The following is a 72,089-nucleotide window of genomic DNA, read 5'->3' as shown; positions in this document are numbered from 1 at the left end:
ACATGACAGATAACATCAGTTTTGTCCATCTGCAGCCTCTCTCAGCCTGCCAAGCTCGCTCTGCCTCTCCATCGTTTTTCCACAACAAAGTTCATCGCTTCTTGAACTGCATACACCTCAGCTTGAAATGCAGATGCATGCATTCCAAGAGCAAAGTGCAATTTTGTCTCGCTGGATTCCACGTAGACCCCAGAGCCGGAGCCATGCTCGGTCCTGGAGCCATCTGTAAAGATGCGAAAACAGTGTTTGCCGGGCTCATTTTCTGAGTCTTCCCACAACTGAGCCTCTGGTAGCACTACACTTTATCTGTTTTCAAGTACGACTCTTGATGGCCATGGAGTCAAGGGGCATGGAGAGAATCGTTGGATCGATGTCCATGCCTTCTCTGTGTTCCAATGCCGGACAACGGCCGTACCAGTTCCCACTGTGTTTCAGTCTGCAGATGGCCTTCCAGGCCTCTCCTTGGATGAAAGCATCAAGTGGTGGTAAACCAATCAGAGCATCTAGTGCCGGGCCTGAAGTTTGCTTTACTATACTTCTTCTCATGCGAGGCTCAACAAACTGTGGGTGAAAATCAAGCTGGAAAATCTTTCTAGCCAGTCGTAACCGAACAATCGTCGAGCGGCCTTCCTTGGAGTCTTAACCAGTATTAATTGCACCTTCATAACAGTCTTTTGCAGCACATGCCTTAGGACTCCATGCTCTCTGAGGCTCGCTAGTATGGTGGACGGCGTGCGATAAAGTGACTTGCGAGAGGTTTAATACGAGTAAATACCAGTGTTACAAATGAAGGCACCATTTTTGTCAAAAAAAAAAAAATCTTTCTTTTCAACGTAGTCCGCTTTGAGGAAGATAAACTTCTCCCAACGCTCCGTCCATTTTTTTTACCCTTCCCAAAAATAGGATTTGTCGAACTCTCAAAAATATGCCTCTGTCTGGGCGATGGCTTCCTCGTTTGAACTAAATTTTTGCCCCCCGAGTCATTTCTTCATGGTAGGGAACAAGAAAAAGTAGCAGGGAGTCAGATCGGGTGAATACGAGGCCTGCGGCAGCAACTAATAACGCAATTTATGCAGCTTGGCAGCGACAACTCCGGATGAATGTGCTGGTGCGTTATTGTGGTGAAGCGGCACCTTCTTTTTCGTCAAATGCGGTCGTGTCTACTTAAATTTTTTGTGAAAGCGGTACAATAACTCACCGTACTATTGTCTAGTGACCCTTTCTCCTTCTTCTAAAAAAGACATGAGGACAACGCCGTTCGCATCCCAAAACAACATCGTCATGACCTTTCCGGCCGATTGGACTGTTTTTACCTTCGTGGGAACAGATTCGAAGGGAGAAACACATTGTTTTGATTGTTACTTAGTTTCATCGCAGGCAAAATTGCCGCTACGCGTACCGCAATCAGACTGAGGGGCTAGAGCTATAAGCTCAACCTCATTTATGGGCATACCTCAAGCATCCTCAGAAACTTTGAGTTCATCCCTCTGTCAACGGATCAGTGTATACCCTCGTTTGGTCCAACCGGAACCTTCTCCATTTATATTCCGTCAAGGGAAGAGTGGACGGAGGGATACACTTGGGGGCAGAGCCTGCTGAACTGGTTCACGGATGGATCGAGGTTGGAAGAAAAGGTTGGCGGAGGAGTCTTTTGCGAGGAGCTCCCCATCAGACTCAAATTCAGGTTACCGGACCACTGCAGTGTGTTCCGAGCAGAGGTAGCCGCAATCAAGGAGGCAGCTGATTGGCTGCTCAAATGCGTATTAACGGTCAAGAAAGTAAATATTTACTCTGACAGCCAAGCGGCAATAAGGGCCCTCGGGTCTATGACGGTGCCCATTCGGAACTGGTCAAAGAAACTGGTCACAAAGGGACATGTGAGGTGATTTACCCGCGAAGGGAGAGAATTGGGATCCCCCTGACTACCTGCCGTCTGCTCCTGGAAAATGGGCATCGCACCAACTCAGTGAGCGCTGTGCAAGTATACAAACGGGTAAGGTCGCGAAAGCCTTCTGGCCACGTGTGGACCGGAGGTGCTCGGGCGAGCTTCTGAGGCTGACAAAATATCAGCTCTCTAAACTCGTGGGTTCTCTCACAGGACACAATGCGCCAGGAATGCATGCTGTTAGACTTGGAATCACCTCGAGTCCTTTTTGCGCTGGATGTATGGAGGATGAGGTGGAATCATCTCAGCACCTTCTCCTTAGCTGCCCTGCTCTGGCGGGGCTAAGATCTAGGCATCTTGGTTCCTACTTCTTTGCCACGCCTGCTGATATAGCTGGCGCTGACATTAAAAATCTGATGAATTTCATCAGCAGCATAAAGCGGTCGACGCAAACATAGTCATCGTTCATAATCCGCACGCTCCTAACCATCCCAGCACCGCCTCTCCCCGCCCTCTCCCTGCACGCCATCGGTCTTTCTCTCTCACCTCACCCCCTTCAAAATGGTATCGCAAAGGATGAATCTTTCTTCGTCCAAGTGTGCCCATTCCCTGGGCAACCATACCAACCTAACCTAACCTAGTTTCTGGTGTGTAATGATGAAGCCAGGTTTCATCAAAGGTGACAACTCGGCGAACAATTTCTTCGGATTTCGCTTTTTCGCTTAAATTGCTCCAAACACTGCTTGGAAGTCAACAGGCGCATTCGCTTGTTGTCCACCGTGGACAATCGCGGGCCCAACATTTTTTCATCGCGAATTTATCATGTAAAATATTAATTGCCGTTCCGGTCTTCACGCCTGTAGCCTCTGTTACTTCGCGCACTTTCGTCCATCGATCAGCGCGTAGCATGTCGTGGAGTTTTTGAATTATTTCCTCGGTAACCACGTCTTCCGGGCATCCTGGGCGCACCTCATCAAAAACGGATGTTCGCCCACGTTTAAATTTGTTGAACCAACATCTGAGTGTGGTCATAGATGGCGAAGCGTCCCCATAGATGGCATCCAACTTTGCTTTTATCTTCTCGCATTTTTTCCCAAACAGAAAGAAAAAGCGAGCTACCGAATGATGCTGCTCTTTTCCTGTCTTAGAGAAGTCCATGCATCCCGCCAAATCCAAGCTAACCTATCACTCAGTCTGAAATTTGTTGTTTTATCGTTTAATAAATGGCAGCACACGACGCTAATACCAACTTCTCTCAGGAACGCCCTTTGTCATCAAACACGGGTACTTATTGAGCCGTCTTCATATTTAAACTTTGTAAAGCGTACAAACCGACTCTAAAAGCACAACGCCAATAGTGGCAATAGAAAGAACTCTCATCTGAAATGCAATCATCTTAGTAGTAAGAAACTCAGCCAAACGAAAGATCTGCTCGAAGGCTTAAGATGTTAGGACAATTCTCACAGATGCCTTCTGGTCACAGAGACATTCTGGATTCAAACGGAAGGTCAGACTACCTTATTCCATTAGTTAAATTTGGCAAAAAGCCGACCGTCATTATAGAGCAGAATGAATGGCTGGAGGATCTAGAATGCAAAATACCATTCATAAAATTTCTTTACAGATGGGTTTAATGGCGTAGAAAGGCGTAGGAGCTGCTGTCTTTTGTCCGCAAATTTGATCAAAAAAGTCTTTCAGACTCCCTAATCACTGTAAAATATTTCATTTTAAAATCTATGCCGCAACAGAAGTAACTGAATTAGCTCTGGAACTAACTTCTCTTAATACTCCGGCAAACATTTTCATTGATAGTCAAGTGGCTATTAAGGCCGGCGGGTCAATTAAAAGGTCAAAAAAATCGATTTTTTTTTCCTGAAATCAATAGCTTAGATATTCAAGAACATGAGACACAAATTTTCAGAGTTAAATTCCAAGTATTTGCAGAGCTACAGAGCCGAGCGTAGTGCGGCGTCGAGCAACCGTGCGCTTATTGTTGTAGTGCTCCGCCCATTGACCATTGACTTTGAAGCGCGTTTTCTCGGCTTTTCATTTTCACGATTTTACCTAATTTATGTACACAATTGCAAAGAACTAAACGAGCTATCTATTTCATTCAAAATGCGTTATCTTCAGTATTGTTTTTACCCAGTTGAAGAGTTTTTTTTTCCTTGAAAACCTACTTTTTTTTTCTACCTTCCCCAAAATTTCGAATTTTACGTGTTTCTCCCAATTTTCTTAGTTCACATCGAAGATAATTACATCAAAATTAATAATCTTTTTTTTTGTTTCAGATGAAAATTGCAAGTTGATACAACTGTTCAGTTGCAAGGCGCTCTGGGAATCTATTGATAACTCGGCTTACAATATATTGTTGGAGATTGTACAAATTTTTTTTTTTTTAGTTCAAATATATATTAAACTATCCCCAAAACTTCATTTGACTAATTCTTTTTTTTCTCATCCTACAACGCTTCGCGAAGACTACTGAATTTAGGACATCTAATTGGCCCGCCGGCCTTAAAGCAATTATGGCTCCTTCCACTACCTCGGAATCTGTCCAACAATGCAGGTCCAAAAAGGATAAACTCTGCTAAAATTGGCAGGCCTCTGTCTACTGGATACCAGGACACAAAATAATAGAAGGAAATGAGAGAGCTGATGAGCTCGCTAAGGCAGATATTCTCTTGCCGAGACTAAGCACGTCAGGCATATATCCATCACTCTCCTCTATGAAAACGGATATAAATGAGGAACGAGCTCTGGAGGCGCAGTCAATGTGCGAACACTCAATCTCGTACAAAACTGCCAAAATTATGCTAAGGACTTGGAATAACAAAACTGCGAACTTTATTTTTTATTACCGTCTAGGAAAGACTGTAAAATGGTGGTTGTATGGCCCCACATCACGTAGCCCGAATGGGAGTAGACCGGAACATATGCAACGAAGCGAATGCATGGTGTACTTTGGAACACTTACTTTGCCATTGTCTTGCTCTTTGTAGGGCTCGACAAATGTGTCTAGGATCAACATATTTTTCATCTTTGAAGGATATTGCTAAGTCTGAACGGCTTGCTAAAACGCGTGAAGATGTGCAATAAGAACTACATAAAGCGATATTTGAGTAACACAATGGACCGTAGAGGTCTAAGTGAGATCTTTTTACAGATCAGCCACTACCTAACCTAGACTCAATAATAATTCAACTTTATTTTAAGTTTTCATTATCTCGATAGGAACCTTTACTTTCACCGGAGTTTCTCATTTAACCAACATTTCTGGAAACTTAATTCTAAAGTACCGAACTCAGCTTCATTCTAAAGTAAAACTCAGCTAAAATTCTAAAGTACCGAACAGCTTCCATATTTCTTAACCTACGACAACTTAAGCCATATAGTTTTATTGTTTATTATTTCAAACCAACTTCCTCGCGTATTACTTAGTCAATATAAGGCAATGAGGAAAACTCAACGGGTGGTATTCAGAAAATTTCTGGTTGTCAATTACTAGTCATTTTAACAGTCAAAAGCATCCGTCAAAAACTTCCGGCACGATGCTTCATTAAAATTAGTTTAACACGCAAGTAACGCATTCGTGGAAATTGGCGAAGTCATGCTGCCTTGCTGATGAAATAAACACGACGAAAATGTATACAAAACACTTGAACAGCAACAAAAAACATAAATTTTGAGTTATTGCGGAAGTGAGTGCTTGTGCAATGTTGCTTTTGTTGCTTCTGCATTTACGTTCACGCTGGTAAATTTTGTGGCACTTGGTTGCTCGCAATCAGGATTACAAAGATTTTACTTTTGGAACTTGCGTAAAACTATTTACACATACCCGAAAAACTGACGGCATAGTAGCTAAGGTATGGGAATAAAAAAAGAGATGTCGCTGCTGATATTATTTTCGTGTTCGCTGTAGTAATACATTGGTGATTTGAAGATGTATATGAGAGTTGAATGTTGACAGATCAGCTATCAGTAAACGTTTGAACGCGATGCGAATGGTCCAGAAAGCAGGTAACTGGGTGCCACATCAATTAAAGAAGAGGGATATCGAGAGACTTTCGGTTAAGTGTGAGATGCTTCTTCAACGGCAAGAAAGTAAAGGTTTTCTGCATCGTCCCTGGCGATGAAAAATGGATCTATTATGATCCTGACAGCTGAATCAGGTCCATCGACAACGAAAAAAAATTTTCATGCTTCAAAAGTTATGTTGTGCACCTGGTGGGATCAGAAGAGTGTCATCTATTATGAACTCATTAAACCATCCGAAACCAAAACTGGCGATCGTTGCTCACTGCAGCTAATGTGTTTGAAGCGAGCTCTCACAGAAAGGTAGACATGACAAATTGATTTAGCTGCATGACAACGCCGGGCCACACGTTGCTAAATCGGTTCAGAAATACTGAACTGGGAAATCTTGCCGCACCCGCCGTATTCCCCGGACATTTCATCTTCCGATTACCATCTGTTCCGATCAATGCAGTCAGCCCTTATTAGAGAGTAGTTTACTTCTTACGAGAGAATCGCAAACTGGCTGTATGAATTGTTTAAATCAAAAGCACTCGACCCTTTCGTCAGAGGAATCCGTAAACTGCCTTAAAGATAGAGCCAAGTAGTAGCTTCCAATGGCACACATCATACTTCACATAACATCCTGTATTATTTAATTCTTTAAATAATGCGTAACTTTAGAAAGAAAGGGAAAGGACGGAAACTTATTCACAGACCCAAAATTTTACTATACACAAATATTATTTGCTTTCGGGATGACGCCCATGAAGCGAAGACTCTTATGAGTACTGCTATGTCGGCATAGCCTCACAGCTACACCTCTCCACTATCTGCCACTCTCCTCACAGATTCTTTTGCAGTTAGTAGCTGATTACAACATAAAATATTGTAGTTTCTGTTTAAGATTTTGATGGTTTCGGAAGCATAGCAAGGGCATTGAAACAAGTCCTGACCAACACTTTATTCACTCTTCGTGCAGATTGGAGAGTTTGGCGAGCTGTCATGGCCTTTACTATGGAGGGATTTTCTTAATACTCCCTGCCTTGAAGCCAATTGAGTTAGGTGGTAATTTGTTCCTCTATGACTCCTTTCCAACCACGTCGTAAGGATGGGTATTAACTCTTCTACCCGCAGGTCATCTGTTATACCTACAGGAGTTGTCAGTGCGCAATGGATTGTCGCCTTTCTTCTGCTGCAATCTCTTTACGCCTTGCTCTACTTTGGTACAGATAACTGCATATCGGATGTTTGTTTAGCTGCGTGAGCACTATGGATATCAATAGCTGTGATTTGACAGCTGAGAATGACAATTTGTTTTAACATTTATGTTCAATAAGATATGCCAAATCAACGTGAATCGTTTAACGCCAGAACAATGCTTCCAAATTGCGGAATTTTACAGTGAAAAAAAAGAGGTTGTCTGTAAAGTCGGTTTACTGACGATAGTTTAACGTGACAACGTCATAAGAAAATACTGATGTAATGGTTGCAATTTTCAAAAGAAAATTTTAATTTTATTTTTGTGATAGATATTTTGTATGGATATAGAGGAGGAGGTAAATGGAATTGCAATGGAATAGGTCAAGTCACATTTACACAAACGTGAAAAATGACGAAACATTTATCAAATTCATGAAAGATATCTTCAATTTCGATTGTGCATCAGACGTTAATAAGTCAACAACACTAAGAGGCACCATCATCGATTTGCCTTTTTCAAGACACTTTACACTCGAAACACCCCCTTTCATTTCCTACTTTTCCTATCATCGTCCTATTCTCAACAGAGAAATGGTTCATTACCATGCACACAGGAAGAAGGCATATGCAAATACAAATATGTGAATTTATATACAAATGCGCATATACATACATATACATACATATATATGCTCACTCAAGTAGGAGAGCGCCAGATGTCGAACGTTGCCGAACGCGGAGGCCGATTGTACCTCTTTGTCGTTCGTTCCGCGCTCTCGCTTGCAGTTCGAGCAAGGTAACGACGCATTTTTTGGTGCGTGCAGCCGGCTACATCGAATTATAAGACGTTATCACGTCAAAAAAAGGTAAATTGTTCACGAAGTTCATAAATCGAAGTATTGAAGAAGATACCGAAATATCGATTTGTCGTTGTTCTCAAGTTGTTCGCCTTTATCCTACGTGCACGTGGAAAATTGTATGTAAGGATTTTGGCTTTCGCGCCCTCAATAAGTAGAATTGAAGCCAAATGACCATCGTTTGCATCAAAGTTTTGCTGATTGAGCTCATTTAGTTCTATTATGCAGATTTATTGGAAAAATAAACAAAAATTTGAATAATCGAACGGACTATGTTACTCGTAGCTGCGGCGGAAATATGACAAATATCATATTAAAAAAAAATTTTATATATGTATTATAAAGCATGGTTGGTTTCGCCGATAATGTCCATGCCATCGGCATATGCTAGCAGCGTTGTACTCTTGTAGAAGATAGTACCAGTGCGGTTTAGATCGGCAGCGTGAAAGATTTTTTCCAGTAAGAGGTTGAAAAAGTCACAGAGAATCAGCTTGTCAGTAATCTCGCTTAGTACCGAGCATCTCAGAGATGTCACTTTCAATTTTTATGGAGCTTGTGGTAGGTTTTTAGACTAAAATATCATACAAATCGTAAAATAGGTACTCAACACTCCTTTAAATAAATTCATTTATTATAGCTGTGGTCCATGTTAAACCAACTGAAAATATGGCAGCATTTATCCGGCATTACTTAAAAAAAAAATCAATTCCTGAAATTACATGCATATTTTGTAATTCTTTCTTTTTAAAAACTAATTTTTTTCTGCTTAACCCCAAAGTTCACATCGTAATTTAAGCTTCCAATTGTGGGTGCACTGCGTATGAGTAACTTTACTCAAATTTCAATGCACGAGTGTACATCATTTCTGGCATCCGCTTACTTGCAGTTTTCGATAATATGATAAAAATGTACGCAATTCAATAATGAAAAACTACAACAACTCGATTTTGTTTAACCCATTTTGCATTTTAATCGGGAGTATGCTAATGTTGCAGCCGTGGTATAATTCGATTTCCTCTGCTATTTGTAATTTCCGTGATAACACCTGATTTACCGCCACTGTGCGATTTTAAATGATAATAAAACATGCAGCAGATACTAATAAATATTGAACTAGGCACTATGGAAATTTTATCCCTGTGTCGAAGTATATGCAATTCACGCTGTTTGCTCAGGCTAAAGCCGAGATTTGAACTTTTGCAGATTTCGTTTCAGAATAATGCGATATTTCAGCTGTTTAAACACAAAACACAATGGTTGTATATTTTATGGTTCCAAATAACACAAGGAGCCATACAAGGTGAAGTCCAAGATAAACAAGTCTGGCGCCATAAAAATGTTTTTCCTGCTTTGGGAGTGAATACCACTTTTGACTGAGTTTTGACATAGAAAATAAATTAAATTCAAGCAGCAAAAACAAATAAGACACTATTTCGATACCGTCAACAAACTGCTTTTACATTTTTCTTTTTCTATTTCTTTAGAAAGTGTTGTGCGATTAACTTCGATTCACTGGTATCTCTGCCTTGCAATCATCACTTTGATGCCTTTTTTTATCATTGAACGAAAAACGTTTGCTTTATTCGGAGTTCAAATTCAAATACTATGCTTTTTAAAATCTCTGCCATTTCGAAGGCGACTTTCTCAACAACATTTAGATCATTTTCGAAAGGATAAATTGGCTTTTGCGCCTAAATTCATCACTAGGGATGAGGCCTGGGTCAATCACCATGATTCTAAATCAAAACAAGAGGCCAAAGAGTGGTGCGAACTTGGTTCTTCAGTTCCGAAATGAGCTCATGTACAGAAATCGGCCAAGAAAGTGTTAGCATCAGTTTTACTGCGATGCGAAAGGAATTTTGTTAGTGAATTACTTGCAAACTAGTAAAACAATAAACTCGGAATATTACTGTAACATTTCACAACAGCTAAATGAAAAATTTCTTGAAAAAAAAAATACAACTTTCAAAAGACAATTAATCGTTTTCACCAGGAAAATGCACCGTCAAGAGCAATTTGGCAATGGCTAAAATCCTTGAAATGAGGTTCGAATTGTTGGAACATCCATCAAATTTGGCCCTCAGCGACTTCTATCTGTTTCGAAACCAAAAAAATGTCTGCGTGGAAGCATTTTTTATCAAATTTTGAGGTGATAACAGCTGTGAGAGCATATTTTGCAGTCCTTCTAGCTTTTCACTTCAAGCAAGGAATTCATAAATCGGAGTCTCGTTGGTACAAGTGCCTTGATGTTCATGGAGACTATACTGAATAGAAAAAAATATCAGGTCAGTCCATAAGTTCGAGCGGTTTTTAAAGGTGGTTTTTAATCAGTAATATATTTTCTTTTATTATTTACAATGCCTTCCCAACGTTTAGGCAAATTTTTAATTCCCTGCTCAAAAAATTGTTTGTCCTTGGAGCCAAAATACGCTTCGATATCCCTTTTTATAGCTTCCTTTGGGGAGTAGTTCTTGTTACTTATATGGGATTGAAGTCCACGGAAACGGTGATAATCACTGAGCTCGTTCAGCTTGCCTAATGTTTGCCTTGCTGTATGAGGTCTTGCGTTGTCGTGGTGAAACAAAACTTTGCGTCTATTCACTAAAGATGGTCAATTTTTTTTAAGTGCCTCATTCAGGTTTGATAGCTGATGGGAATAATAATCAGCAGTTATCGTCTGGTTTGGTTCCAGAAGTTCATAATAAGCAAAACCGGCCATATCCCACCAAATAGACAGGAGAATCTTCTTGGGGTGAAGGCCATCTCTAGGGGTCGGTTCTGGTGTTTCATCTTTATCTAACCATTGGCGTTTGCTAACAGGATTATTTTGAATTACCCATTTTTCCTCACCAGTAACGATGTAGTTCAAAAAACTTGCATTTTCAAGTCGTTGCAGCAGCTGAGAACACACATTCACTCTCTGCTGAAGGTTGGCGACCGAAAGTCTATGCGGAACCCATTTTCCCAGCTTTGAAAACTTTCCCAACTGAACCAGGTGCCTGTGAGCTGTTCCATGCGATGCATTTAACCTCTGAACTATCATATCGACTGTAAAATTTAGCTCAGCGAGTTCGAGCAAGGCGTCGGAGTTAAAGACTTCAGGACGACCACTTCGGAATTTTGAAAATCACTTTTGCGCAGTCCTTACACTCCCGGTATCCTTTTCGTGAACAGTGTTTATTTGTGTTGTAGGTTTGTTAACTTTTTGGTTCTTTCCACTCTTTGGGAGAGAATTTTCGCTCACATTCTATACTTTGTTATTTGGATTGATGTCTGCTTTTGTTATCGAACTCAACTAATCATAATGATTTCAACACTCGATTCGACATAAAGGCACAAATTGTTTTAATCACGCACAAGCTCCAACATAATCTAATTATTCTTACACGCACACACGTACATACATACATACATACGTGAACTTATATGTATGCTCGTGTGCGTCTGCTGCTTTATGACAATACTTACTGCAAATTGTCGATAAAAACTCATGTCGTGTGTAATAGTCTCACTCTTGTTATATGATGCTCACATACATACGCATGTACATATGTGCGTAGTACCTACGAATATAGGCACTTACGGGAGTAGTAGTAAAATTAATGCGTGCAATTTGCAGTTTGGCTTGATGGTTACGCTCCAACTACATTCAGCAATATTTACTGGCATAGAAAACTCGCGATACTTAAATATATTAGTGCCCATGAAAGTTTTTTATACTCTTACACGCATATGGTCGTAAGTATTTTATAGAAATATATGTATGTTGGTAGTGTGGGAGAGTTATATTTATTCAAAACTTAAGTGACACGCTTAAATTCGCTATTACTACAAGCAACTATCTTTTTACACAGTCTTTTTTACGCCGTCCCAAGTGATGCCGGCATCTGCTAGTTCGCGCGACATCAACCTTCGCCGAGTGATCTTTGGCTTACGTCGACACCTACTCCCTTGCAGGTTGGTAGGTAGGTGAAATGATTGAAGTACCACTCTGGTACTCCTCAAGTACCACTGAAACTGGACTGCTCATTCGTGCATCTCAACAGCGCCTCGCTGCTGATGGTGTTCAGCCAGAATATTCTACAGATGATGCGAAAGTATTTGTTGACGAAAGATTTTAGCCTCTGTGTGATGGTGTTAAAAACCAGCCATGTTTCGCTTTCATACAATAATACCGACTTCACACATGAGTTGAATATTCTCACCCATACTGTATGGAATCTCCCAAACACCGCCCTTACTTTGTTTAATCTGCAGTTCGCGTCTTCCTCTGCTTCGCCGTCTGTCGGTTTCACCGGATACCCGTCAACCTCTATAAGTCTTGTTTATTTGTGGTTGACTCTCATAGCCTTGGAGAGATGTTGTTGACCTCCAGTCCGACAGTGCGTGTCAGCGTGACTAGTCTTTTAGCCTTCGTTTACATGTCAGTGAGTTTGTGAGCGTGGAGACATAAGTCGTCGGCGAGGTACAGGTCCTCAAGATGTCTGGTGAAACTCCATACGAAACCTTTTTTGTGCAGGGTCAATTAGCTCATAACTTCATCTAGGATGATGGCAAAGAAATGGGGCGACAGGGGATGAGCTTGCCTTACGTTTGCGTTGGTGATGAATGGGTTGCCGTTGTGAAGCACTAGCAGTTCGGAGTTTTCACAAAGGGCTGTAATTTTTTTTTTTTGTTTTATTAACGCATCTTAAAGTATAGACAGAATAACGTTAAGAAATTACTACTAGTACAAATAAATTAAGATACTAAGGAGCAATTTTTATTGAACATATATACAATATTAAAAAAGAAAAAAACTAAGATGCTTCAATATTCATAAATTCATTATGAATGTATAAATATATACGGTACATCTACTACTGGGTGCCCATCTGGTCTAAAACTGTTTTACGCTTGAGCCGCCGACGATGAGTATTTGGCTGAAGCAAAGCCAATGCTGCAGCGTTGACATGTGTATTTAAACGTTGTCTGTGAGCCATGGCGTACTTTTTCGCCACGTCAGTGATGGGTAAGATACCAAGATCACGATGGAGGTCGAGATTTCTCACATAGTATGGAGCATTGACGACGTTGCGCAACACTTTAATTTGGAATCGTTGGATAGTAGTCATGTAAAATTCGCTTGAGCATCCCCATAGCTGAATGCCATACGCCCAGACCAGTTTGAGTATTTGATTATATAGCAGTAGTTTGTTGTTCGTTGACAGAATAGAGTTTCTGCCAATAAGATAAAGAAGGTTTTTTGTTTTTAATTCCAGCTCTTCACGCTTTTTCTTGACATGCGCCTTCCAACGCAGTTTAGCATCAAGGGTTATACCATGATATTTTGCCTCCTTGACGTACGGTATATTTACGCTGTTTATGTAGGCTGGGTTGTAAATTGTTTTTTTCAGGCCGAATACAATGTGAACTGATTTGGAATTATTTAATTTGATACGCCATTTTTTTGCCCATGTTGCAATAGAAGTCACCGCTGATTGCAATTTCGTCGTTGTAGTCTCGATCACTTCTCCAACTGCTAGGATAGCCGTGTCATCTGCAAAGGTTGCGGTAACGTGTTGCTCGTGAACCGGTAAGTCATACGTATACAAGAGGTACAAGAGAGGGCCTAGGATGCTTCCTTGAGGTACCACTGCGCGTGCTTTTTGCAATGATGAATAGGCGTTGTCAAGTCTGACACGAAAGTATCTGCCATTAAGGTAGGAAGAAAGGACTTCGCAATAATTCCTGGGCAAAATCAATTTTAGTTTGTGGAGTAAGCCCAACTTTGTCAAACGCCTGCGAGACGTCAAGGAACACCGCTGCGCAAACTTTGTTTTCCTCTATCGCACACTCTACGGTTCTAACAACCCTGTGAACTTGGTCGATAGTGGAGTGATTTTTTCGAAAGCCAAATTGGTGCGTTGGAATAACTCTCTTGTTTTCTATAATCGGCAACATTCAAGGCAGTAACAGTCGTTCAAAAAGTTTGGACAGCATTGGTAGCAGAGAAATTGGTCGGTATGAAGACACATCATTTGGCGATTTTCCGGCTTTCAGAATCATAATTACTTCTGCTGTCTTCCAGTACATAGGAACATATTTTAACAAAAAACACAAATTACCCAGCAAGAAGAGTGCCGGTCACGTGACCGGTCACGTTACCGGGACGCGTGACCGTTAAACGGTCACTAGCCCCGCCCCTTTGCAATCACTTTGTTAAAAGCGTTGGGAAAATCGTGCCAAAAATTTTGTGTACGTGTGATTTTTTATCCCTTTCATACATATGGATTCGTTTGCCAGTGCCAGTTTCATATAAACGTAGCGACGAACAAAATAACTTTTAGGCCAGCGCCGGCAGCACAGCGCGATAGCCTAGCGGCTAGCAATGTGGGCTTCCGAATTTCTGCTGTTATGAGATCGAAACCAGGCGCTTTTTTTCGTTTTGATTTTGAAAATTTCGCTCATTACTTCTTCGTTAATAACTGGCTCGATGCTGGCATCGCTTTCAATCCAATTTGACGAGATGTCAATATCTTCAGATCTATCATTGGCATAGAAGATTTTACGAAGATTCTCTGCAAATAAATTTGCTTTTTGCTCATTGGAGGGCTGTGATGAGACAGATTATCTTAGCGAGAACTCCTTTTCAACTGAACACTAGCCATATTGAATTTCCTTTGATTGTTTCTTGAAGTCGATGTACAGCATGTGAAGCGGAGAGCGCCACTCAAGTGGTAGATTGTTCTACTACGATGATACGAAGCAAACCGATACATTGGAGTGTGCTTTTTAAGATCGTGGCTAGAATTTTGCAGGTGGCGTTAAGTAAGGTTATTTCCCGCCAGTTGCCGCAGCCACGCAAATCGTCTTTCTTGGGTAGCTTCACGTTCGTGTCTTTTGTCCAGGTCGGAGGCAGCTTTTCATTGTCACAGACGGCGGGAGATGTGGGGATGTAGGATTTCCGCTGAGATTTGTGGGTCGGCGATCAGTAATTCTGGCTGCATGCTATCTTCAGCCGCAGCTGTGTTGAGCTTCAGCTTCTTCATTACATCCTTGATCACCATTAGGTTACGGCAAAATGCTGTTATTTTTTGATAAATGTTATACAATTGTCACTGGTCTTCTTTTGCGCTTTTAACTCCATTCCTCGCACCATCCTTTCTTGCAAAGTAGTCTGTCAAGGCAAATGGTTAGCGTTTTACAATTTGTATATGCAGAAACTGCAAACCAAGCGTGGCATAATGGGGAGCATGCAGAATCGTTCGTGTTAAATGAAGTTGTTAGGCAGGGCTGTCTATTAAGTCTCTTTATATCTAAATAATGTTCTCCCAGAAGGGGTCGAAGTAGGCAATGCAATAATTAAATTATTGATGTTTTCAGAGAATTTAATAGAATACCTGGTTGCTATAGTTGGATGTATGAAGATGAATGATGATTGAAATGTTGTAAAGTACTTGAAAAAGGAAGACTCAAAAAAAGCCATGAATGCAACATGACTGAAATATATGAACGATAACCGTATTTTTTTTCTTTTTTTCCTTGTTCATTCCTCTCGGGAGCATAGGACCTAGACAAGCCTCTTCCATTGTACACGGTTCTGTGCTCTTGTTTTTGCACCGTCCCATGAGATGTTGGCATGTGTTAGTTCGCGCAGCATCGACCAAGTGTTTTTTGGTCGACCGCGACCTATGCTCGCTTGCGGGTTCCAGTTAAGTACCATCCTCGTGATGCTATCTGGTAGTTTTCTTAGTGTGTGACTTATCCATCGCCACTTTCTGCGTTTCATTTGCCTAAGAATGCGCTCCTCTGCAGATGATGCGGAGACATTTGCTGATAAAGGATTGTAGCCTCTGCGTGATGGGGTTAGACACCAGCCATGTTCCGCTTGCAGTACAACAATACTCCTTTACACATGAGCCGAATATGCGTAGTTTAGTGCGCCTGAACATTTGCGAACTCCCCCTTTTCGTATGCATTCGCCCGAATGCCGCCCTTGCTTTGTTTCGTATTTGTATTTCGAAAACAAATGAAGACATTTGATGCTGCCTCAACGAGCTCAAGTGTGGGGTATAGATAAATATGAGACAGTCGAGCAACTTCTATATGTTTTTATAAAAAAAAATCTTTGTTTAACATACAAGATTCTGATAGAAACAAGAATGCTGCCAACCACAGAAATATTGGGTAGTCGAAAAAGTCTTTTCGTATTTTGTCAATAGATGTCGTTGGAGTCATCTATCTCCAGTGCTACCAATCACATTGTGTCATACTCGTATCATATGGTGTTACAAAGGTGACATTTCAAGCTTCATTTAACCAAAAAAAATTTAATTCGGAGAAGTTGAAAAAAACTTATAGCTGTTCAAAAATGAGTGAAAATAATGAAGAAATTCGCTATATTTTGAAATTTTTGTATACAAAATGGAAGAATGCCACGCAAGCCACCAATGAAATTTGTGAAGTTTACGGAGACGATGCTGTATCAGTTCGTGTAGCACAACAATGTTTCGCTCCCTTCCGTTCTGGAAATTTCGATGTGAAAGATGCACCTCGCTCCAGTCGACCTATCGTTGAAAATGTCGATGAAATTATGGAAAAGATTGCCCAGGACCGTTACATTAGCTGCCTTGACATCGCCAAGACACTAAACATTCATCATCAAACGGTTTTGAACCATTTAAAAAAGGCTGGTTACAAAAAGAAGCTCGATGTTTGGGAACCACATGAATTGTCTGTGAAAAATTTAATGGACCGAATTAACATCTGCGATTCTTTGCTGAAACGAAATGAAATCGAACCATTTCTGAAGCGAATGGTAACAGGAGACGAAAAGGACAATAATGTGCGAAAAAGATCATGGTGCAAGGGTGGTGAAGCTCAACAAATGGTCGCAAAGCCAGGATTGACGCACCGAAAGGTTATGCTGTGTGTTTGGTGGGATTGGAAAGGAATCATCCACTATGAGCTGCTCCAGCCTGCTCGAACGATTGATTCTACACTTTATTTTCAACGACTGATGAGACTGAAGCAAGCAATCGAAAAAAACGGCCAGAACTGATCAGCAGAAAGGGCAGGCGCCGTCTTCCATCAGCACAACGCTAGACCACACACATCTTTGATGACTCGGCAAAAACTAGGAGAGCTTGGCTGGGAAGTTTTGATGCATCCACCATATAGCCCTGACCTGGCACCATCGGACTACCATTTGTTTCGGTCAATGCAGAGCTCCCTTAATGGAGTAAAGTTGCCTTCAAGAGAAGCCTCTGAAAATTACTTGTCGCAGTTTTTCGCCGAGAAACCACAAAAGTTTTACACTGATGGAATAATGTCTCTAGAAGAAAAATGACAAAAGGTGGTCGACCAAAATGGTACATATTTGGTTTAATAAAGTTCATTATAAATATAAAAAAAATGAGTTGAAATTTGATTAGAAATACGAAAAAACTTTTTCGACTACCCAATATAATAAATATTTACAAAGTATATGGAAGAAAAAGCCTAGCATCGTTCAAAAGAAAAATATATTTAAAAATCGACTACATTTTGTAGTCAGTAGAAGTTCGCACTTTGCACTAAAATTCAGTGGCTTTAAAAACTTTCTAAAAAAAGTGAAAAGTTGGGAACACCAAGGGGGCCATGTAAAATGTTAGTTTGGTGTGCTTTATTGTCATGGTGTTTGAGTTAATTTAAATTTTTCGATGTATTATTTTTAAACATATTTTTATGCAGATCTTTTTTGGCCTTACCTTCCATTTTTTTATTTTTCTTGAATTTTTTCTCGAAACTGTATGGGTGCGAAAATTATTTCTTAGTTGCCAATATAAAATGAAGGAATTCTTTATATCCAACATATCTTCATGGATTAAGTATAAGGTTTTTATTAATCTTAGCTTTAATAAGACTTCACTTAGCACTGAACAGTAATATGATTCATATATGTAAATCACTCCAGCTATGTCGCATTTTTTTTATACGATAAAAGTACATACTTTTAGATGAAAGTTTTCAGAAGTGCTAAAGAACTTCTTAGGCAACTCATAACCTTTGCTAAGTATCAATTGAAAATGTTCACGAGCATTCTTACAGGTCGTTGCAGATTGCGTCGTCATCTGCACAAGATTGGGATACGGTCAATTGACTCCTGCCATATCTGCGATCAGTCTCCTGAAAATCCCACCTCAACTTCTTCTTGAATGTGTCGTTTTGGCTCGGAGCATGTTAAGACATCTCGGCCAGATGCTGCCAGAAGAAAGGCATATGCACTGAGACCAACCCTGCTCTATCTCAAGCTTATTAAGGGAACTGGACCTGGTTGAGGTCCTGTGATGTGAGGAGTGCAGAAAAGACCATGAGATGGAAGTGAAAATCTCCATTTCATTCAAAGAACTGCTATAAAAAATCATCGCTTTGCACATCTAGTAGGAGTATAAGGCGGTCGTATTATATACACAGTCACCTTCTACTCACGCACTAACCCATTCGGCTAGGGTAGACGTATTTGGTTTGGTATAAATAAAACATTTCCTCACTTTTATAGTAAATTTTATAATGTCGATTGTTTCTTCAAAAACGCTACATTCTATTTGGTCAAATCATTGAATGGTAAGTTATTTCAAATTTGGCTAAAACCGCGAATGGTTCATACCCTAACATTAAAAGTCTATTCTTCCGATCTGGTATCACTTTCAGTCGCCTTGCAAGTCTCTACAAACAGATGTGCTTACACACATCAAATGTAAATGAATGAAATTACGTGCGTACGTTTGCTCTCTGCCTTGGGAAATTTTATTACGAATATGTCATCTATGAAAACTCAATTTGCTTAAATAAATAAACTGTTATGAATGTATGAATGCTTAATTCTTGTCACAGTTATGCAAATACATACACGAACACAATACACTTGCACCAAGCGCAAAGCACAGTAAGCAAAAGTAGCCGAAATCGGAGAGAAAGCGAAATAATGGGGCAGGTTCAAATGAGGGCAGATACAATCCGAATAAAAGTGAATACTAAAACGATTAAGGAAGTGATAAATTCGATCCGGACTGAATTTTATATAACCGCGCGTGTTTTAGTCAAATTTAATTTGGGCTGGCTGTTAATTTTTGGAACCAAACGAACTCATAGACAATGAGAGTTATGGCTTGTTACATCAGATAAATGGACGGAAATTTGGTGTCAACATACTACATAAGAACTGGGCGCGGTTTTATTCGAACAGTAGAGACACACGGTGTTGCGAGTTTCTCAATAAAAAAAAAATGTTCATATTAGAAAATAAAGAGGAAGAAAGTTATAGAAACATTTTCAGAATTTTTCAGAAATTGGAATCTCGCCAGAGGATTTGTCACTTTGCTCTCTAGTTCATCTTTTTTAAAATGCTTGCTTAATGCTGATATCCTTAACTTTTTTATGGCATTTAAAATCGCTTCTTTTAATGAATATTAAAAAGATTTTTCCATGCAACATTTTCAATGCATCTTAAGGAAGCTAAATAACTATCTAGCATTTGGCAGATGGTAGTGAAACGTGGAATCTGAAAGATGCAGATGAACAGAAGTTATTGATTTTCGAGAATAGAGTTCTGCGAAAAATTTTTGGCGCAATATCCGATAAAGGCGAGTGGCGGAAACGCTACAATCGAGTTCATCGAAAAACTAATATATATGCGCACCCATCTGTGATAACTACAATCATGATTAACAGATTGAGATGGGCAGGTCACATATTAGGGGCTAACATGGATAATCCACCTCAACAAATACTCTTCGGTAAATGCCACATACAAAGAAGAAAAAGCTGCCCGCTGTTTAGATGGATAGACGGCGTAGAAGAAGACGCAGGATTATTGGGATTTCGGGCACGGAGCACACAGGCACGAAACCGAGACAATTGCAGGCATATCCTACAGCAGGCGACGACACGACTGTGGTTGTCCAACGAAAAATGATGATGACGATTTTGCAGATATATTGAGTTTGACCCAAATAACGCACTTCTGAAGTAAAAAATGAAAAATTCTAAAACAAAAAAATAAAAGTTGGAAAATCGTTGGGAGCTATGAAGTATAAGAAAATATATTTATTTCATTTCTTTTTTTTAACGCAGTTTTAAGCTAAACGAGCCTTATATTTGAAATAAGATGTAACCGTCAACCGTAACTGTACAAAAATTCACAAATTCAGCAATTGGTAATATTTCTCGCTTATATCCTTTCGGTATATATTTTTTATTGTTCTGAAGCACCACTTCCGTAAAGCAAAAGTAATTTTTTTGTGAGAACTATTGAGTTAACTATTCAATTGAATAGAGTCAGCCCCAATTATGGTACCATTACGGCACTCTCGGGTCTATGTGTGTTTCTGTGTCTCCCTCTACAACCTGTCCTACGTTAGGCTAATCAAAAGTATTTGAATTTTTGTCAAAACAAAGTTAATAGAAGTCCTCTCCAAGGATCCAGTGCCTGGATTGCAGCTTGGCTATCGGAAGGATTGGCGTAAAAGCGAAATCTGCGTTTAGTGACCTAGAAGCTTCCCCAATTGCCAGTACTTCCGCCTGGAAGACAATGCAGGCATTAAGTAGCCGTACAATTCTAAGTATATGAAAATACTCGTATATACCAGCTCCAGCACAACAATCCATTTTACTGCCATCTGTATAGACTGTAGTGTCGAAGTTATTTAGTAAGAATCCCTTAATCCATTCCTCCTTATCATAAGCTTCTTTTTCCAGCGACCCTCTTCATTTAACCTAATTGAGGTCCTGCCGACTTCTTGCTATGTAGGTCTACCGGAATAATGTGTGTCAGTGCGATAGGAGCCTCCCTATGACATGAACTGATTGCACAGACTACCAAGCAATTTGATGTTGTATTCTCTCCCTAGAGCTTTCTATCAAACCACCGAGCCAGACGATAAAATTCGTCATATAGCCGTCTTACACAACCATAATGTATGCTGAGGTTGGAGACTCCAACTTCCTAGCATCCGTTTACAGGCATACAAAGAGATTTGTGCTTTCTTTACCTGTTCTTCGTCGTTTAATTTAAGTTCCAGTGGTGCTAAGTTTGGCAGTGGAGGCTTGTGATAGCAAGTTGGCAATAGGGTCTCCAAATAAATGAATCATACTCCAAAATAGAACGAACAAAAGCGGGAAACAGTAATTTCATTGTGTAAGGGGGGGTGAGAAGTTCGTCCTATTATGCCAAACAAAGCCCAAGATCGAGCAGGTTTTTGAGATAATATAATTGATATGACTTGAGAATGATAAATTACAATCAAATATTACTTCAAGGTTTTTAATCTCATCCACAGATTGGAGGACATTATTAAAGACAGTAATATGACGATTTTAGAATATCACGAGGTCTAGAGTAAGTGACTTGAAAACATTTTCTTAAATATGAAGAGGTGCATGAATATGTACACCAAGAAATGAGTTCATTAAGGTCAGCCTTGAGCCTAAGCATATCCTCTGGATTTCTTAGGTAGGTAGGTAGGTAAGTGAAATGGTTGAAGTGCCAGATTCCTCAAAAGCACTAAAGTGCCGTTTTAATACCATTATGAGACCTCCATAGGCAGATATCTACAGTCAACCAGAGCTGTTGATATAATGGAGAAGATTGATTGGATTTAGGTTGGCGCACTACCCCAGACTGACCAGTAAGTACAGCTTGGAGTTTGGAAATGAAATGGCGTGGAGCACCCATGACATGCTGAGTCCTCCGTATATTTGACTAAGGCCAAAGGGTTTTCGAAATAGCACATGAAGAAATGGAGCTTCATCTTTTCTGCGCTTTCCTGAGAAATAAGTTGTGCAGTTCCCTTTAACAACTGTCAAGGTGATGCCGATGACCGGGTAGTGGGTCTCTGAGTCCAATTCAGTCCTCTTCCTGGCAAGCTTATCAGCAATTTTATTTCCCTTTATGTTCCTGTGTCCTGAAACCCAGTTCAGAGAAATGATACCTGCACTCCCAAGAGGTTTGATCTCCTCCTTACAGGAGTTTACTATTTTCGTTCTGCACCATGGCGTCGTCAGAGCCTTGATCGCGGCTTGACTATCGGAGAAAATGTAAATATCTCCCTCGCTCCCGCGTTCCCTAAGCAATTTTATATTTCTGCAGGATCGGAAAGACTTCTGCTTAAAAAACACTAGCAGTATTCGACAGTTTAGAGAAAACCCCTGCTCCGACTTCCGATTCCATTTTGGAGCCGTCAGTGAAGACAGAGGTACAAGCTTCGGTGCAGATTTTCCTCTCGATCCAATCCAGCTTATTTGAAAAGATTGCCCTAACACGACCCTGAAACTCTAGTTTTCGAATGGAGAGATCTGTTCGAAGTTCGAAGAAATACGGTGTGAACTGCTGCGAAAATGCTATCATGTTACTTCAGAGATTGTCTCCAGAGGCCAACCTTCGTTAAACCTGGATTTCTTATTGAAGCAATAATTTTTAAGACGTCCGCATGAAATAGTTGTCGGGCGGATTAAAAACATTCTTTAATATTTTCTATAAATAAGAGGAATAGTAGATGTTTCAAAACACCACCTTAAGCTAATCCACAAGTGGTAGTGAAAGGGTGAAGATTCAGCCTCAATTGCAATCAGATTAGATTTAAAGAATAAAAACGAATCCGAGTAAAATCCAAGAGAGCCCAGTGTTTATATATATATATATACATATATATATATACATATATATATATAATTGGCGCGTACACCCTTGACACCCTTACAGCCCAGTTTACACAAGAGAATTTTATGTTACGCAGTGTCAAGAGGCCTTAGAGAAATCAGCGTAGATGCAATCAACTTGAAGTCTAAGCGAAAATGATACAAAACAATATTCGCTAAAAACGAGTGAATTAGAAACAGTGGACTTACCTCTAACAAAACCACGCTGGTTGAAAGAAAATAGACATTTTGTAGCAAATTATAATTTTTCTTTAAAATTAGTTTCGAAAATTCGGAAGTAGTGGACATCTTTGAAATCTGCCTATAGTTGGATCAAATCATTCCTATTGTCACTTTTACAGATTGGAGTAGCTGTTTCGCTTTCGCCAATCATCAAAAAAAAAATTCCGGCTGTAAGTTCGTTTTTAAAGATAATTTTTAGTTTTACAATATTTTAATTGTAGTTTTATTTTATTATCTCCCCCATAGGAATTACGTGCTCTCGAAACGAACTTCTAACAAATATGAAAAACTTTTCGCACCAAACTGAAAACCGTAAGCAATAAAGATTTCTTCCCGAATTTGAGAAAGTTTACAACTTTTGTTTACTGGGCGCACACTCACAAAACCTCAAATCCAAGCAACAACAAGTAGGCAACAGAGTACGAATGAATTTGTGTGTGCGTTCGAATGTTAGCGAAAAGCGCTCTCCTCTGCTAAAAACAGTACATCAGCAAAGTTTTGCGAACAATAATACATACATATGTACATATGTAAATAACGGTGAAAACAATAAGCACACATTTGCGAAACGAAACCTCTGACACACGAATTCCAATGGAAAAGTTGTTAAATTGTTGTGGCACATGAGAGTGCAAGAACAAAATACATACATACATGCGCCCCTAGTGAAAGATTAAGTGCCGGGAATAATTTAAATTTGTATGCGTTGTTTTTTAAACGCGTGAACCGTTTTAACTTTTCCCAATTTCTGGTCGTATTAGGTGATGTTTGCATGCTGATTTTGGTGACACACATTTATTTCATATTATTCACACATTTCATTTTAAAGTTTTTTATTTTTGAAAAAACACGCATAGCTTTCCACTTTTCACTCACTGCATTGCTAATAAATATAAAGTTACTATTTATGCAATTAGAAAAAATCTATTTGCATACATTTTTAGTCCGTGATGGAAATCGAACAGACAGCAATCGAAATTATAAAATTTATGGAAAATTAATTTTGGAAAATATTTATGTAACAGGTGGCGCTAAAGTAATCCTCCTATCACAAAATGCTATACATTTTGCGATTGGTCCCTAATGTCAGTTCTGTTTTGACATTTGTGTAGTAAACACATGCGAAATACACGTTAATAAACAATGTTACGCTACACTGCTCCAGAACGCGGAATATTGCTGACTATTTATTTGACCATTTATTTCGGTCGGTGACTTTGGCACAACGTGAATTTCGTCGCAGATTTCCTCGCCTTCCAACGCCTACTGGTGAAACACTGCGACGTTTAGCCGCTCGCTTCGAAGAGACTGGCACAACACGAGATGCTGCCATTCGTGGCAGTCCCCGGAGTAGTCGTTCTGCAGAGAAATTTGCTGCTGTAGCCGAGGAGGTCATGGAAGCGCCGTCGACATCGACCAGACGACGTGCCACGCAAATGGGTATCAGTCGACGGTCATTACAGCGAATTGTGGTACAAGATTTGAAGATGTTTCCGTACAAAGTCCAGACGGTGCATCAGCTTTTAGCTGCAGACCGCCAATCGCGTCTAACATACGCTCAAGCCATCCTTAATCACCACCAAGAGGAAGATGATTTTTCATCAAAAATAATCATGAGTGATGAGGCCCATTTCCATCTTAGCGGGTACGTAAATAAGCAAAATTTACGCTTCTGGGGCACTGAAAATCCGCGTGCAACCCACGAAGAGCCATTACACCCGCTCAAGGTCACTTTATGGTGTAATGTTTTCGCTGGAGGAGTCATCGGACCTTTTTTCTTCGAAGACGTCGCGGGCCAAACGGTTACTGTGAATGGTGAGCGCTACAGAGCAATGACCAACGAGTTCTTTTTGCCGCAACTTGATGAATTGGGATTGGAAAATATGTGGTTCCAACAGGACGGTGCAACGGCACACACTGCACGTGCCACAACCGATATGCTGAAGGATGCATTTCCCGGGCGCCTAATCTCCCGTTTTGGCGATTTGCACTGGCCAGCAAGATCGCCTGATTTGACCGCTCCAGACTTCTTTTTTGTGGGGCTTTTTGAAGTCGTGGGTTTATGTCAACAAGCCTCAGACTCTTGCAGCTCTTAAAGACAACATCCGTCAAGAATGTGAGGACCTATCGCCGGAAGTTTTGACCAAAGTGATGGAAAATGCCATAAAAAGGGCTCAAATGGCAATCAACTGTGGCGGCGGCCATTTACATGACATCATATTCTCGACTTGATGTAAAAAAAATTTAGAGACCAAATAAAAATAATCGACAAGAAGAGTCAAAGTTTTTAATTTTTTTTTTAATTACAGCCAAAAAACATCGCAAGGTTATTTTTGCGCCACCTTGTATAATGAATGTGTGCCTTCACCAAAACTTCTATTATTATAAATAACTAGCAAACCCGACGAACTCCGCTTCGACACCAGATGGCTTCTTTTTTGCAACATTTCGTTTGGGGATTAAAAGATGAAGAAAAATTATTTTTTTTTGTTTTATATTTGAAAAGGAAAAATTTTATTTTATTTCACAACAGTAATAAATTCACTTCGATTACAAAAATGAAGTGTAATTTAGTTGAACTTCTCTAAGTAAAAAATGAAAGTGAATCCAAAGTAAATACTGAATCGAAGCGTTATACGTGTCCGCAAATTATCCGTTTCATTGAAGTGCTCTTTGGTAAACCACATTTTTTGTTCTTTGGTCTGACGTTAACACAAATAAAGCGGATGGTTTCCCAACTCGTAAACACGCAACGTATAGCTGCCCATATGAAAAACAATGATTTTTTTAATTTATCCCGCAAACACTAACCGATTGGCCTTGCGACTTGTTACTTGCCATTGCGAACGCAAGGCGAACCGGAAATTGCAATCGTTTGAAGTCAATCGGAAGATCAGTTGGAATCATTGGTATTCGAGGAATACGAGGGGTGCATTTTATATGTCGGGATTAGACAACAAAAACAAATTTTAATCATCGAAAATCACTTTATTGTTTTTCAAAATATTCTCCATGAAGATCTATACACTTTTGCATGCGTTTGAAAAAATTGTCGAAGCTTTTTTGCCACTCTGAATGAGGTACCTCCAAAACATGCATTCTGAATGCCGCAACCGCTTCTTCAGGTGTCGAAAAACGTTGACCTCTCAGTTTGTTTTTTACGTACGGGAATAAAAAGAAGTAATTCGGTGCCAAGTCAGGACTATACGGCGGATGACCCATTAATTCGATGTTTTGGGTGCTCAAAAATGCAGTTGTTTGAGCCGATGTGTGAGAGCTCGCATTGTCCTGGTGAAGAGTGATCCGTCTTTGGCGTTTGGCTTTCCTAAATTCTTGGAAGACAACTGGCAAACAAATGGTTGTGTACCACTCAGAATTTACTATTCTGCGTTGTTCTAGTGGTACGGTTGCGACATGTCCAGTTTTTCCGAAAAACAGGCGACCATTTGCTTGGAAGTGCTTCGTGCGCGAACCACTTTTGTTGGATTTGGCTCATCTTGAAAACCCATACAGTCGACTGCTGTTTACTTTTGGGCTCATACGCGTAAATCCATGATTCATCACCTGTCACGATGTCATAGACGTATTTCGAAGCCACGCGATCGTATTTTTTGAGCGTTTCCCTTGACCAATCGATACGAGCTTTTTTTTGAGCGATTGACAAATTGTGTGGGATCCAACGCGAACAAATTTTTTCCACAGTCAACTGTTTATGCAATATTGAATGTATGCTGGTCCCACTAAAGCCTAAGATTGTCTCAATCTCACGATAGGTCACAGGACGATCTTGCAATGTCAGTTCGCGCACAGCATCAATGGTTTTCGGAACAACAACTGATTTTGGACGACCTGCACGAAATTCGTCTTGGAGTGAACTACGACCACGATTGAATTCACCATACCATCGATAAACACTGGTCCTTGATGGAGTTTCATCGCCAAAAAATGAATTAAGTTCATCCATGCAATGTTGCTGAGTTAATCCACGTCGAAAGTTGTGAAAAATAATCGCACGAAAATGTTCACGATTTAATTCCATTTTTGGACCGAGATGAATCTTTTAAGTTACTGTAAACAACACAAATAGCGCTGGTATTTCAAAACGTTCTGAGTGCGTAAAAGCCAAAAAATGTCAAACTTTGCGATACAGCTGTCACTTGCTTCCAAAGGAGTTTTCGGACCTATTTACTTCATATCTAAATAACAGATATTTCAGGATCAAGTGCGATAGCTCTAAAGCGAATTAAAGCCGGGGTTCCACAAGGCAGTATCCTTGGCCCTATACTTTACGTGCTTTTCACATCTGACCTACCGGTCTCTGAGACTAGCACTATAGCTACCTTTGCTGACGATACGTGCATTTTAGCAATTGGAGATGATGAGACACAGTCCTCTCGCAAACTTCAAGAAGATGTTAACAAAATCACCGAATGGACTACAAAGTGGCGTATAAAACTTAATGAAGCCAAGTCACTTCATGTGGATTTTACAAACAAAAAAATTCAATATAATCCTGTATATATTTCTGGCACGAAAATTCCTTACTCCAATACGGCGAAGTACTTAGGGATGACGCTTGATGCCAAACTATGCTGGAAAGAGCACGTTAAAATAAAACACGTGGAATTAATCCTCAAAATGCAAAAATTAAACTGACTTACTGGAAGGAGGTCTCCTCTTTCCATACAAAATAAACTTTTAATTTATAAACAAGTATTTAAAACTGTGTGGACTTATGGTATACAACTATGGGGCTGTGCCAAACAAACTCATATCGAAAAAATACAACGATTTCAAAACAAGTTCTTAAAGAACGCAGTAAACGCGCCATGGTATGTGAGGAACACTGATTTACATCGTGACCTAAAGATGTCATTAGTATCAGTAGTTGTCAAACATTACGCTGTAGCTCATGCCGAAAGACTCGAAAAACATACTAACCCGGAGGCTCGGCGACTTGCCAATTTAGATGACCAATGCCGGAGACTTAAACGAAAAAAACCAAATGATCTTGTTCCAGAAATTTTGATGACTGACAAATATATGTAAATTTCTGTCAGCTGTCTTCCAGTTATATACGTGTTTCCTGTAAATACTGTTGAATTTAATAAAATAATATTACTTGATAGTTGTGAACTAGGTGTAATAGAATGAAATGTATTTAAATATTTATAACGTTTCAATAAAAAAAAAAAAAAAAAAAAAAAACTTGCCAGATTGCAACAACAGGCTTGCCAAATCTCGACATATAAAAGGCACTCCTCGTACAGGTACATACATTTTCACCTGCGTACTTTCCGTTGCTTCAATCAAATTCAGCATAAGTCTTTTCACCGCAAGTCGCGTACCGGTGCAAAGTCGCGGTGGATTCAAATTACGCAATATCATAATAACTAAATCAACTTTCAGTTGCAAGTTATGTGGTGAAAATCCTGGTAACTCCAGAGAGTTCTAAAACTCCGTTGGAATCAATGGATTTGTATGTCACCTAATCGCCATCGATTTTTGATTGAATGGTGAAATTCAGTGCGTGTAGGTACATCATTCTTCTTTGCGGCAAGAATTGCTCGTTGACTTAAATAAGCATAATTCTGATAATCCTCACTAATGTTTGGAAAAACATTTTCAATTGCTTTGCAATTCAATTCAAATGCGTGACACTGTTCAATAATTCGTCTCTTTAACTGTTGTGTTCCCTGTATATTTCACCGCACATTCAGCTGATCCACCATAGACGAAATGAAATGTATTTGCAGAAATTGATGCGGCTCATCTGGTGTTGGCAAATGATATATAATATGTATTTGTCCTTGTATCTGTGATGGCAAACAGTTAAGATAGAATAATTCATTTATTTACGACTTCGGATCGTGTGATGGTGTAGTGTGTGGTGTATGTGTAGTTGTTATGTGTTGCAATTGATTGTGTTGGTGTGATTGACTGGTGTGAGTGATTGGTTGTGTGTGTTGTATTCTTTACCTTGCAAGTCGGCGTGAAGCCACATTCGCGAATGATATTAGCTCCAAAGGAAGTCATGCGAAAGCAGTTATTGTATTCAAGGATGCGTTGAAGAAAATGATTGGAATCGGGATCAGTTCCATCGAACAATGATTCCAGTAGCTGTGGTGGTGTAAGTAATGGATCCAGTTTGACTTTTCCACTTGCGCAGCACAATCCAGCAGTTTCTCTTTTGAACTTTAATGCATTGCAATATCGGCATACAGTCGTCATTGGTCCAATATCTAAATAGTCATCATCACTTTAGTTCGCAGTGGGATCATATTAGAATGCCAATCGATTGTATGATGCCAATGAACTTCGTGTGCTCACGCGTTGTCTCAATCGGGCATTTTCTCTTATTAGAGTAGAATGGGGTAAGATAGGTCATTTTTTTTGGAGAGCTCTTGCTACGGTGTTTTTGCATTGATTTTGAAAAATAAGCAAGATTTTGAAAGGTTATTTATCTGCTAACATTTTGGTTATACTGACTTATGTTTGGCTAAATATTTTTTGGAAGCTGCATTCAATAAGACAAAGGTACTTTTTTTCGATATTTTCAAAATCGGGGGGCACGATAGGTCACTATGTGTGAGAGGAAAAGAACAATGTACATAGCTTGGAAATTAACGTTTTAACTTTTATTTATAGAGTATGAACACTGCACATGTTATAAAAGTTAGGAATTTTTCTTTAATTCATCACGCGAGCACGTAATGTTTCGAACGGAATTTGAAATTGTTTAGAGGCTGATCGAACACTAGCCCCATCTCGGACTGCCGCGATTGCGTTTTTTACATCCTCTTCATTTCGTTTCGGCGTTTTTCGCACATAATTACGCACCATTTTGCTGCAAAAACAATTAAAATTTATTTTATTCAATTAAAAGTAGTGACCTATAATGCCCCCAGACGGCTGACCTATAGTGCCCCCAAGCACATGTTTTAAGTTAGTGTCGATATTTTTTTTTAAAACAATAATATCAAAAAACTAACACATTATTCGTGTTCAGCATTATTTTCTACGTAAAATAAAACTCACCTGACAAATATTTACATACATTAAATGCACTGCACCGTAGAATAAAAAAAATGCTATGTCGGAGAAAAGCTCACAAAAAACTAAACGACGCCAGAACTAGGATAACTAATGAATGGTGACGGCCGAAATGACAGTCGCAAACGTTGTTCCCCACCACGTATTCAATTCACATAAGACGAGTGACCTCTGCAAAAACAGTGCGACGAAAACCCCACCTACCTATTGTGCCCCCATACCTATCTTACCCCATTCTACTCTATTTTATGTTCTTATTTTGTCTTTCTTCGCTTAAGTTCTGTGCATACACTTGTTGCTGGCTTGCATGTCTTGTGCCGCGGCCGATGTTCGCACGTCGTTCTCTCGGCATTTTGGACTATGGACAGACTGGTGAACTTTACCTCAAATGCGCGATCCACATAATTTACACAGCTCAGACAAATGCCTGCTGTTGAAGTTGAATAAAAATTTGCACAATACGCGTGATCGAATAACTTTAAACTCAATTTCACAATTTCACAGTGAACACAATACCGGTTTTAACTTAGCGTTTGAAAAACGTACGCATAATAAATGTCACATGAAATTAACTGAGCAGAGTACATTCTACTATAAACCTCACGATGCCCGAGACCTTTCCAACGAATGGAAATCCGCTGAAATCGCTTCGTGCATTCTGGAGTTGTAGCGTCAGGAAGGAAGACCCGACTTATTTTTATACTACAGATAAATTCATAATATGCTTTTTATCCAAGCGCTCTTGCATCCAAAGGTATTACAATTTGGTTCACTTATCAGTTGAATATAACAACATAACGGAATTGGTTTAGAGAGGAGTTCGATTGCATAGCTATGGCCACGCATGGATCCAGGACGTTCGATAACTCGAGCTAAAATTTATTTTTTCTAATAAAACTTTACTGGGCGCCCAGAGATCGGCTGGATAGCACTTAATCAAAACTTTAGTCAAAGTAAGTTGGGACTAGAAACGGGAAGAAAAAGGCCCATAACCATACAACAGCAATTTTCAAAAAGGAAAAACAAAACTTTGTGAAACACAAAACATATAAATACGGCGCAAGAAAAATTTCGAAAAATAGACAATGCCACGCCCACTTTAGGTAAATGCATGTCCCTCGATAAGAAATGCATGTCTCTCGAAAAAACGAGAGCTTCCTTTACAACATTTGAAACTACTGGTGGTGAAACGTTGTGTTTCCAACACGAACCCGAAACTAAGCATCAAAATGCCGAAAGGAAAGCCCCGACGAGCACACAACCAAAAAATCACATTTGGAAAAGTCAAAAATCAAATCGACGCTCATTTGCTTTTGCTATTCCAAGCGAATTGTTCACATGGGGTTCATGCCAACGGGCCAAACCGTCAATGCAATTTTCTCTCTTGACGTTTTGAAGCGTTTATTGCATCGAATTCGTCGAATTCTCCCCGAATACTGCGAAGGAGGAAGCTGGCGTTTCTTCGTCTTCTTAATCGGTTAACCGATTTTGGCCGAGTTTAACAGTCGTTTCTTTCTCATGCCAACTGACGCCAGCTGGATACACCAAGTGAAGCCAAGTCCTTCTCTACCTGATCTTTCCAACGCAAAGGAGTCCTTCTTCTTCCTCTGCTACCACCAGCTGGTACCGCATCGAATACTTTCAGAGACGGAGCGTTTGTATCCATCTTACGCAGAATATTTCACTCAAACACTCCAAACGTCGCTTCATCGGATATTGTAATCGTCCACGCTTCTGCGCCATACGTTAGGACGGGCATGATGAGAGCCTTATAGAGTGTTATTTTTGTTCGTCGAGAGAGGACTTTACTACTTAATTGCCTACTTAGTTCAAAGTAGCACTTGTTGGCAAGAGAGAATCTACGTTGGATTTCAAGGCTGACATTGTTATCGGTGTTAATGCTGGTTTCTAAATAAACGAAGTCTTCTACAAACTCGAAATCATAACTGTCAACAATGATGTGGGTGCCGATACGCGAGTTCGCCGCCTGTTTGTTTGACGACAGGAGGTACTTCGTTTTGCCCTCGTTCACCACCAGACCCATTCGTTTTGCCTCTTTCTCCATGGAGAAGACAAAACTAACAGCGCGGTTGTTAAGGCCGATGAAGCTGCAGTTTATTGCATGATTATGTACCAGCTCATCGATCCACTCTTGTGACTGATTTTTTGAATAGAGTTCGCATTTAACCATCAATCACTCACCTGGTATTCGCCTGATATGGCTCTCTGTGACTTCTACCTATTCGGAAGATTGAATTTGGCCATGAAAGTAAAATGTTTTGCGTCCGTATCCTGAAGGGCGTTCCCGTCAATGACCTGAAACATTCTTTCGAAAAGCTTCTAAAGCGCGCAAAACAGTGTATCGAGGCCAGGGGGAACTATTTGTCCTATCGTTTCTATTTTAGCTCAGTCTTGCTTGTTTTGGACTTCACCTCGTATATATACAACAGTTTTAGAAAAAAAAATTGTTGACTCAGATGAAACTTCGAGAGCAAGAACTTGTATGAACTCAAGCATATACCCATTTTCAATACATCCATTTCGATTTTTCGTGCTGTTAAGTGAATAATATGTAAAAGAAAATAATTTTAGTCTTTTAATTTTTTGTAAATATTTGTATGAATATTGGGCCATTTTGGCAAAATTTAAGCAAAAGGATATCTATGTAAATACCTATAGGAATCATATCACTTAATGTTGGCCAGCTATGCATTCTTCATTCTACCTTCTTTGAGTACCTGACGAATGAATAAATTATTACTGTCACCCTATTTTCATCATCGTACGCTTATTGTGACAGCTGTCATCTCTAATGTCTGTTTAGCAGCCATTTTCAATTCATCATCAGCCAACCACCAACCGTAGCACGCGAATAAGAATGAGTAAAGGGCAAACAGCTGCAGGCAGAAATTGGCTGATGGAAACTAATAAATACATGCAATATTACTTAAGTTTAAGTGTTTTTGCTCTTGATTATAAAATAGTGCAGAACAGAGAATAGGGGTTTTTTACGTTCGAAAAATGTATGTGAAAAAAAGCCAAATATGTTAGAACCAGTAATGCAAGAATTTAAAAGTGATATATTAATTGGTTTGTACAGCCTAAAACTGCATTTCCCCAGAATTTGTAATTTATCTGGTGCTTGAAAAACTTACGTTGTTCATCTCCAAGAAAAATTATTAAAAACTAAAATTTTCAGTTGATAAGTCGGAAATTACGGGCCACAACAAATTAGTGCGTGAATGTAAGGTGCAGATATTTTCTTGCACTCAGTTTTTTGAATAACAGAAAAAATTCATGATAGTGCCCAATATGAAATAGGCAATTTCTTTCCTTGCAGTTCTATACTGCGCTCCAAGACTTGCAATAATAGTAAAAATATGAAAAAAGAAAAATAATTTTTATAATAAGAAAAATTTTATTTTATTTATTTTATTTTATTTTATAAAGGTTTACATAACACTAAAATTATTATACAAATTAAAAGTAGTGCAGCGCTAGCATCCGAGGCTTTCGGCTGGCAGGTTGATTATGGCTCGATTAAATCCGACGAAGTAGATCAGTATCTTTGAGATAGTTATATAATATAGATATGTTGGCTTCGGTTGGATTTTTTAATAATATATTTCCAGAGGGTCAATGTTGCGAAAGTAATGATGTTTAGTCGATGCAAGGTTAAGGCATGAAGACAGAATGTGATTTATACTCAGGGTGGAGTTGCAAAACGGGCATAGATTGGGTGGAATGCCTTGAAGTATAAGTTATAATTTCGTTTTGCTCTTTTACGACAGCATATGAAGTCTGTTCTGTCTTAGACCCGTCGGTATAGATCAGCTTCCAGCCCATGGCTCTGTAATTCGCTGCGATTTCAGAAAAATTGGATTTATATTCTTCACGAGATGTATTCGCTTTACGTTTTAGTGCTAAATTGTTAATAAAGGACGCCTCTTTAAGTAGCCAGGGTGGGTTTCGATGTTTACTGATTTGAACCCTTTGCAGCGGTAGGTTATTATCTTTAGCAAATTTGAGACAGAGATGGATGGTTGACGGTACCTTAGGAATACGCTTTCGAAGTGTAGCAAGCTGTACATCTTTTCGAAGTGCATTGTTCGATGTTGTTATAAGTTTAGCGTAAAGTTTACCAATACAGTCTTCTGCGTTATCTGCGATAGAAGTTAGTCAAGTTTCCGCAAAAATATTCTTCAGAGGAGTTGTTGGAAATGCTCGTAGAGATCTTCTCAGAGCTGTATGGTAGGGAAAATATTTATGAAATGTGAAGAGAACAGAGTGAAAATACTTAGCTATTTGATTATCTTTTATATTTGTTGGCTAGATGTAGATGAGATGTTGTATCAGGTTTGATTTGTTAGGCTAGGTTAGGTTAGTCAGGTTGCTTGTCTAAGACAAGGCACTCGGTGGCTCTAAGGCCCATTGTTATAACTACATTTAATTTCCATTCCTTAACTAAGTTGTTGAAGCCACTGCGATCTGTCTAAGAAAGGTAGGTAATTGAGACATTTTTTAATTTTCCGGGTTTACAAAGAAATAGTCGCCAAGAGATTTGGTACAGCTTCTTTGAAGTGCAAAGCATTCATAGGGGAGGTTGTTTACGAACTTAATTTCATTTTAATCTTGCAGAAGTCATTGCAGTGTAAGGTTCTTACGCAGATTTATTATCTGTGATGGAAAATTTGCTTGAAGTTTGATTTTTCAACTGTGAGTAAAAATTACATCAATTTTGATTGCTATGAGTAGTTAATATTTACTTCATCGTTGAGTATAAAGAAGCATTTGGCGTATAAAAATTTTTGCATTGACTTTAAGAATGTGAAAAAATCTTTGCTCTGAGTATTTTCGACTATTTCCATTAACACTGACTTCCAAATGATCTGACACTGTTCTTGTTATGAAGAAACCAACAATTTTTTGTAGGATAAAATTGTATCAGTTTCTAAATTAATACACTTATTTTTTTTTTGTCCTTGCTTACTACGCTCAACAAGACTCAGTCTTGCGTTGGTTTCGTTAATCTATTTTGATTTTTGACAGGATAGGTGATTATCGTGCCGCTACTAGTCCTAAGTATGCCCACCTGTCGTTGTTTAGGAACAACACCTTCTTACTACTTGGGGCGTCATCTGTGTTTCACATTTTTCTGGCAGAAGGAGCGCACAGATGGTTGAGAACTTCACTAAATTTCGTGTGCCTGCGCTATTTCCGCGATCGCCCGCTTTCTCTTGCTGGCGCCATTGATGCAATGCCACTGATTTTGAATGTTTTAGCAGCCGCAATACAAATAATGCGCTGACTATTGTGCGGAAGTAAGGCTGGAAAGGACAAGTTTTTGGGGTTGAGGGATGATATTGTTTTCCGTTTTTTTTATAGAAACAGGGCAAGAAACAGGTTGGTGCACTTACGCTAGACTACCGAGACCGCAATATACTTATTAGGTTGCGGAATAAGTTCGTCGCGTTTTTACCGAAAACTTTTATTTAAACAAAAAACAATTATTATATCAAAAAGTTCGCCAATTGTTTATTCGCCGTTGCCGTTTACTACCTCTTCCCACCTATCGACTAATTCGTTGATGCCATTCCGCCCAGAATCGGCTGGTCTGATGGTCTGGTGTGAAAGAAGTTTTTGAGCCAGTTTTTAAGAGCCTCTTTATTAAGGAAAGGATGGTAATCAGTCGGTGCAAGGTGATACGGCGGATACTAAAGCGTCCACCTTCGACCTCTAGGAGTGCGACTTTGGCGACTTGTGCTACATGGGGCCTGGCGTTGTCGTAAAGGAGTATAGTTTACCATGTCGATCAAGTCTTTTTAGTCGAATAGCCTCATTCACGCGGTGTAACTGAGACGGGCGAGATGCTGAGAAGCAATTCGAATGCGACTTTCTTCATTTCTTTCGATAAGCTCGTGAGGCACCCTGGCTCCCAATTTTTCAGTTAATCAAATTGAATGAAGGTGATTGAGAATCGCTTCATGATTTCAATTCATTTTTCCTGCCAATTCACGACTGGTTAGGCGACAGTTCTCCTTCAAAACTGATTTGAGACGTTCTTCATCGAATTCAGAATGTCTTGCGCGACGTCAAAGTCACCATTTTTGAACTTTGTAAACCATTTTCGTGCTATATGGAGACTTGCCTATAACATCTTCTCCATACACGTCGCAAATGTCCCAGGCTGCTTCAGCTTCGTCAGCTTTTTGACCTCGATGAAAAGCAAGTGTCGAAAATGTTGATTTTTTTCCTTCCTGGGTATTCCATTTCTAAGCCTAGTCAAAAATTTAAGAAACTCAAAAATTCAACTAACATATTGTAGTTTTGTGGCGTAAAACGAGTTCTATCGAATGAATGCTTACCCTTTGCCAAACAGCAAGCAAATCGTTGTAAAATAAAAGAAAATATAAAAACGCTATGAACTTATTCCCCAGCGCGATACATGTACGAATACGACACATATACAAACAAACACATTAGCGAATCAATATAAAATGTTACGCGTTATCTTTTAATTTCCAATTCCTTATCAAATCGTGCGACTGGCACTAGATAAAGAACAATCTCATCTACACTTCACCAGATTCATTGCATTGCTAACATTTATTCTTCACCCCTTTCGTGTGTTGCCGGCGCTTCAGAAGTGAAGTGGCTGTAAGAAGTATTTCCACTCCCGTTAGCTTGTAAGGAGCACTTCAGTGAGAGTTTCACCTGACACCAACACAAACGCATAAAGTTGGATTTCAAACCGATTGCCACATTTAAAGAAAACAAAAAAAAAGAGGTAAACTAAAACTCTACTCTACGATTTCCGAATGGGTAAAAAAAGTGAGAAAGTTTACTCATTCTTGCACTATTCGCACGCGTTGCTTTGAAAGAATTCGGTTAGAAATTCACACAGATGCTGCCACTTAAGACAATTGTTGACACATTTTGTTGTAAGTATCTAACTAACGGCACCAAAGAGCTGTTGATCCAATTTACTGAGTGGCAAACGAAGTGCGGCATTGAAAAGGTAGCCAACAAATACTTTGTGTCTAAATGTCAAATTGGCATATTTGGTGCTTGTTAGTGTGTGTGTAGTTGTAAGTAAGAATACTATCGCATTCCTGTAAGTGTTTTTACCAAACGTGTGAATGAAATTTATTGAAATTCTTCCAATCACTGCTTGATTAATTCCCTATTCTATTTCAGAATGTAATATTTTACTCCAAACATTTTTGATTAATGAAAAATATTTAAGAAATTACACATTTTATACTCCCATAAGGGTTGCAGTGTTGTTCACAAAAAACAGAAATAAAGTTTAGTGTTTAAATCTTATTGAAGTGCTTCTGGTAAAGCGATATTTTTGGCCTTAAAAATCTCGAAGGATATGCGGTATATATATATAAGTAGCTCTGGCTTATAGGCGTCTAACTCAATGAAATGGGATTTTCATAAAAAGATGTCAGCAGTGACTAATTACAAAACAGCAGCTTTCTTATGTCATCCTTGACATTTGTGAAGTTGACACGCTTTAAAATTATTGAAACTTATTATGAAAATGACGGCTGCAGTAGCCAAATTTGTTCTTACGTCATTTTGATTCGAAAGTGCGTAGGTTCAAATCTCCATACATGAAAACCAAAATGTTAGAAACAGTTTTTTTTTCAAGTAGCGGTCACCCCACGGCAGGCAATGGCAAACCTGCAAACAGTGTAGAAAACTTAGATTTATATTAATTTATTTATACTTATATCCCTGTACCTGGGAGCTTCTAGAAACTGCTGCAACCATGAAAAATGAAGAAAGAGCGGCTGAAATCGGCCAAAACACAAAGCGCTTAGGCAGAGTGCCTTAAATCTTACAATCAAATCGATCGAAATATAAAACGTAGTGTCAGAAACGGTAAGAGGAGATGGACAGATGGCTTGGCCAAAGAAGCTGAAGAAGCCGCTGTAGAAAACCGCACCAGAGGCTTGCACAAGAGAACAACGAAACTAACCCAAAGCAGAAGTTCTCCGCCCTGCCAACAAGAGGGCTTGTGACAACAACAGAGTAACAGTTTTAGCTCAATATTACAAGGATCTGTTTCCAAAACCACCCGGTAATGTAGAGGAAAAAAAAATGTCAGTACGCATCATATGAGGAAAGAGCTGACATTCCAACGGATAGCCCAAGCATTTGCGAAGTTGTTGCAGTGGTAGAGTCTCTTAAAAATAACAAGGCTCCTAGGCATGACAACATCTCGCCTGAATCGTTGAAAGCTTAATACACCCATTCATTTTGAAATTCTAGGCAACATGCGTCTTGGGTGATGAACTGAAGGAAGGGATGATCGTGAAAATTCCTAAGAAAGGCAATCTGGCTTAATGTAAGAATTGGAGTAATGCCCCCTTGCTGAGTATGGATTAACAAAATAATGGCACAAATCATTACCAAAAGACTTTCAGCGGTGCTGCAACCGGAATGCAGACAGGAACAGGTGGGCTTTAGAGCGAACCGTTCATGCATCGTTCACATCAACAGTTTCCGAGTTATCGTTGAACAGTCTGTTGAGTGGAGGATGCCGCTCTATCTCATCTCATCACGGCGCTATTCGTAACGCCCTCGAGTGCAAAGGGTGCCATGGAAATTGACCTAGCGGACTTTGACTATGCAGTGACATCTGTATTCTGTCCCACAACTATTTTGACATGGCAGCGAAGATTCAAGCAGTGCGGGAAGCAGCTAAGAAAATCGGCCAGCAGATTAATAGGCAGAAAACCAAAGTCAGGAAATACGCAAAATCTTTAAATTGATGGTATCGATCTCGAAGATATTTTTACAAACCTTCTGCTATTTGGCTCAAGCGACGATATCAACAGCCGAATAACGAAGGCTGTGGCGGCGTTTGGTAATTCAAAACGCATCACACATTTCACGGCGCTCAAAACTGCGAATTTCTGTGTCCCACGTAAAGTCGACTTTACTTTATGATTGTGAAACGTGACAAAAGCTCAATACAAGTTTTGTATACAGTTTCCTTCGAAAAATTCTCAAAATATGTTGGCCAAATATTATCTCGAATGTTGATTTATGGATCAGAAGCCAGCAGAAGCCAATACCATTAACGATTCGAAAGAGAAAATGGGGCTGGATTGTTTATGTTGTACGCAGAAGAAATGATGACTTAACAAGGGCCGCCATTGACTAGAACCTCCAAGAAAGCCGTAGACGTGGAAGGCCAGCGAATACCAGGAGATAACTACTGGAGTCAGAAACCCGCGCCATGCAACTTAGCTGGAATGAAGTTAAGATATTGACGCAAAACAGACTCGAATGAAAAAAAATCGCTGTGGCCCTATGTTCCACACTGGAACTCCACGATTTTATGATGATGATATTTCTTATACATACATATATATTGGTATTTTTTTCTTTTAATTTATCCTCTAAAATCATTTACTTACAAAAAGAAATATTTGTTTGTTTATTTTTGTATTTTTGCAATTTATTTCAGTTGACCTTAACAACACGATGTGGCACAAAATTAGTCAACAAATTTAGAATAATTTTAGGGAAATTTTAATCATATTTTTCCTAAACAGAAAATGATGATTTTGAGTAATGGAAATGTGAATTGAGATCTTTACGCGCTCCCTTGCTTGCTAGTTTGTACTTATCATATAACACATGGGCTGGAAAGTCCCGGGCCTAACACTCGTTTTATTGCATTCAGCTCTTCTGCAGTTAGTAATAAACTTAAAAAAAAACAGCTTCTAAAATTTCATGATATACTTTCATGACTTCGTTACTTATTGTGCTGCCAGTGACGCTACTTTCGCTATCTTCAAAACAACGGACTAAAAAGGATTTCGGGTGTTAATTTTACTCTGCTTCTTCATGGGAAAAAATACCGCTAAAGCAATGCAATAGCTTGAATAGTATTATGGGGACTCTTCTCTATCAAAAACAACAATAAAACGACGGTTTGCTGACTTCAAAGGGGGTCGTAGAGACACCGATGTTGCACAATGCAGTGCACGTCCAAATAAGGTGGTAACACCAGAACAAATCAAAATAATCTCAAAATTCTTTTGTATGATCGACAATTGAGGTTGAATCAGTTAGCGCACATCGTGGAGATATCGAAAGAATGCGTTGGCTTCATATTGCATAAGCATTTGACTACTCGCCAAAACGCTGCCGAAGCAGCAAAGGACATTTACGACATATATGGAAAAGGAGTCTACAGCACGGAAATGGTTTGCAAAGTTTAAAAATGGTGATTTTGACGTCGATGACACGTCCCGCATGGCCTTCTAAATTCGAAGGAAAATCACTTTTGAAGGAAAACGGACACCAAACCAGTCGTGAATTGGCGGAAAAAATTAACTGCGATAACAAAACGATTCTTAATCACCTTCATTCAATGCGATTTACCGAAAAATTGGAATCCTCCGAGACTGGTTGCCTTACGAACTCCACGAAAAAAACAAAGAAAGTCGCCTTAAAATTGCTTCTCAGCATCTCGCGCGCCATCGAGCACCACGCGATATTTAACAGCGCACTTTGCACCGAATCGTCACGAGAGATGAGAAATGGTGCCTATACATCCATATGAAGCAAAGAAAGAAGTGGGTAGCTCCAGGAAACTCGCCAAAGCTGTGATTCCGGCTTGACCTTCATCCAAAGAAAATGCTGGAAAATGCTCGAAGAGGATCCCACACTCAACAAAGAGCTCTACATTGACATAGTAAATCCATACTCCTTCATGACAAGGCCAGGCCCATATTGCACAAGTCCTCTAAGCCGCACTTTAAGAGTTCGATTGGGAGGTGATTTAGCAACGGGCGTATTCTCTGGACTTTGCACCGACCGATTGCTATCTTTTCCGCTCTCTGTCGTATGAAGGTCGTTACCTTCGATAACAAAAAGACTAAAAACTGGTTCAACAACTTCTTTGACACCAGACCAGGCAATTCCTGGCGGAGCGGCATCAACCAATTTTTCGAGAGGTGGAAAGAGGTTGTAAACAGCAACGGTGAATATATAGTTGGTTAACTTATTGATATAATTATTGTTTTTTGTTCTTTGTTCAAATTTTAAATTCGCGGAATAAGCTGTAACCGGCAATACACCGGCGGACTCACAACTACTCTGACAGAAGCCAAAAAACTTCGTGTTTCAACAAATTGAATGGAAAATTACGAACGTCTATGTGGCATATATATATAATTGGCGCATACACCCTGTTTGGTGTTTGGCCGAGCTCCTCCTCATATTTGTGATGTGCGCCTTGATGTTGTTCACCAAATGGAGGGACCTACAGTTTCAAGACGACTCCGAACGACAGATATTTTTATGAGGAGCTTTATATAATCGGAGGTTTGCCATTGCCTGCCGAGGGGTGACCGCTATTAGAAAAATATTTTTATTAATTTTGGTTTCACCGAGATTCGAACCAATGTTCTATCTGTGAATTCCGAATGGTAGTCGCGCACCAACCCATTCGGCTACGGCGGCCTCTATGTGACATACTCAGTCTTAAAATTCGTTTTCAAACTTTCATTGCAAGCCTACTAAATATAACAAAAATAATATTTGAAAATATTTCGAGGATGAATTCGAGTTGATACCCAATTTTCTTGTCACTATAGTGAAATTTACCCCAGATCACAAAATATAGAATATTTAATAAGTAGACATATAAACTCGTATAATTAGTACAAATGCACTAATGTCCAATGCTGCAGCGGGAAAATCACAGCAGTTGCGGCGTCGTGAAATTGAAAATTAGGGACATTTCACTCGAATTAGTTAATCTTATTAGTAACTCGAGCTTTTAGGATTACAAAAAAGTTGCGGTGCAGCATAAAAGTTTTGTTAACAATTTTCGTAATTTTATTTGGTTTTTTACAACATCTACAAACATCGGTACAGGCAGCTCCTTCTCACGGTTCCAGCGAATGCTTGGAGAATAAATTAGACGTAATATTACATAGAAAAATTGGCGGTATACTCATATAATGGCAGTGTGGGACATTTAACCTCATTACCAGAAATCGAAACACCAAAATCTTGTTTAACTCAAAAGGACGAGAAAATAAAGTGTTCAGAGGGCAGCCGTCATTACCGTCGCAATGATACCAGCAGCACCGAAAGCAAAACCAACAGCAACCCCAAATATTCCTTGCACTTAGCACAGATTTGTCAAAGCAGCGGTATAAGTGAAATTCCGGTGGACGGTGGGGTACGATCCTTAACAGTGATCTGCGATGCCGATCGTTGGGTGGTCATCTGGCAGCGTTTCGAAAACTTCGTTGCCTTTCATAATCGCACATGGGACTCATACAAGATGGATTTTTGTACTATTAGTCAAACAAACGAGCTCCATCTGGGCTGGCAACATTTACATGAGCTCGCTGTTAATGACTATTTTGAGCTATGCATTGACTTGGAGGATTGCAACGGTGTAGAAAAACATGCACAGTACAGCGATTTCAGCGTCCTGGGGTGAAAATACTGCGTATAAATTAGGCATCTTGGGAGTTAGCACTGCTGGTGATTCGTTCAAGTACCATGAAGATCAGCAGTTTAGTAAGGTGGATCGCGATACTGATGCCAGATCGCAGGGTAGCTATGGCGAGGCATACAATCGTGCAGGCTTGTTTAAAAATTGCATGGATGCTAATATTTTTCCTGGCTGGTACTTCGAAACTTCGCGGATTGGCGGATTATGCACTTCCGCCTACACTTGCCATTACAACGTTACGATCCTTCTACCCTCAAGGGAAGAGTGGGAACGGGACGATGTAAGACAGCGCGAGTCTATCCATGTATACACAGATGACTCAAAGCTCAAGGGAGGGTGGGCTGAGGTGTATAGTCCGAATATCTGGGGATCTCCCTCAGTTTTCGGCTCCCAACTACTGTGGTGTCTTTCAGGTTAAACTGATGGCAATAAGGAAAGCCGCGACACTGGTACAGTGTGATGGGATATCTGGAAATGATATCTACATTTTCATTGATAGCCAGGCGGAGATAAAATCCCTCACAAAATAATCGGCAATCTCCACGATAGCCATGAAATGCCGCATATCTTTGAACGAGATGGCTGAGTCATTCTCCTGATGATAACATGGGTTCCTGGCCATCGCGACATTGAGGGTAACTACAGAGCCAATGAACTAGCGAGACTCGGCACCAAATTGATAGATAAGTACGTAGACAATGGCACAGGGATACGCTTACAAATATGTTAGCTATTTACCTTTGACAAATTCGTAAGAAGAGCGAACGAAAGATGGCGTAATGAAAGCACCTGCAAAATCGCCTGATAATTGTGGCCGACTCACAATGCTAAACCCACAGAATCTCTGCTAAGCCAAAATAAGCTCGGTCTTAGCTCACTGATTTCGGTCATAACGGGGAACTGTCTAATAGATAGACACGCCCAGAGGATGGGTATGCAAGCACATAACTTCTGTAGAAGTTGTCTAGATGAGAAAGAGGAAGAGACAATCTCACACCTTTCGTGCCATTGTCCTGCTCCATTCTAGGGAGAACATTTTTTAGCGAATCAGAAGATCTCAGTTTTGCAGAAATAGGAGATATTCTAAAATTTTTAAAAAGCATACACTGGTTTTAGGAGAGATAGGGACAAGCCCCCCACGAGGCATCACAACGGGCTAAAACCTGAGAGTGTCCCAACACACAACCCCTTCAACCTAACCTAACCTAACCTAATGCTTTTCGGCATTTATTGGGAAACTTTTCATGGTCCAATGTATTCCCTGAAGCGGGTCAAGATGTCTATATGTGCGCGGCCATAAGAGTTTTAAGAATAATTATGTATGGAAAACTTTTATGAATAAATTACTTGTTTAAACTTTAATTTGTGTTCCGAAGCAAAGTTAAACAAAAAAAGAATGTCCGAGAAGTTAATTAATGTAAAACGATAAATACTGTAATTCACTTGCAGTTACATATCAATCTGTGTTTTCTAAGAACTCAATTACAACATTCCTATGGAAATATATTTCCGTTTAAAGTAATAAAGGAAATTTCAACACATTCTATGAATTTATAAATTTTTCATAAGCAATAAGTCACCAGGAAATTTAATATATGAAATTCCAATTTAAATTTATATTTAAATTTTCCATTACAATTTCAACTTTACGGTTTTGTTTTATGCATGTGTCTACATACGAGGGTTGCTTTTTATAGTTTGCGCCCAATACTGAAAACACAGCAAAGCAATAATGAAAATGGATTTATTGTTTTTCAAAATATCGTTTATGGAATACATTTCTGAATTCGTTTGAGCCAATTTTCCAAGCACTTTGGCACGCAGAAGTGGATACCTCAAAACGTGTTGTTTAAGGGGACAGATACCTGTAAAATTTCAAAAAAAAAACTTATCTTCATAAAATGTTAATTTAATCCTCCTCCTCCAGAAATCAAATACTGCAAAAGTCAACTGATGCGTCAGGTTATTGCCTCCGGTCCGGAAGCCAACGCGAAGGGCTATGAGACAAAGGAGGGCACCATAAAGGTGACGTGCGCGTCTCTGGCCAACTTCGAGAGGACCAGGACCGTTGTCAATAAAGTTCCCCCCATGGGGACCACTCGCTTCGCAGTCTACAGCGAGGAGAGTGTACCCCTCAGGAAGGCCATCTGCTGGATTCGGGATCCAGACCTGTCTACGGCGGATGTCCTATCCTGTCTACGTGCCCAGAATCCGGGCATCAACACGAGGCTTTGGCGAGTCGTCTTGTACACCAAGAGCAAAAACCGGGAAGGGAAGGAAGGGGCTGCTCTTGTGGTGCGAGTGGACGAGACCAGTGTTGATGTCATGGGCTCACGGTACGGGAACCGTCTGAGTCTCTTCTTTGGGACGGTCAGCTTCCATGTCTTTCCCAAATAATTGACTCGGACGATTCCTGTAGCTATCGTCCCTTGACGGTGACGCAAATTAACTTGCAGCATTCCAAAGCCGCTACTGCACTACTAAGTAGAAGGCTTTCCCAGCTGCACACATTACCCCACATAACAGCAGTTCAAGAGCCCTGGGTCTTTAGGGGCCGTCTCTGTGGCTTAAGTGCGCTGAAAGGGGCCACGTTATTATATGACAGGAGTTCTAGTAGACCTAGGACCGGTCTTATAGTATCATCCCGTCTCACTGTGACGGGTCTTGAGCAATTCTGTTGCCAAGACCTGGTAGTGGCTGAGGTGTGCTACAGAAGTAGACACGGATGGTCGAAGTTTGTGATTGCATCTGCTTATTTTCCTTACGATGCTCTGGAAGGGCCACCACCCGGGAAGGTCACTTGTCTCGTGAGGTTCTGTGAGCGGCGCAGTCTGGGCCTCATCCTATGTTGCGATGCTAATGCCCAGCATACAATCTGGGGCAGCAGCAAGTGCAATGGACGGGGCTCTTGACTATTCGAATTTATCGCGTCTTCCTGCCTAGACATACATAACAAGGGCTCACAGCCAACGTTTGTAACGGCTAGAAGGCAGGAGGTGATTGATCTAACCCTATGAAACTCAAAACTTGGGTGGTCAATCAAGAACTGGAGAGTCCTTGCCGAAGATTCGTGCTCGCACCACAGGTACATTGAGTTTCAGTGTGGCGAGGAAGCACAAATGCCATTGCCCTCTAGAAACCCAAGAAAAACAGACTGGCAGAAGTTTAGGGAGGCGTTGCGTTCTTCGAAAAGAACAGGCCATTGAGGCGGCTGTTGAGAAACTCAACGCTGCCCTAACCGAATGTTTTGAGTCAGCCTGTCTAATTCGACCTCTCCCTAGTCGGACTCCCGTTCCTTGGTGGAATTGAAAGCTCCAGATGTTGAGGCGTGAGTTGAGAAAACTTCTAAACCGGGCCCTCAAGACTAACCTTGCAGAGGACTGGGAGCGATACGGTGATGTTCCGAAGAACTACAAGAGGCTTATTCGGGAATCGAAAAGAGCCTCATAGCCTAGTAGGCACGGCGTAGACCTGGTGCTAGTAAATTGGATTCGTTCGATGCTGGCCCAAAGAATCGTTTCGGTGCGAGCAGAGGAAGATCTTCTGGTGTCATCTGGGGTAATAGGGGCCGCCCCCAAGGCGGTGTGCTGTCTCTATTGCTTTGGTGCATGGTAATCGATCCTCTACTCACCACCTTAAACGATTCGGGAGTCTACGCAGAAGCGTATGCGGACGATGTTGCTTGTTTGGTAACAGGCCCTCCGCTTATGAACATCTGCAGGAAAGTGCAGAAAACTCTGGATCAGATTGACACTTGGTGCTGTGTGAACGGGCTATCGGCAAATCCCGCCAAGACTGGTATTGTCCTCTTTACAAGAAGGAGGAAGCTGGATGGACTCGTTCTGCCAAAGCTAAAAGGAGTCATACTCCAGCTATCCAAAGAAATTAAATATCTTGGAGTAATCCTCGATAGTAAGCTCCTATGGAAATCACACGTTGAAATAAAGGCATCCAAAGCACTGACAGCTTTCTGGCATTGGAACACAGAGAAGGCATGGACATCGATCCAACGATTCTCTTCATGCCCCTTGACTCCATGCCATCAAGAGTTGTACTTGAAAAGAGATACAGTGTAGTGCTACCAAAGGCTCAGTTGTGGGGAGACTCAGAAAATGAGCCCGCCAAACACCGTTTTCGCATTTTTACGGATGGCTCCAGGACCGAGCATGGCTCCGGCTCTGGGGTCTACGTGGAATCCAGCGGGACAAAACTGCGCTTTGCTCTTGGAATGCATGCATCTGTGTTTGAAGCGGAGGTGTATGCAGTTCAAGAAGCGATGAACTTTGTTATGGAAAAACGATGGAGAGGCAGAGCGAGCTTGGCAGGCTGAGAGAGGCTGCAGATGGACAAAACTGATGTTATCTGTCATGTCCGATCGACTGTCGCAAGCCCTTCTGTCATTAAGCAGAGGGGAGTGCAGTCGGCTGGTTGGACTGATAACGGGCCACTTTCTGTGGGCAAAGCACATGGAAAGGTTGGGCATCTCAGACAGTGTACTCTGCCCAGCTTGTGAAGAGGAGGACGAGACGGCGGACCACTTCCTGTGTGTCTGCCCCGCCTTCGCTCGAATCAGGTTTGAGGTCTTTGGCACTGATGTGTTAAGAAGCGACCATCTTGGCTCCTTGGCACCACAAGATCTACTCAGATTTCTTCGGAGATCGGGTAGATTTAAAGAAAATTAAAAGGGTACAATGGACTCAATTAATGTCTGAGTGCTGCACTTGCTAGTTGTCCCGACAAAAAAAAAAAAAAAGGCCCAGATTGCAGCAGATCGGCCTTCTTATGGATTGGGCAGAGAACACTTAATTTCCAATCCGTAGGCATGCTTTGATCCGACCATATTTCGCATAGAAGCTGATGCATGTGCCTTACCAACTCCTCGCCGCCATGCTTGAATAGCTCAGCCGGCAGTCCGTCGGCTCCCGTGGCTTTGTTGTTCTTTAGGCGCGTTATCGCTATCCTCACCTCGTCATGATTGGGTTGCGGAACGACAATTCCGTCGTCAACGATTGGGGTATCGGGATCTTCACATTCTCTGTGACATGCGGAGCTGTCACTGTTTAATAGGTTCGAGAAGTGTTCCCTCCATAATTTAAGACTACTCTGGATGTCAGTCACCAGAGCGCCGTCTTTGTTCTTACGGGAAAACGCCATGGTCTTGAAACCTTCTATAAGCCGCCGAACTTTCTGGTAGAATTTTCGGGCTTTGTTCCTATTGGCCAGCATCTCAAGCTCCTCGCACTCACGTATTTCGGTCTCTCGTTTCCTTTTTCGGATAATACGTCTCTCTTCCTTTCTTAGCTCTCTGTAGTGATCCCACATGGCTCGCGTTGCGCCCGATCGCAGCGTGGCTCTATAGGCAGCATCTTTGTTTTCGGCAGCAGCATTACATTCCTCGTCGTTATTTAATTTTTATAGTAAATATTTTACAAATGTACTACATATGTATGTATTTCAAAATTATTCTGAAGTGCAATGGCCTGAGAGTATCACTTAACTATCCAAATATCTTTAAACCAAATTACTTATTGTTAATATAGACAGGAGTAATATTTTCTTGAAGCAATAAAAAAAAAAATTAATTTTTCCTGGTACAGCATCGATTGTTTCTGGCTCAACAATCATTTTTGGACGGTCTTCATGCATTTCATTCAGCAAGGTTCAACGTCCACGTTGGTACTCGTTGCATCAGCGTTTCTCAATGGCTAAGTCTAATGATTCAACGCCGAAAGCCGAGTAAAAAAGTTGATCAATACACTGCTGTTTCGATTATTCACGTTGAAAATCGTAAGAATCGCATGAAAAATTTCACGACTTACCTACTCGTAATTCCATCTTTCAGGCGAGACGAATTTGTCAACTCAATGATGAAAAAAAAAATTCAGCTCGTAAGTGAATATGTAAGTTTAGGCTAAAAAATATCAAATTTTCCTGTAAAAATATCGAATATGACACGCAGCGTTGCAAAAGCGCAATCTATAAAAGGCAACCCTCGTACACTTGCATGTATTTTAGAATTTTCATTAAAAGCAAAACAATTTTGTTTGTTAAAAAGGTGTGACATAAACAAATTTAATGTTTACCCAAGAGCTTTTATGCGCTTACAGGTAAATATAGACAGCCAGTTGACTGGGTTCGGGGAAGTTAATGCTTTCAAACGTGATTTAATTGTGGAAATTATGCATAGTATGCAGTTAGTGCGGTTTTCATAATTAAATGCTCAAATGCATTTATTTATTGCAGAACAAAAAGCACTTCTTTTTTTTTGGGTTGACTATTAAACAAAATAAAAAGTAAAGCTACTAATATATTCGGGTATGTGTGTGTGAGTGTGCAGCTTAATGTGACTAATTTCATATCCCACTAAAGCATGTAAATTGATACACTTATTGCCTGTGTCTAATTAAGCTAAGTCAGAAAAATTTTATACAAAGGGTTTCCCTAAAAAAGGTGTTTATTTTGAATAGCCCGCTACTTCGGTAAATGTCACTTTTGAAGATGTCATTTCTTGATATTTGACAAGTATTGTAGAAACTACGCCATTATAAGAATGGAACGATGCACGCTTAAACAACGCATTGAAATTATTAAAATTCACTATAAAAGTGGTGAAAATTTGGCAAAGGCGGTTCGAAAAATTCGAACATTTTTGGGTCATCGTGAAGCACTTTGTCGGACCTCAATACAGAAATTGGTGAACAAATTCGAGCTGTTGGGACAAGTTAGTGATGTGAAGAATAAAACACGTGCATATCGCTCAAGAATAGCCGTAAATCGAAAATTTGTATTTTAGGAGAATTTGGTTGTAAAATGAAAAATCTTTATTTATTCTTGTAAATCAATTTCATCCCCTTCAAAATAGTCCCCTCTCGAAGAAATACACTTATGCCAGCGATTTTGCCAATCCCCGAAACATGCCAAATAGTCCATTAGCGGTATAGCCATCAGCACCTTCTTCGATTCAGCTTTTATCTCCTCAATCGACTCGAAACGCGTTCCCCGGAGTGGTCTCTTGAGTTTTGGGAATAGTCAGAAGTCACACGGAGCCAAATCAGGCGAATACGGTGGTTGCGGAATGATATGCGTGGAATTTTTGGCGAAATGGTCACGCAGAACGAGTGCAGTGTGAGACGGTGCATTATCGTGATGCAAAAACCAAGAGTTGTTGGCCCATAATTCTGGTTTTTTTAGACGAATTGCTTCACGTAATAATATTCCTTATTAACAGTTTGACCAGGTGGAAGGAATTCATAGTGCACCATACCACGAAAATCGAAAAAAACTGTCATCATGACCTCTATTTTTGAACGACTTTGACGTGCTCTTTTCGGTCTGGCCTCGCCTTTAGCACGATATTCGCTTGATTGGTCGGTTGTTTCAGGGTCGTAAGCATAAATCCAAGTCTCATCTCCCGCAAGAGAGCTTGTCCTGATTGTCTGAATGCATTGTTTCACACACATCAACGCGACGACTTTTTTCCAAGAAATTGAGAGTTTTCGGTACCAAACGAGATTTGACTTTTCGTAGGCCCAAATGGTCTTTCTAAATGATTTTCACAGATCCCTCTGATATTCCGATGATATCAGTAAGGTCTTTAACAGTCAACCGACGATTTTTGACCACTAACTCCTTCACTTTATTGACGTGTTGGTCATCTGTTGACGTCGATCGTCGTCCAGAGCGCTCCAAGTCAGGTTCTCGACCCTCTTTGAAGTCTTTGTACCACTTATAAACATTTTTCTGCGACGTGGTCGAATCACCAAATGGCTTCTGCAACATGCTAAACGTTTCCGCAGCCGAGATTTCATTCCGCAAACAAAATTTGATGGCACTTCTCTGCTCAATCAAATCAGACATTGTAAAAATCGAAAAATGCACTCTTGGTCGTTTGGTAAACACAAGCGTAAATATATTACTGCTAATGGCATTCACATGAAAGTTGGCCCAGATGATATTAACAGTGCTGCCAACTCATGAAAAAAATAACTAGAGCGAAAATGTAATCCCGCGAAGTTTGACAAATAAATTCACCTTACCTTTTGCCCACAGTAGTATTGCTGTTGTAGCCGAAAGTGTTGAAGAAAACCCAGGTTTGTCCATTCCTCGTTGTTCTTTGGAATTAGGCATTCCACGAGCGGCATTACACCGTATTTTGCATAAATATTAGGGGCCTAAGGCTTATAAAGTCCAGTTAACACAAGAAGTCAAGCTGACCGATCATCAATAACGTCGTGTCTTTGCTGATTGGGTCGTGGAAATGCATGAAAATGATGCATTTCAAATCGAAAAATCATCTTGAGTGATGAGGCACATTTCCACCTCGGTTGCTTCATCAACAAGCAAAATTGGCGGATCTGGGGGTCAGAAAATCCAAGAGTTATTGTTGGAAAGCCTCTATATCCTCAACGTGTGACTGTTTGGTGCGGTTTGTGGTACGGCGGAGTCATTGGATCTTACTTTTTCGAAAATGAAGCTGGAGCAACAGTTACGTTGAATGGATTGCGCTATCGAGATATGATTAACTTTAACTTTTCTATGGCCAGAATTGGATGGTATTAATCTGGACAACGTTTATTTTCAACAAGCCGGCGCTACGTGCCACACAAGCAACGAATCCATTGATTGAATATCAAAATAACATCTCTTATTGGAAAACCCTCTTTATAGACATTTTTTTGTAGGCATGTTAGTCGAATCCTCTAATCATTGAGACACCACGATAAGCTTACATGTCGTCTTATTCTTCTTCATTGGCGCGATAGCCACTTGCGACGTGATTTTGGCCGAGTTTAACAAAGACGACTGGCGGTCTTTCTCGTGCTAATCGGTGGATGGTTCCGTGTGTAGAAAGAAGCCCACGTAAGTGATTGCTATTCACTTGGGAGTGACAAGGAGAACTCGATTGGCATATAGTCTAATCACTTCACAACTTCCGCGCTTGGCCCAAGTATCCTCTGGGTCGCTTTCGTACATCCGTTTGGCCACGAACTAAGGCGAAGCATCCCAGGATATCTGGTTGTGTGCTGGGTTTGGGATCCGTCATGTAAAAATCCTTCCCCAATGAAAATGGTTTTTTATGTCACGTCCGTCAAATGCGTTGCCGCCACGGCGCAACGGACCCATTTTGACAGACCTAATAAAAAACGTTTCTTTTTTTTCTTCTCTTCAATATGGACCTAATTTGTGGTCTGCATGGCTCTTTCAAAGCGCCTTTAGTGGTTGTTGTTTCTGATGCCGTAAATAAACAGCAAACAGAAGCTACTTAAAAGCATAAAAGCTGCTGCTACAGAAAGCATAAAGCAAAAGTGTGATTTTTGATAGAGATATCCATTTCTCACTATTCAATAAAAATCATTATCTACTAGTATTTGTAGATTTAATATCCAATTTTAGTTGCTTTACTCTTTCGCAACAATTTGTTAGCAGGTCAGGCCACCAATGCAAGAAATCTTTTGTGACAAATGGATATTCAAGTTATTTCATTTGTTTTCCCCAAGACACTCAACTTGCTAGCCGTCTGGCCTTAAGAAAATGCCAAATTTGATTGCTTTCACAGAAACAGTCAGTAAAGGAGAAGAAGAAGAGACATACGAGTATTTTATTTTACCCAATTGTTGTTATTTTTACTCTGCACCTTAAATCCCCGTAATACCACAAAGCCATTATTTTCAATAAAACAGAACATGAAACTTCAAGAGTTAAATATCCTCTAAAGCTGGAAAGTACTTAAACTCAAAAAAACTTCTAGATATTGGCAACTGACAGCAGCACGTAGTGCATTTTAACCTAAATAATAAGAAATTGTGTCAATAAGCTTGACGCAAGTGAACCCAAAGGGTAACACATACATACATACATACATATATACATACATTCATATATACATACACATGTATACATCGGTTCAAGAGCACGGAACACTTATTGGCATCATATTGCCTGCAAGACTTCTTGCCAATAGGCCAATGCAGAGGCGTGCAAGGTGTGGCAATTAAGTTGAGGAAATTTAGTTTTAATGCAGAAATCGGGAGCACTGCATCCCTTCCATACAAATTACAATATGTCTGGAAAAAAAATACCTTTCCTTAGTTCCAGTTGAAGTTGTAAATAAATAACGTCATACAAAATCATTGACTCTCATCATAAGCGATCTCGCGAGGATCTGTTCACCCGCATTCAGAGCGATGAGTGATCGGAAAGTGGATTACGACGTTAGTCATTGTAGATGAAACCGGAATGCCTGAATTTGGTCCAGGAACGCCCATAAAGACAAAGCAGCAGTGGTTGGAAAATGATGGGTTGCGGCTAATGAAAGCGAGGTTGTCCAAGTCGCGATTAAAGGCAACGTTGATCGTTTTTTATATTTACGCGACAATAGTTATGGTCAAAATGTCTCAGCCAATCAGACATTTACGGTATCTATTGTTCATAGTGCTCCCCAAAATTACTAATTCCAGCCTATATCACCCAAATTTTTGTGAGGTCTTTGATAGGCGATATTCTCCAATTCCGAGCACAAACTGTAATGTAATGGATTCAGATCTGTACTTTTAGATGGCCAATCATCTGCGATTATGAGCCCAGGAACGTTGGTTTTTAGCCACTGCTGGGTGGATTTTGCTCTGTGGGTTGAACCGGAATCTTGTTGGAATATTCAACGCTCGCCATTGAAGACAGAACTCCTCAACTGTCTCACCGCGACTTCTAAGGCATCCTCCTGGTAAACTTTTGCCCCGGTCTTAGCCCCTTTTTCGAAGAAGAAGAAAGAAGAAGAAATGTTATGTAAAATGTAGAAGGGGGCCATGCTGAACACTTGAAACAACATTTTTTGCGTCTTTAGATGTTTTAGCATCGATTTTGTCATTTGTCATCTGTGAAAATAATATCTTCATGACTGTTGGAGCCACCGTGCCACCGAAGGAGCGGCTTGCATCTGTCGAATCTAATTTTGGTCAAGTGCATTGCCAAAAGATGAGCAGTTGAGCGACGAAGGGCTTTCATTGGAAAACATCTGTAATTAGTCTTGACGTGGATCTGGTCAATACATGCATTTCTCTAGAGATGATTTTCTTTTTCCAAAGGGGATTTGGGATTTCTGCGAATTTTTTGTCGAACGTCTATGGTTGCACTGGTTCGACCCACGCAAGGACGACCACTTCTTTTTCTGTCTGTCACTTCAGACATTTGGGAAAAACGACTGCTCGTGCGGTAATCGCATATTCTCGAAATACATACTACGTTCTTTCAACAATGCGTAAATCTCGATTGCACTTCTTTTGAGTGTTGGCCCAGCTACTCCTCCTATTTCTGACATGAGTTTTCATGTCGTTCCGAAAAAGGAAGCACCTACAATTTTAAGTTGACTCTAAATAAGAGATATGTATTTTATGAGGAGCTTTTTCATAGCAAAAATACACTCGGAGGCTTGCCATTACCTACCGAGGGGTGACCGCTACTAAAAAAAAAACGTTTTCTATCATTTTGGTTTTTCACCGAAACTCGAAACCACGTTGTCTCTGAATTCCGAATGGTAGTCACGCACGAACCCATTTGGCTACGGCGGCTGCTTTATATACTCGCGCATATTTTAGTAAAATTTCAAAAGGCGTTACCGAGATTCATCCACTTACTTAAAAATGGTCTGCCAGCGCGCTTGTTTTTAAATTTTCGTTCATCTAATTTCTTTCTTTTACCTTACTTTGAAATATATTAATTTTTTTTCGAGTTATTGTGAATACGAACGGATAGAATGAGACGCCTAAATTGACGACATGCATATCCTATAACTTCTCGAAAGCATTTCTTTGCGCTTGGCTTTTTTTAAAGATAAGGCATGGAGGACTAACTACAACTTAACTCAAGAATTGAAGAGGCCTGCAGTTATCGTCGCTATAAATGCAAATTTTCTTAACTGCGCTCGTTCACTCGCATTTATAAGATTTGTCGTGAATTGGAAGCATCAAGCGGCGATACAGAATCTGTTGCAAAAGCCAAAAAACACAAGGAATGTTCAGACTCTGTCCGATCTGCAGAATTCGTTCAACGAAGTGCAAGCAAATCCATTAGGGCCCTTGCCAAGGAGTTGAATGTTACTGTGGCTCTTATCCGTCTAGTTTTATATGAAGATCTCCGGTATCCATCCTACGTTATGTACAAAAGATAGTTTATGTCGAAGCAAACACGAGAATAGCGAGTTAGTCGATCAAGACGTCTTCTAAATAAAATTAAACTTAGCCTGAGATGTCGTGGTTTTCTTTTGACGAAAGAAAAATGTTGACGACCAATCGCGGAAATTGCTAATTGCTATGCTCCAATCTTAAAGAAGTCACTGTTGTTATGCACACGAAGTTTCCAACTGCTGTTATAGTTTTAGTTGTTGTGAGAACCACCACACTTTTTTACTCAAGTATTTCGAGTGAATTCTGCTGCTTATATCGAGGTTCAAGAGATAGTAGTGAAACCCTGGCGCGTACAATAGCGCTGACGTTCCATACATATTTTAGTGGGACTCAGCCCCGCTGTTTCTATGCGCCTCACATAAAGCGATGGCAACACAAGATTGTATGGAATTGAATGCAAATTTCCATGACCTAACACCGAATTTGTGGCCGCCTAACTCAACAGACCTTAGGCTAGGCTGTAATGGTAGCCCAAGAAGTAAATGGTGATACCATTGTGAAGGTGGTAAGGTGAAAGTGAAAACCGATGGGATGAAAGGAGAGGGCGGGGAGAGGTGGTGGTGGGATGGTTAGGAGGATGGGTTTAGAGTGTGTGGATTATGAACGATGACTGTGCTGCGTTTGTGCTGCTGATGAAATGCATCAGGTTTTTAATGTGAACTATATCAGCAGGCGTAGAAAAGAAGTAAGAGCAAAGATGCCTAGATCTTAACACCGCCGGAGCAGGACAGTTAAGGGCAGGTGCTGAAATGATTCAACCTCATCAGACGCAAACAGGGCTCGAGGTAATTCCAAGTTTCACAGCATGCATTCCTCGCGCATAGTATCCTGTGAGAAAACCCACGAGATTCGAGTGCTGATATTTTGTCAACCTCAGAAGCTCGCCCGAGCGCTCCCGATCCATTCGTGAACAGAAGGATTTCGCGACCTTACAAATTTGTGTACTTGCTCAACCATCGCTGAGTTGGCGCGAAGCCCATCCAGGAGCAGACCGTTGGTAGTCAGGGGCATTCCAGTTCTTTTCCTTCATGGGGAAATCACCTCAACATACCTTAATTCCCTGGATTACTATGTATGGGGCGTAGTTGAGCGTGAAATCATTAAGCATCCACATAACACCGTTTCTTCTCTGAAGTCTGCAATTAATACTGTTTATTCAATATGACTAAGGAGCATTTGATTCGGGCAGTCGTTTCCGGACTAGGAACGATGATGTTATTGCAACTAATGGAAATTTTATTTAATAGTTTTAAAGATCTATATTAACTTAATATTTTGTAAAAAAAATTCTTGAAGCTTCGTTTTATTTTACTGAGAATAAAAGCATATTACTTTTATTCTCAACTGGTCCTCAAATAACGTAGGCAGCCTGTCTCGATTCCTTAATGCTGTCACATATTGTGATAACGTGATATCTGTTATAGAAATACCTAATTACCCAGCCACATATGTATATACATAATTTTCTATAAAATAAATTTAAGTAGAAATACCCAATACACATAAATCCTGTGCCGCGGAATCAAGTTTGTCTGCTTGTGGCAAAGCTACGATTATTCTTCGTTTCCTTTCAGTCATCCTACAGGGTATTACATACAAGTATATGTACCTACGTATATATGTATGTGTGCCATGTAAGCGAAATCTACTGTCAATCTAAGCGCCGAGTTGGGTGTGCGTTGAATTTTAAAATAGTTTTGCTTTATTGACATTGCAGAGCTTTTCGGATTTAGAGTTGATCCATTGAGGTTTGGAATCAAATCTAGCGTGAAAGCAATGCAACGTATGAGTGGCAACTTTTAAATAGAATAAACATAAGACTTGCATAAAATGGCATACGACTCTAAGATATGTAGTGCGCACATTTGAACAGCGGAGATTGTAAAAATTCTATACTCAGCATGGAAAGTTTATGCCTTCCGATGTGATAAGGGCAGATGGAAAAGACCGTTTACAGAAGTAGAAATTCTTGGATTCAAAAAAAAAACTCACAGCCAGTGAGAAATGAAAGAATTTTTGCTTATAGGGTAGTTATTTATTGACTTTGTCCGTATTCAACAGACACAACTATTGCCAAGGGAAATGTTTGTGATTCCTAAAACCTATTCAAATTTAACATTCCGAGAGCGCTACGCGGAAGACTTCAAAGATCCCCACAGCAGAAAGTCGTTATATAACTTCTTAACTCGGTCAAATTTAGAGTATGCTTCAATAGTCTGGTAGTCCTTCTAGGTATAAATCCAACGCTGATAGAAATGCGAGAGCCCAACGCAACTTCACTATTTTCGCACTTCAATGGCTTCATATAAATGATCCCGTCTCACAATGCCCGTTGCTTGGCTACATTACCTCATTTCGAATGTGCAGACCATACAGTCTTTAATGCTTATTTATGAAGTTATTTATGGTTTAACAACAACGCTTTTGGAGCAGATAAGCTTCAACTTTCCAAATAGGATTCTACGTTTCTATTATCCTTTTAATGTCATCTAATTACTTGAATTGTGCCACTACTCACGGTGAGTCCCTACTCTGCTTAATAAAATCTATAATCCTCTTGATCTCGATTTTACTATGCCGAGATGGAATTGGCACTACTAAAACTAAAAAACAGTTCCGGTGTGCGTCATTCAAGAGTGCGCTGGCAATGTAAGAAGTGCCCAAAAACCCTTTGTGTCGAGAAAGTATGTTTCCAAAACTTACATACTTAGGCGGTTAGTGAACGCATTTAAGTAAAGCCATCTAATCTCCGCGAAACTATGTTTATATTAGTTTTTTCTATGATTTCATTTATGTTATTATTATTATTAGAAGGCCATTACGCACAGCGATCAGAGCTGATCTATTGTGAAAGGCCTATTTTTTGTAACCCTTGAGTTTTAGGCTTTTTAAAAATTTTAACACAATTTTAGGTTTGTTGTTCCAAAGATTGCATGGAGATACTACGATACCACCAAGGTGATGAAGTCTCTGTCTGCCCAACGCAGAACATTCACAAAGCACATGTTCTGAGCTTTCTATGTCCATTTCGCAGAAGCGGCAGACATTGGTCTCAGATAGACCAATATTAGTTAGATGATATCTCAGGCTGCAGTGACCTGTAAGATATCCTGTTAAAAGACGCAGATCTACTCTGCTTAGTGAGAGTAGCTTGTCAGATATTCCTTTGTTGGGACTTAGGAATAGTTTGGCTTGACCCTGACCAGCACAGTTTAGCCAGTGGGAATGAGTAAGGAATTCATTAATGTGGCTTTTTGTGAGTCCACAGACAGGCTCAGGACCAGTAAATTGCATATTTGCTCCTTGTTTTGCAAGATCATCAGCCATTTCATTTCCCTCATGTCCTTCATGTCCTTCATGTCCCGGAATCCAGCCTAGTGTCACTATGTTGAGGTTTCCTAACGTGTTGAGAAGGTTTAGACAATCATTTACCAATTTAGAGGTGATAGTTGTTGATAGAAGGGCTTCTAGAGCCGCTTGGCTATCTGAAAGTATGTAGATGTTAGTACCTCTCATTTTCCTTCTAAGGCATTCTCTCACACATATTTCAATGACATGTATTTCTACCTGGAATATTGTTGGGTAGAGTCCCATCGGAATCGATTTTTTGAATTTAGACCCATTGGTTCCTGCCCCATTTTCCAATTTGGACCCATCAGTAAACCATAGCTGGGAGCCAGGTTTGAAAGTGATAGATTTAGTTCTCCAGTCTGTGCGTTCATTAATTATAACTTGGAAGTTCCTGACGAATATTGGTTTGGGTGATAGTATATCATCCCTATGAAGAATGGAACTATGTAGGAAGATCTTTAGATGTTCTTTCATATCCCCACTTTTAAGTTCAGATACACCTTTTAATCTTAAGACCATTTATGTTAATTTGTCCTATTTTTAACTCATAAATAAAGACGGGTCCAAAAATCATCATCAAAATCATTAAACGCAGGGCAAACACAATCCTTTTGCACCGCAAAAGATTTGTGAAACTCTTGGTCGATGTTGGCACACCGATGAATTCCGGGAAGGTACGCGAAATGATTGAAAAGGATCGTCATGCTAGTTATTGTGATATTGAAGCATACATGACGAGAGCAGAGCAGCTGAGAAGAAGGTGTGGAGACGATTCCACCTCATTCTTCAAACAGTTTCTGCTGGAAGGACTGGACGGAATTCCAAGTCTCACCGCATGAACACCTAACGGAAAATGTTCGGTAAGGTTATCCACCAAATTCGACAATTTGTTAGCCGTAGAAGTTCCCTCGAGCGCCCGCGAACTCATCATGATCAGAAAAAAATGAATGGAAGAAAGTGCAATAAAAAAATATTGTTTTACCTTTTGAGGTGTTTGAGGCAGACCACGAGTTCCGCTAACCTTCCACACTTCCCCACTTAAGTATTGAACTTTTTTTTTTTACTTCATTTTCTGTTTGCATTCTTGTTGTTTCTAAACTAATACTTACTTAGGGGAGCCAAAGGTTTTGCGGAGGATTTTCCTCTCGAAAGCTCCCAAAACTTTCTCATCTGCGGTTGACATCGTCCATGCTTCTGCGCCATATAACAGAACGGGAATGATGATCGTTTTGTAGAATGTCAGTTTGGTTCTTCGGAAGCGAGCCTACTAAGATCAAAGTAAGACTAGTTGACAAAAGTTATTCTCCGCTTAATCTTTAGGCTGACGTCTAATGTCAGGGGCAGAAATAGCGGCAATAATAACAGGCTGGATCCAGAAGTATTACGTTGGGGAATAAGTTCGTAGCGTTTTACTGATGACTTTTATTTAAACAAAAAACGATAATTATATCAATAAGTTAATCAATTATATATTCGTTGTTGATGTCTACAACCTCTTCCCTTCTTTCAACCATTTGTTGAAGCCTTTCCGCCAAAAATCACCTGATCTGGTGTCAAAGAAGTTGTTGAGCCAGTTTTTAAGTACTCGTACCTCTTTGTTGTCGAAGGTCACGCAATCCATATGGTTTGCCAGGGAGCGGGAAAGATGGTAATCGGTCGGTGCAAGGTCCGGAGAATACGGCGGATGGATGTATGAAGGACCAACTATTCGAGTTGTTAGAGTGAAGTAGTGTGATTTGACCATGCCGATCGGCTATTTTCAGTCGAATAGCTTCATTTCCGCTTTGTAGCTGGGCAGTGTAGAGCTCTTTGTTGAGCGTGGCATTATTTTCGAGTACTCCCCAGTGCACCATGTCATCTCAGTCCCACCAAACACATATCATGGCCTTCTTTGGATCAAGTTCCGACTGGACTGCCGGATTTGATGTATCCCCTGGAGCCATCCTCTCATTTCTGCGCTTTTTTCCCATCTTCCGTGACGATTCGGTACAAAACTGCAATGTTTATGACCGCGTGTTGCTCGATGGCGGGCGAGCTGCTTAGAAGCAATTTGAAGACGACTTTCTTTGTGTTTTTTTGAGCTCGTGAGGCTCCCAGGCTCCCAATTTTTCGGCAAATCTCATTGAATGAAGGTAATGGAGAATCGTTTTATGATCGCAGTTAATTTCTTCTGCCAATTCATGACTGCTTTGGTGACCACTCTCTTTGAAAAGCGATTTGAGAAGAACCTCTCATCGAATTTAGATTGTATTCCTTTGCGAGATGTGTCATCGACGTCAAAATCGCCAATTTTGAACATTGCAAACCATTTCCGTGCTGTAGACTCGCCTGTGACACCTTCTTCATAAACGTCGCAAATGTCCCGGGCTGTTTTTTTTTGCTACGGCATCCATTAAAAGTAAAGAAGACCAGGTGTCGAAATTGTGGATTTTTTCCTACTGGGTATTCCATTGCTAAGCCTCATAATTAATAAAAAAAATAATTAACTCAAAAATACAATTAACATAGTTTTGTAGAATAGAAATAATTCTATCGAATCAGCAGAAAGGATCTGAGAGTTCTGGTGGGTGTAATCACAGGGCACGACGTCTGTGGTCAGCATATGGCTACCACGATGGTCGTAGATAGCCCGATATGCCTATCCTGTCTTGAAATTGACGACACTGCAGAGCATTTTCTCTGTAGATATCCTGCATATTCCAGAAACAGAAACTTCGGATATTGGGTTGCGATATACTGAGTATAGATAAAGTTCATACTCTTCCTCTTCCTCAAACTAATTTATCCGTCTTCCCATCCACTTTTTATATTTCCTATCTCTATTCTTTCTACTGATATCTATCCGGGTGTAGTACAATTATCCCGTGACTGAGTGCTTGGACTTGTCCAACCCCCCACAAATCTAATCTTATCTATTCTAATTCTATCGAATGAATACTTACCCTTTGCCAAACAGCAAACAAATTGTTGTAAAATAAAAGAAAATACAAAAACGCCATGAACTTATTCCCCAACAGAATAAAAATATTTATTGAGTGTATGATAGAGTAAATGATAAAATTTCTCAATGAATGAAATAATTTCCCAATCCTCGCATTTCGCGATGAAACATCATTGGGCATTAGTATGACGAGCATCAATAAGATTTTGTATGATCACCTTGCAATTGAACAGTATATTCGCGTTGGATCCCACACAATTTAAGAAGGCCCTGGAAGTGCGGCTTAAGGAAGTGCTTCAAAAATTGGTTTTGATTAATGCAAAATTATATTTATAATAATAGAGAATAGTTTTGAAAAAAAAACATTTTTAATTGCCCATGTTCAGTTTTCCATTGTTGGCCCAGAAATGTCGCCCCTCGTATTATCAACTCACTTTCTTTATTCAGGGGTGAAACTAATAGTTGGTGGGAGTGCTCGCATTATGCACTTAATGAGTATATAATTTACACCCACACAAATAATCAATTTAACGAAGAAGAAGAGCTTGCATTTTTCACTCAACTGAAGGGAATTGTCTTGAGTATTTGCCAAATTTTGAAGCTGTTGAACCCATTGAACAAGCGTGGTCTTGCAACTTGATAAATTTAATATTTGCATGCACAGAAGAGTCAGTAGGTGTTTGTGTGTGTGTGTACCAGCAAGTTTGTGTTTGCCACTGCCAAACTGCAAAAGTGGTAAGCAAAGTAAATATCACTCACAAATACATGGACATACGCATGCATACGTGTTGTAAGGATATCCAAGAAGCGCCACGCCATTCAATTGCACCCTGCACACCTTTGCGGCAATTCTGATACTGAATGCCATTTCCATTTTCATTTCCATGTTTCGAATACTCCGTGCCAATTGCCGCAGTGGTGGCGCAACAAATGCACTTAACCTGCATGCATTATATATGTACCTATGCACACGCACACACACACCTGCATCTCAGTTATTAACCGTTCGAGTAATAGAAAGTTCTCATGTGGACGATGCTGTAGATGTTGCAACATACGTACGGTACATTAAATGAAGTACGCCAGTAGACATGATTTTACGTGGAAAATCGAGAGAAGAGTTACAAAAGTAAATGAAATACTTCAAGTCGCTTTTACGTATTCGCGCTGTTTTCCATTAGACACACTCGAATTGGAGGAACCAAAAACCTGGCATATGTGGTTGCTTTAAGGCCATTGGCATTTCTAAACACAGATTTAAGATAATTAAATGCTGACTAAGCTCTAAGACGCCATAGACATAGCACAAAAAATAAAGATCATCCAAATGGGTATAAAAGCTTGGTGTCTGAAAATATTCGTTGCAGTACCAGCTGGTGTTAGTGTAAAAGGAAGGCCCTTCTCTCTGCGTTGCAAAGATCAGGTGGAGGAGAACTTGGCTTCAGTTGATGTGTCCAACTGGCACCACGGGAAAGAAATTACCAATCAAGCAGAAGAAGAAATGCTGGCTCATACTGAAAAATTGAAAAAGCACAGTTTTGCGTTTTTTTTTTGTCTGGACAACTAGCAAGTGCTGTCCACTGTACTTCACTCGCGTTCCCTTTTAAATTTTGATTAATTCCACCCGACCTCCAACAAAATCTGTGGGGCCAAGGAGCCAAGGTGGTCGCTTCTTAACAAATCAGTGCCAAAGCCCTCAAGCCTGATTCGAGCAGACGCACAGAAAGTGGTCCGCCTTCTCATCCTCCTCTCCACTTGCTTGGCAGAGGGCAGAGTGCACTGTCTGAGATGCCTACATTTTCCATGTGCTTCGCCCATAGAAAGTGGCCCTTCATCCGTCCAACCAGTTGCCTACAGTCTCTTCTGCTTTATGACAAGAGGATCTGCGGCAGCCAGTCGGACATAACAGTTAACATCAGTTTTGCCCATCCACAGTCTCTCTCAGCCTGCCAACCTTACTATGCACATGTACTCGATGGATATTTCCGATGTATTTAGTGAAGTCTTTGCCAAGAATCGGAGCGTTATAGCCTTCTTCTTCTTAAGTTCATCAAATGACTTGCTTACTAACATTCCTATTAGCCCCCCTGTATAAAGTTTTGCCTCTCTTCTGTTTTCCTCTTTCTAATGTTCTGTTTGGTTCCCTCCTTCTGTTCGTCTGCTTATATATTTAATTTTCTCATCACTGGTAGTTTCTGCGGTGAATACTATCAGAGTTGAAGCATTTACCAGTTTTTTGGGATACGAAAGGAATTTCGATTGTGGATTACTTGCAGACTAGTAACATAATACATTTTGAATGACCAACTGAAAAAATATGTGACAAAAATACCCAGTGTGCAAAAGAGAAAATTCTTAAGAGATGTTTAGTGATAAAGTTAACTGTGAATGGAACCGGGTACGAACACGCAAGTCAGCCTTACTCTTTCAGGTCTGCTTTATTAGCTTTTTACTGCTGCAATGTTATGAAAGGTTTGGTTGTTTCAACTACGCGATCGACTTTATCATAATTTTTATTTTGTTTTTGCTAGCGTAGTGAAACATTTTGTTTTGAAAAATTTTACCCAGCACTGTAGTTTAATTGTTGTATCTAGTTATACATATATCTGTGCGTGGTGACCGATGTATTCGGTAGTGTCCGAGTACGAAAAAACGGGCAGGAAACACCAAATGACAGAAGAGTTTTTTTTATTAGCGGTCGCCCCTCGGCAGCCAGTGACAAGCCTCTGAGTACTATAAAAAACTAGTTCCTTATAGGAAACCATCTACCGTTCGGAGATGGCTTAAAACTGCACGACCTCTGTTATTGTGAAAAACATCAAGACGCATACAGCAAATAAGAAGACGAGCTCGGCCAAGCCCCCAAACTAAGGTGTTAGCGTAATCTTGTAGGCAGCGACTTTTCTTTCAGTAGCGATGTTCAAGCATCTTGAAACGCAGTGTCAGGCCATACACTTTGATGGCAGTATTTATATTTAGTCGCATGGATTTTCGCCGGCTGCCTGTGGGGATTTCAAATTGTCAACGTCGAGTTTTTCATGTAAACCCATTTTTTTTCGTGTCGAAAAGAGGTTCTCGTATATCTAAAATACTGAAAGAGTTGATTCTGTCTACAGAAAAAATCACAGATATAGTTTCGAGTCTTTCAATCATTAAACTGCAACGCGGCTGTTTTTTTTTTTTTAAGGAGGTTAAAATCAAAATGCCAGAAATATCATCAAGGGTGCCGTCGCACCAGTTGTATGTGGGGCATGCTCCCACTATCACTATAACAACCCTCCTTATCGGCTGAGTTCCACCCTGGGACCGTGACGAACATTTCGTCAAGGTGGAGCCGCGTTTATGTCTATTGACACAACAGGTACCGGCGTTCTGGTTTCTCTTACATGGGCGTATGGAGGTAATACGCTATCGATAGTATCCATTGCTTCCACTTCATAAGTAGTTCTGCAACAAATGGAACATCGGAAAAGGTGTCGTAAGTATTACCGACATGTCGTAGTCTGATACCGTCTTAGGCACTCAGCTCAGGCGTCTGTTATTTGTCGCAAGTTCGTAGGCAGTCTACCTCCTATCAATAGCTGCTGCTGAATTCTTCGTTGCGTGTTGCGTTGCCATTCTGCGCGTTGAAGATGTAACCCTATTATTGTTGCAAAATTTGTTGCTGCATTCCAGCAAGTATTTGTTGCGATCATCTTGGCGATTCGATTTTCCGGGCACAGCTGACCACCCAGAAGTGCTTCAGGCATTAGGCGCTCCTCTCCGAAACGATCGCAGTGGAAGATTACGTGTTTCGCACTTTCTATCGCGTTGTTGCAGTTTGGGCAGAACGGGGTGTCCTCCAGATTAAATCGATGGAGGTATTCCAATAAACAACCGTGGCCACTCAGTATTTGAGTGAGATATATAGTAGTCAACTTCTTCGTGTTTCCTGGTCCGCCATTGGCTAATATTTGAAATAAGCCTTTGTTGACGAATCCCATCTGCTTTGCCATTCTTCTATCGAATGCAGTCTCTCTACAGCTTTTTCTTCTAATGACGGCTTAGCCCGTCGCCTGCCATAGAGATGACTTAATTCCTTTGCCTGGATGTCGGCTGGTAGTTTACCCGCAATAACAGCAACGCGGCTTAATGAATATTTGAAGCTGGATAGATGGCGCATAAACTACCAGGTTTGGAACTGCGCTGAAGTGGATAAATCTCATTATTGTACCAGGCAACTCTTTAAGACAGCAAAATTTTTCATTATGGCACCAATTATACCTGCTCTGACCACCTTAACATCGAAGTAGTCAAGCACGACTTTAAATATGGGTGGGAGCAGCAGTCATAAGTTTGTGCGAAACCGCCGTAGAAAATGTTCTTGGCCGTAAGCTCCCGTAAATCTCAGGGAGTGTTTCTAATTGAATGACATATTAAAGAACTTCACGTTAATGTGGATTGTGGTGAGATGTTGTTCAACGGAATGAACAAAAGTATGTAAGGGCAGCTCTAGTTGATGTCGCAAATTTCGACGACCTGAATTTGAATTTGAAAGGGTCGAGCCAAGGAGCACCAGGTGATTTGGTGGCTCCTAAAACACTCAGACTAAAGAGCCCATTGTATTTAAAGCTCTGGAAAGGGGGTAGATAGTCAAGCAGGGAAGGAGAAAAGTATCAGAGAAAGAGATAGAAAAGAATAGAGACAGAGATAGAGATAGTTAGTCCTGTGAGAATTTTCCAGATTCTTTGGCAAATCTGTAAATATCCTCCACTTTTAGAGTACGAATATTACTCATTCTCATGACATCGGAACCCAATACTCGTAGTCGTGCTCTAGCAAAGGCGGGATACTCACAGAGAAAGTGCTCAGTGCTATCCACCTCCTCCAAGCATGACAGGCATACCGGGTCCTCGATGATTCCAATGGAGGTCATATGCTGACCCCATGGGATGCGTCTTGTAATGATGCCGACCATCAACCGAATGTCTTTCTTTCTAAGTTTTAGTAGAAAGTTTGACAGTTTTCTGTTCGGACTTGTCACAAAACACTTTGCAGTTCTGCAGCGTTCTAGACTGGACCATCGCTCTTTACGTAGATTGCCTATATAATCGCTGATCCAATTCGTGATTCCTGCGAAACTGATTCCAATTATTGGCTCTGGTCCTTGTGGGGGCACCGCTGATCCACGGTTGGCCAATTCGCCGGCGATATCGTTTCCTTGAACACCGGAGTGTCCGGAACCCATATAAGAACACGTCTGTTTTGTCTTGCGACAGAATTGAGCTTCTTCTTACATTCTTGATCAATCTTTGAGGTTTGCTTCGCAGTCTCCAGTGCTTTCAGTGCAGCCTGACTGTCACTGAAGACTCCAGTCTGTTTCCCGCTACATCTCCTCTCGATTATCCATTCGGCTACTTTTAGGATGGCAAAAACTTCTGTTTAGAAAACAGTTGCCATTCCCCCCATAGAATGGTGATACTTATTACTATCGTTTAAGTACCATCCGGCTCCAGACCCTATTTCAGTCTTGGACCCATCGGTAAAGAAAATATCCGTCAAACATCCCTGAATGCATTATGGATTGCTCCATTGCTCAGGCAATGGAAATCTGACATCAAATTTCCTTCCAAATGAAACGGTGGGTATCGGGTCATCTTTAGGTGGCCGTGTCCCGAAGTTCCGTCCTCGTGCCAGAAACCGTATTTATGGAGTCTCCACATTGCTTTTATTGCTTCCTGTTGTATCTTAAGATCCAGGGGGAGCAAATCAAGCATAGCATTTAGGGCATCACCAGAGGTTGTAATCATGGCAGTGAAACGTGTGTCTCCCGAGACAGCTTCTTATCCAAGATTACTCCTAGATATTTAACTTCGTTGGAAAGACCAAGTGTCACACCTTTCAGTGTTGGAAGATTGAGCCCATCCAATGTCCGTTTTCTCGTAAACAAGACTATGGTTGTTGTTGAAACACAGAAATCCCTACTGGGATAACGCAACAGAAAATTACCACTGGGACAACGCAACCATAGCAGTGCACTGAGTTCACTATACTTAGCGGTAGGTCAGTTTCATCGTTCGATTAGATGTCCCGCTAATCGAGAGCCAATACAAAAGTGCGTGCATAAAAAATGTAATTTCGGCACGACAAACATCACACCACCACTCGTAGTAGCTGCAGCGAAAATCACACCACCATACATCACCGTTTTCTTTTTCGTCTTCGTCACCCACCATTCTTCGTCATCGCCTACCTACCGCTAAAGGATTTTTAAAATATTCTTTCCTCGATTGATTACGCCACGCACTGGGTCGATTTAAATTAATTGTATTGTAAAGAATAAATTCTATAAATAATAAATTTTTAATAAAGTTGCAACTATTGAGAGCAAGAAAAACGCTTCGAGCTCCAACAGTTGTTTTGTTCGGATTAACGGAAAGACCTTGTCTCATGCACCAATCATCGATTTTGTCAAGAATCCTCTGCACTTTCGTGCAAAGCCTCCTTAAGGATTTATCCGATGTTAGCGCACAGACGTCGTCCGCATATGCTTGGACATGAAAGCCGAGTTCCTGCATCTCCACTAATAGGGAGTCTACGACGAAGCACCACAGCAGCGGAGAAAGAACACCCCCTTGGGGACATCCTTGCTTGGCCCTGACTCTGATTTGCTCGTCATCGCTCCCACCAGCGGTTAACAGCCTCTCAGAGAGCATGGAGTATATCCATTTTATAATGGCTTGATTAACTCCGTGTCGTTCGGCAGAAGAACATATCGAGCCGAAAGTGGCATTATCGAAAGCCCCCTCAATGTCCACGAACACGCCCATTGTGTATTCGTCAGCTTCCAGCCCAGCTTCAATCTTGCTAACAAGATCGTGTAAGGCTGATTCACATGATTTTCCACTCTGGTAAGCGTGTTGATTTCGACGACCTACTTGTTTTCGCTTTCTTTTTTGCAGGGCGAGCCAGCTTTTGATCTTGAGAGGACACCAATCAGCCCTGGAAAAGGCCATTTCTCTATTAAGATAGTAAATATTCCAGTTATATGTTCTTAAATCAAATGAATAGAGAGCTTCCATTCAAATTTTTTTTTTTTTTTTCATTGAAAATTGTTTTTACGTGAACCAGTTCACATTAGATTTTGGGGAGATTTATTCTAAAGAAAAACGGCTACGTCGGGTCCTAATACTCTCGAATTTTTAATTTGAATCAGTGATATATTCGGGCATGAAATTTACTTCCAAAGCCTTTTAAAAGGGGTAGTTAATAAGTAGAAGTTTTTTCTGAGAAGTGATTTAATATTTCCAGTGCTTTGATATAGCAGAAGCGTGACAGTACAACCTTGGTTGGGTTGGTTGGTTTAAGTGGTAACTAAAAAACAAGTAAATAATTGAGGCGTACACTTCTGTTAGGTGTTTGGCCGAGCTCCTTCTCTTATTTACGGTGTGCGTCTTGATATTGACCCACAAATGGAGGGACCTACAGTTCTAAGCCAACTTCAAACGGCAATTGGTTTTTTATGAGGAGCCCTTTTTCATGGCATAAATACATTCGGAGGTTTGCCAGTACCTGCCGAGGGGCGATCTCTATTAAAAACAAATTTTTTCTATCATTTGATATTCATGCACGGATATTTCAACCTACGCAGTCCCGAGTGGTAGTCACGCACCAACTCATTCGACCACGGCGACCGCAAGTGGTGACTAACCAAGGATCCAATTTGCGCTTTCGCACCCTTTTGTTGCCACATCCTGGCTACCAATAAGTTATACGGGTGATACCTACACGACTATATCCAGTCTGTGCGATTGGGAATCGTTATAAGGTCGAGTACTTTTATACCGGTCAGGTAGGTCTTCGAGGATTACCAAAAGCACCTAGCCAAGGTCCTTCCACAGGGCAGGGAATTCACAGTGGAAGTGGAAGTTAGTTTAATTTTTCTCCGGTTGGTTACGCCTATGACAATATAAGTTGTAGGGCGAGCCATAAAAATTTGCTGACTTTGCATAGTACGACCATATTTTGGAAACTTTTACTTCTTTAGTCCTTACTTGATTAGTGGATCATCACCTTTCGACTTGTACTCGACGTATAGCTGAATAGTTAAACGGACTATCTATGTGACTTATCAAGATATTCAAGGTATTTTATTACTTAAACTTCAAGTTGGCGACTCGGTAGGTCAACTCCTCACATTGCATATCAAAACTTGCGGAAATTTTTATTAAATACCCGCAGGTATTATTATTTTAAAAAATTCTTCTTAAACATACCCAATAAAAATAATAATTTTCAATACTTCTCTTTGCACTTCAATTTGTTGAGAAACAGTAGCAAAGACTGCATTCCTAAGCATTTATTGCTTTTGTATTACGCTTTTCAGTTGCCTTAAGAAAAAGTTCTCGGTTGGCAAAGCTCGCAGGAGCATTTAAATTGCAGCTGGTGAATAAAAAATTTAAGTTTTCTCAAACATGAAATTGCACTTTACCTGCGTTCCCTACTCGTTCTGCAGACCTACCTTTGATTGTGTATAAATGTTAATATGTCCATGTGTACACCTATGTCTGTATGTATGCATGAGTATTTGTACTGATACTCACCGACACGAAGGCTGTTGCAAGAAAACTGTAAGTAACAATTTGTAATTTTTTTAACAAAATTTTATTTCATGGAAACTACTGGCGAATACTACATAGAATATATTGAACTACACTTTGACAGCTGTTGCCTGCTACTTATTTCTTTTTTGTATGAGTATGTGTGCGTATAACAATGTTCCCTGCCGGGAAAACCCCCAAGGTAGGTTGTAACTATTCCAGTTCAGATATTAGTATTGAATAGAAGAAATCATACCAGTTCGGCATTGAATAGACTTCCCGTATTCTTCTTCTTCTTCTTCAGGTCCGTAATCTTTTATGAAACATAGGGCATCAGCCACGCTTGTGTGCCATTTTGTGCGATTTTTGGGAATGTTCAACGGTTTCTGCTGTGAAAAATCACCTCACAAAAAATATTTGCCATTAGATGCACGCCACAAATAGGAAGAGGAGCTCGGCCAAACAACCAAAAAAGGTGTAAGTGCCAATTATATGTACATATATATATACTTCTGTGGTTCCACTTCCGGTAGTAAAATGATTAAATTGTCTGCTATTTAAGTTTCAGATGAATTCCGAATAATAAGATTTTTTCAAGTCTGAAAAATAGTCAATCATTTTTGCAATGATGTTTGAATAAAATCTTTTTCCTGCCTGCCATTTCTTCAAATTGGGGAAGAAGTTGTCATTAGAAGGACCCGAGTGAGAAAAGTCTGGAGAATAGGGAAGATGTGAAACGAGTTGGACCCCTATTTCCATTAATTTTGCGACCACAAGTGCTGGAAATGGACAATCGACTTTCAAACGAATACCAAACAAAGGGGAATTGGCCGATCTAGCTGAAACTTGATGTGTGTTCTTCCAAGAGATAATACTAATTAAACATAACCTCGATACGAGCCTGGAGTGCCGTTTCTCTGACTTTGTACGGACTTTTCAAATGGCCCTTGAGCTTGAGTAACGTGTCAGCTAAATAACAAAGTTTAATATTTGTCTATAAATGCACCAATACATCGCATCGGCAAGACTCTACGACAGGGTCGAACTCTGCAAAAGATTTAATTAAGAAGGTGGGGCTTGAAAATCGTACTAAAGAATGGACGCGAAGATAACTAGTCCATTGAGTTTACTCATCACTGGCGTAAAACTAACTGTAACTAAAAATAAGTATAAATATTCATAGTTTCTGATCTCACTATTAATTTGGCGTATTAACTTTTTGTGTAACAACTTCTAAGTATTCTTCAAAATGTATTCGGCCAAGTGTGAGCTGGCCTAGAAATTGTGCGCAAAAAGCGAGTAAACGATGTTTTGTCGAACAAAGCCAAAGCAAATACTTTAAATTAAAATACGAAAATTACAGTAACTTATGTATTACAAAAGTTTAATGAAGCCTTGTTGGAGAAACGAAGGACTATCAGTGGAAGAAAAAAGGGATTTGCGACGGAAACAAACGGCAAAGAGTGGTGTAATTATTTCCAAAAACGATGACCTTTCACTCCGAGATAGTACAGAACAGGTCCATACATCGAAAGAATACGTCCATGAAGTGTGCAAACGTGAAGGTTTAGGATCATATAAAAAGATTGTAGGACCCAATCGAAATGGATGCTTTCCATTTCAATTCAACCGGGCTATTCGAGTCATGTTCTTCGATTTCGATGTAACTCAAATATGTTGCTCTCTGGTCAAAATAATGAGACACGTATTTTTTTGTTCGCCCGAAAAAATTTTGTTTCAAAATTTATCGGCAATTTTGTTCTTCGCCTCAAAGTCGATTTTTTTTTTCATTATATAAGAAATTTTTTTGTTTTTAAATGCTCATAACTTAGTCAAAAATGAACCGATTTGAATGATTCTGGGTTCAAATTATCCTCATTACTTACACGAATGACTTCATGTAGAAACAATTACAAAAAAGTAGTTGAACATTTTTTATTTTCCAAAAAACAAAAAGTGCGAAACAGGTTTTTTACTCAAAAATTCATTACTCAAAAATAACTCATTTTAGCTACTGGGTATTCAGCTCAATTGAAGTTTGAGGTGTCCTCTTGATTTGGAAAAAGTTATGAAAAAAAAATACACTTTTTTAAATATTGAATTTCGAAAAAATCTCAATTTTTTTTCTTTTTTGCTAAATAAAAAATTTTCAACTACTTTTTTGCAATTGTTTCTACATTAAGTCGCTCCTGAAAGTAGTGACGAGCATTTTGAACCCCGAATTATTAGAATCGGTTCATTTTTGACTAAATTATGGGCATTTAAAAAAAAAAAATGTCTTATATATTTAAAAAAAATCGATTTTGAGCCGAAAAAAAAAATTGCCGATAACTCTTGAAAAAAATTTTTTCGGGCGAACAAAAAAATACGTGTCTCATTATTTTGACCAGAGGGCACCATATTTGAGTTACAACGAAATCGAAGAACATGACCCGAATAGCCCGGTTGAATTGAAATGGAAAGCATCAATGATAAACAAAACAAGAGTGATAAAGGAAGTGCAGTTATGATATTTATAATTTTAGCTGGGTGGTTATGGACGATGAAACATACTTCTAAGCAGACTAGAAATAGCTTCGGATGCTGATTTTTATACAGCAACGAAGAGCAAAGGAGTCTCAGGT

The 72,089-nt window shown here is 40.1% G+C and overlaps 1 pseudogene; it reads left to right on the top strand.

Annotated features, from left to right (window-relative positions):
• The first annotated feature begins 40,588 nt into the window (after positions 1-40,588).
• On the top strand, positions 40,589-48,155 carry LOC128861072 (ficolin-1-like; annotated as a pseudogene).
• Positions 48,156-72,089: the final 23,934 nt, after the last annotated feature.

Source organism: Anastrepha ludens, chromosome 4, assembly GCF_028408465.1.
Source record: "Anastrepha ludens isolate Willacy chromosome 4, idAnaLude1.1, whole genome shotgun sequence".
NCBI lineage: Eukaryota > Metazoa > Arthropoda > Insecta > Diptera > Tephritidae > Anastrepha > Anastrepha ludens.
Note: the sequence above shows the minus strand (reverse complement) of the source record. Positions and strands in the feature narration are given on the sequence as shown.